At 48.8% G+C, this 70,907-nt stretch overlaps 3 protein-coding genes and 1 pseudogene across 5 annotated transcripts in view; 3 read left to right on the top strand and 1 right to left on the bottom strand.

Annotated features, from left to right (window-relative positions):
* The window catches only part of LOC100282707 (Phosphoribosylaminoimidazole-succinocarboxamide synthase), a 5,391-nt gene extending 4,497 nt beyond the window's left edge, over positions 1-894 (bottom strand). The window contains exons 1-2 of the mRNA NM_001397641.1: positions 494-894; positions 310-411 (exon numbers count right to left, since the gene is read on the bottom strand). Of these exons, the coding sequence (NP_001384570.1) occupies positions 310-411; positions 494-799 (408 nt within the window). The 5' untranslated portion in view covers positions 800-894. The remainder of the gene's footprint in view (positions 1-309; positions 412-493) is intronic.
* A 40,410-nt stretch (positions 895-41,304) lies between these two features.
* LOC100281684 (uncharacterized) lies at positions 41,305-50,006 on the top strand. Of its 2 annotated transcripts, none has more exons than NM_001371787.1 (8): positions 41,305-42,498; positions 45,159-45,692; positions 46,445-46,531; positions 47,649-47,719; positions 48,072-48,148; positions 48,447-48,594; positions 49,006-49,167; positions 49,472-49,993. In NM_001371787.1, exons 1-8 carry the CDS (start codon positions 41,610-41,612, stop codon positions 49,793-49,795), a joined length of 2,292 nt encoding a protein of 763 aa, NP_001358716.1. In that variant the 5' UTR covers positions 41,305-41,609; the 3' UTR covers positions 49,796-49,993. The 2 variants fall into 2 exon arrangements, with proteins under 2 accessions (NP_001358716.1, XP_020394539.1); XM_020538950.3 differs by having other exon boundaries at positions 41,502-42,264; positions 49,472-50,006.
* A 1,774-nt stretch (positions 50,007-51,780) lies between these two features.
* Positions 51,781-54,663, top strand: LOC103630161 (G-type lectin S-receptor-like serine/threonine-protein kinase At2g19130). Its single transcript, NM_001369509.1, has one exon. It carries the CDS (start codon positions 51,833-51,835, stop codon positions 54,476-54,478), a length of 2,646 nt encoding a protein of 881 aa, NP_001356438.1. The 5' UTR covers positions 51,781-51,832; the 3' UTR covers positions 54,479-54,663.
* Positions 54,664-55,874: 1,211 nt separating this feature from the next.
* LOC109939403 (PWI domain pseudogene) lies at positions 55,875-62,113 on the top strand (annotated as a pseudogene). Its single transcript, NR_161396.1, has 9 exons — positions 55,875-56,105; positions 56,225-56,314; positions 56,391-56,570; positions 56,702-58,486; positions 58,572-60,493; positions 60,870-60,956; positions 61,091-61,215; positions 61,776-61,966; positions 62,044-62,113. The product of NR_161396.1 is annotated as a PWI domain pseudogene (transcript).
* Positions 62,114-70,907: the final 8,794 nt, after the last annotated feature.

Raw genomic sequence — 70,907 nt, 5'->3', positions numbered from 1 at the left:
GGTATTTTCAGGTCAAAATCACTTGTGGCATTGAGCCATGCTGTCAAAGTATTAATTTGAGTAGACTGATTGCCGCACCTAACGTTGACATTTCTTTTACAAAATGTACTGAGCAGACCGCCCTTGAGTCCGAGGAACGAAGAAAGCAACTTTACACAGTTGTATGAAACAAAAAGCAGGAGACCAACACAAGGAGAAGCAGTTCAGTGCGTTGAGTTGATAATGCCTCAATGGAATGAAATTGTCATGTAAAAGGTGTCAAAAGGTTGTCAAAACTAGCTCTGCATAAAGCTAAGATGACGATAATACCTGCCCTTTAAACGGGATGGAAGCAAGCACGCGATCGAACGCGCTCTGCCTGTCGGTGGTCACCAGCACCAGGTGCTGCCCGCTCTCGTACACGTCCCTCACCTTCGCAACCAGCACAACGGTCACTTACTTCGGCCATTTACAAGAGATTCCCCGCACGATGGCATGCCAGCGGTTTGCTCACCTTGCCCTTGGCAGCAAGGCGGAGCCCTGACACCGAGAGGTCGAGGCGGGTCTCTCCGAGGCAGTTCCCCATGGAGGCGCGTGCAGCAAGCAGCACGGACTCGCGGTGGCCCTGGTCGGCGACGAGAAGTGAGGAAGGGGCCACCGCGCCGCTTCCACCGGCCGCCATCGCGAGAGGTGGAGTGCGGTGAGAAGAGGACATAGAGAGGTGGGGGGATACAGGAGTTGAGGACACGCTCCGGTGCAGTGGCTTAGCCGCCTTCGCTACGGCGGCGGCGGCGGCGGCGGCCGGCGACCAGGAAGACATGAGAATGACGGCGTTGAGACTTGAGAGAAGCAGGGTTTTTCAGCGGGTGTGCCTCTCACTGCTGCCCATATATCGCCAAACGGACGGTCCAGACCCGATACGGCCAAAAACAAAAGGGAACGGGCAGGACTGCCGGTTTTTCTGAGTTCGGCATGTTTCGGATTATAATCTCACTGTATTTTATAATTCAGCGCAAATAATCCAGTAAATAAATAAATATCTAAATTATAGATTCAGATTATATAATCTAAATACCATTTAAAAGTAGTTTATTTAAAATTATTTTTGGCAAAAGACCCATGGCTCGTGGTTACGAAAATAGAAATTACAATATATGTCATACTTCTTTCCCTCACCTCAAATAAACAAATAAGGTATTGTTGTCTTCGTGAATAATCTACGTTTGTATAATTTAGACTACCAAACAGTTACATGTAGATTATATAATCTATAAGCTGAAACAAACAAGTTCTTAACTGTAAAATGACACATCATTGTCAAATTTGTGGATTATTAGTGTACTTTACTCATTATTTTAGAATAGAGAGTAGGGATGTACGGCACGGATTATTCAACCACCGTGGAGTGTGGCCTGATTCTTTATCCTCGCTAGTCTTTGTCGGCCAATTAGCCTTTAAGACTGTCTTTAGTAGCTATTATATTTCATCTTATATCTTTTTTTCTCGAAAGCGCAGGGGAACTGCGCCTTTAATTATACTAAGAAGAGGAAAAAACATAATACATACTCCCTCCGGTTTCCTATTAGTTGTCGTTTAGAACAACGACACGGTCTCCAAAATATAACTTTGACCAATGTTTTTTTGTTAAAATACAAATGAACTCTTAATACATTTATACTTTTATAAAAGTACTTTTTATAACAAATTGGTGCATATAAATATTATGTTTCCAAAAGTAAATAACAAAATAGTTATTTGTAGTCAAAATTTTATAAGTTTGACTCGAACCTTATCCAAAATGACAACTAATAGGAAACCGGAGGGAGTAATACAAAAAAACGCTCCTTATGGAGGCCAAAAACAAGCATAAAGAAACAAAACCATGAGGAATTCAGGCTACCGACAATGGAGCAGCCAAATAGGAGAGACCCTTGGCTCCTGCTAGCTCCCAAAGGTTTCTCTCCTCATCAGGCTGCTTCAGGATTCGAGAAAGGCTGGGGTCTCTCCATCAAGCACACATCTATTGTGAAGGTTTCATATCTTCCAGGCTCCTAAAATGATGAGAGAATTCAGCCCTTTCTTGACCATTCCCTGCACTGCCTCTGCAGCCCCCTTCCACCACTCTAAGAAGAATGTGAGGCCAGGCTGTGGGGCCAGGGCATGTAACCCAAATTTCCTTAAGAGCATATACCAGAAAATTCTTGTGAAGACGCGGGAAATAAAGAGGTGGTTCATGGTTTCATCTTCCTGATCACAAAGAGGACACCTGTGTGGGTGATTCAGGCCCTTTTTGGCCAGACGATCAGCAGTCCAACATCTGTTGTGTGCCACCAACCAAATGAAAAAACGGCACTTTGAGGGGGCCCAAGATCTCCAGATTCTTTTGTAGTGATCAAAAGTAGCAGATCCTAAGAACAAGCCTTTATAAGCTGCTTTTGTTGTGTATTTACCATCAGAAGCAAGGCTGAAAACATGTTTATCCCTTATGTTTGGTTGTAACTCAATCTCTAAGATGGATTCCCAAAGATTTAGATAATCGACCAAGACTCTTACTGTAAGAGCCCCCCCCCCCCCCCAATATCTGAAATCCATATCCTGTTTAAAAGTGCTTCTTTCACCGTCCTTCTGTTAGCAATTCTTCTTGGAATAGACTTGTACAGGCTGGGGGCAATATCAGATATTCGAGTGCCATGCAGCCATCTATCATTCCAGAACAAGGTGTTTGAACCATCCCTAACCTTAGAAATAAGGGCCATAGAGAAAAAAGCCCTAGCTTTGTTTGGGACATGTATGGGAAGGTTTGCCCAAGGCCGCCCCAAATCAGTTTTCTGCAGCCACAACCATCTCATGCGGAGAGCCCAACAAAGCTCTGGAGACTAGAGATTCCCAAGCCTCCTAGTTGAAGGGGTCGACACACCTTTCCACAGGCTACCAAACAATGTCCTCCCTTTGCTTCCTTTCTGTCTCTCCATAGAAAACCTTTTCTTATCTTATCAATGGCATCTAAGGCCCATTGGGGAATGTCAATTGCCATTGCTAAATAAATCGTCATGCCTGTGAGAACATGTTGCACCTGAATTCTCCTTCCTGCTGTGGACATCAAGTCAGCTTTCCAATTAGGGAGTTGATCTGCAATTCTTTCAACAAAGGGCTGGAACTGGTGCCTAGAAAGCTTATGCAAGGATAGGGGGAGCCCCAAATACCTGTAGGGGAAGGTTGCCATCTCACAAGGCAGCAAACTCTGAACTTCCATCAAGGTCCCCTCGGGGCATTGGATAGGATATACATTTGATTTCTGTGCATTATTTACGAGGCCAAAAGCATCTCCAAAAAGTTGCAGGATGTCTAAAGTGATAGAAGTTTCTTCAGCCGTAGGATGTAAAAACACAGCCACATCATCTACATATATAGAAATTCGATGGAGCTTCTTTCTTCTAGATAACTGTTGTAGCAAACCTGCTTCTTCCACTTTAGAGAATAAAAGGCCAACAACATCCATAACTAGGATGAAAAGCATGGGGGAAAGAGGGTTTCCCTGCCTAAGCCCTCTCCTATGGGCTATATGTTCCCCCGGGGAATCATTGAGCAGCACTTATGTAGTGGAGGAAGCCAATAACCCACAAAAATATCCCTCCAGATATGACCAAAACCAATCTGCTGCATGACTTCAATTAGGAAGGGCCAAGACACTGAATCAAAAGCCTTAGTGATATCAAGTTTGAGGAGCAGGCGAGACAGTTTTTGTTGGTGTAACAGCCTTGCAGTTTGTTGTACCAACATGAAATTATATTGGATGAACCTCCCCTTTATAAATGTGCTTTGAATCGGCGAGACCAACTCATTTAGCCTTTTGGACAGCCAGTTAGCAAGCATCTTAGTGATCAGTAGTCTTTGACCTGCTCTGCCCCATCTTTTTTCGGTATCATGGTAATAAATGTTGTGTTGAGCTTGTAGAAATTGTTGAACTTCCTGCTCCAAAATGCCCTAATTGCAGCCATAACTTCTGCTTTAATACTACCCCAGCAATCTCTATAGAATCGTCTTGTGAATCCATCCGACCCTGGGGCCTTATCCAAAGGCAAGCCTCTAATGGTTTCCAAAACCTCTTGTTCTGAAAAAGGGGAGTCTAGATCAGCCAGATTGTGTCTAGGCAGTCCAAGGGCATCCAGATCGATAGTCCTTTCCCTGTTTACACAATGTCCAATGAGGTTTGTATAAAACTGATCCACTACTGCTGCTTTTTCAATATGGTTGTTTAGGATACGATCTCCATCAACTAACATGGCTACGAAATTCTTCCTCTTATGGTGCCTTGCATGCATATGGAAAAATCTTGTATTCACATCCCCTCTTTGAGCCATGAGATTCTTGACCTTAATCTTGCCATGGTTCGTTTAAATGAGGACGACAGCAAAGATTGTTTTTTGAGCCTGTTTTTAAACCAGATCTCTGCCGGGGTAAGAGGTCTTTCGTCATGTGCCATCTCCAGCCTATGCAGCAAATCCTTTGCCAAAGCTAACTGCAATCTTACATGCCCAACCTGCTTGTCACTCCAACCTTGCAGTCTTCTAGCTGTCACCTTTAGCTTCTTCTCTAGTGTCTGGAAAGGGCATATGACAGCGTCGACTGAGACCCAGGCTGAATGCACTTCCTCCTAAAAATCTTCAAGCTTGGTCCAAAAGGATTCAAAATGAAAACGCCATTTTCCAGGCTTATTGTCACTGAGTCCCCAAAAGCAAGGGACAGTGGTCTGAATCAAGTGACGCAGCACTATGGAGAATAACTCTAGGGAAGGTTAGCTCCCAGACCACAGAACAAAACACTCTATCAAGCTTAACAAGGATGGAGTTATCTTGCTGGTTAGACCAAGTGAATTTGCGTCCTAGTAGCGAAATCTCCTTGAGGGAAAGATCATTGATCAAACCCCTGAAACGACCCATCATAGCTCTATTATAATTGGAGTTATTCTTATCTGATGTTTTATATATGAGGTTAAAATCCCCAGCCACCAGCCATGGACCAGCACAGGCTGTTCTGACATCTCTGAGTTCCTGAAGAAAAAGGATTTTTCCATCATCTATCTTACCCTCTATTTCAAATTTTACTATGTAAATACTATAAACTATAATATAAATTTTTTATTTTATATGATCTACTGCAAACATCCTAAACGTAATTTATGTCGGAGTTTACACGTCGTGGTTAGAGATATTGTCAACTAGTAGTCCTAAACAAGAAATCACCGGTTTGTCAACTTGATAATAAGTCTGCAGGTTGTACTTTGTACATATGAATTTAATGGCCCAAAGAAGTAATGCTACTTACACATGAACAAAATTAAAGAATACATATGGCCTTAAACAGACTATAGTAATACTTTTCGCGAATTAAATTGACGATATGTCCTTTAACCTATATAGTTACTACTGGCTATTTGGCTCCAGATAAATATTAGAATTAACATCCAACTCGAGGTGTTTCGTTTTTTATAATAGTGTCGGCGTTTCGAGACCGGGGGTCCCTGAGCCGACGAGTGAGTGTGTCGCGTGCCCCAGCCCAGATGGGTCGAGCGCGTGGGCGAGCGCGAAGGGGGGAGAGCGAGGTGGCCGGAGACGGGCGTGAGAGAGGTGGAAATCCCGCGGCCTTCGTGTTCGTCCCGCGCCCAGGTCGGGTGCGCTTGCAGTAGGGGGTTACAAGCGTCCACGCGGGTGAGGGAAGCGAGCGGACCCAAGAGAGCGCCTGTCCCGTCCTCGTCCCGCGCGGCCAACCTTCTCTAAGAAGGCCCTGGTCCTTCCTTTTATAGGCGTAAGGAGAGGATCCAGGTGTACAATGGGGATGTAGCAGAGTGCTACGTGTCTAGCGGAGGGAGAGCTAGCGCCCTAAGTACATGCCAATGTGGCAGCCGGAGAGATCTTGGCGCCCTGCTGGTATGATGTCGTGGCTGTCGGAGGAGCAACGGAGCCTGGTGGAGGGACAGCTGTTGGAGCGGTCGAGTCCTTGCTGACGTCCCCCTGCTTCCGTAAGGGAGCTGAGAGCCGCCGTCGTCACAGGGCACGCGGGGCGCCATCATTGCCTATCTGGCGGAGCTAGCCAGATGGGACATCGGTCTTGTTCTCTGCGGCCCGAGACGGCTCGGGGTAGGGTGATGATGGCGCTCCCTGTTGACGTGGCGGGCCCGCGCCCGAGGCTGGGCGACGTGGGGGCTCCTCCGAAGTTGGGGTTAGAGATGGCAACGGGTATATACCCGTCGGGTAGTACCATTCCATACCCGTACCCATCAAAAAAAATTCTGCCCATCGGGTTACCCATATATACTCGCGGGTATAAAATCTTACCCATACCCGTACCCGCGCGGGTATTTTTACCCGTCGGGTAACCCGTACCCGCTAGGAAAGAATTAAATTCCAATATACCAATCACTCAAAATATTAAATAAACATATAAAAACAACTTCAATTTCACATATAACAAATCATATGATTACATAACTTGGTATCTAGACAAATGATAACTAGAGAAGGGTTTTATTCTAGCTAAGTTGGACTCTATTAGATGTTTATAGTGCTATTGATGCGGGTATATATTTACCCACGGGTAGACGGGTATGGGTAGTACCAACCCATACTCGTACCCGCCTACCCAACGGGTAGAAGTTTTTACCCATTAACATACCCGCGGGTAGAGAAATCATCCCGTACCCGCGTTCATATCGGGTAAAACCCGTCGGGTATTCGGGTATTCGGGTACCCATTGCCATCTCTAGTTGGGGTCGAGTCTGTCTTCCGTTGCCGAGGCCGAGCCCGAGCCCCTGGGTCGGGCGAGGCGGAGGTTGTTCGGCAGAGGCCAGAGCGGAGTCCGAGCCCTGGGGTCGGGCGAAGCGGAGTTCGTCGTCTTCCGGGGCTGAGCCCGAGTCCGAGCCCTGGGTCAGGCAGAGCGGAGTTCGCCGTCTTCCGGGTCTTAGCCCGAGTCCGAGCCCTGGGTCGGGCGGAGCGGAGTTCGCCGTCTTCCGGGTCTTAGCCCGAGTCCGAGCCCTAGGTCGGGCGGAGCGGAGTTCGCCGTCTTCCGGGTCTTAGCCCGAGTCCGAGCCCTGGGTCGGGCGGAGCGGAGTTCGCCGTCTTCCGGGTCTTAGCCCGAGTCCGAGCCCTGGGTCGGGCGGAGCGGAGTTTCCTATGGCGCCTTTGGCAAGGCCTGACTGCCTGTCAGACTCACTCTGTCGAGTGGCACTGCAGTCGGAGTGGCGCAGGCGGCGCTGTCCTTCTGTCATACCGGTCAGTGGAGCGGCGAAGTGACGGCGGTCACTTCGGCTCTGCCGGGGGGCGCGCGTCAGGATAAAGGTGTCAGGCCACCTTTGCGTTAAATGTTCCTGCGACTCGGTCAGTCGGTGCGGCGATTTAGTCAGGGTTGCTTCTCAACGAAGGCAAGGCCTCGGGCGAGCCGGAGATGTGTCCGCCGTTAAAGGGGGGCCTCGGGCGAGACGGAAATCTCTCGGGGTCGGCTGCCCTTGTCCGAGGCTAGGCTCGGGCGAGGCGTGATCAAGTCGCTCGTATGGACTGATCCCTGACTTCATCGCACCCATCAGGCCTCTGCAGCGTTATGCTGATGGGGGTTACCAGCTGAGAATTAGGCGTCTTGAGGGTACCCCTAATTATGGTCCCCGACAGTAGCCCCCGAGCCTCGAAGGGAGTGTTAGCACTCGCTTGGAGGCTTTCGTCGCACTTTTTTGCAAGGGGACCAGCCTTTCTCGGTTGCATTTTGTTCCGGTGGGTGCGCGCGAGCGCACCCGCCGGGTGTAGCCCCCGAGGCCTCGGAGGAGTGGTTTCACTCCTCTGAGGTCTTAATGCCTTGCGTAATGCTTTGGCTGGTCTGGTCGTTCCCTCATGCGAACTGGTCGTAGCCCGGGTGCACGGTCGGGGCCCAAGCTCTCGGGCTGGTATGTTGACGCTGTCAACGGTTCGGCCGGAGCCGGGTTTGCGAGAGCAGCCCCCGAGCCTCCGCACAGGGCGAGAGTGCGATCAGGGACAGACTCGGCTTTTTTACATACGCCCCTACGTCGCCTTTCCGCAAGGAGGAGGGGGGGGGAGCGCCATGTTACCCTCGATGGGCACCGAACATGGTGTCTCCGGTGAGCTGCAGGCGGGTAATCCGAGTGGACGTCCGTGCCCCGTTCGTTGGGGGTCGGCTAGGGGCCCAGAGGCACGCCCAAAAGTACCTGCGGGTGATCTGCCAGACCCGGTCCCCTAGCGACGGGGTCCGAGGGCTCGATGTCTCCCTCCGATGGGATTCCGTTACAGGATCGCTCCCGCTGGTCTCGGAAATGTCCTAGGGTACCTCGGGAGCGCAGCCCGAGCCTTGGTTATGTATCGAACGTACCCCCGGTCATCCCTCGCTCGGTGTCTGAGGCGACTGTGAACCCTTCGGGGGCCAGCCTTCGAACCCCTGATCAGTAATGAGCGCGGAGCCCGAGTAGCCTGAGGCGGCCGTGGAGCCCTTCGGGGGGCCGGCCTTCGAACCTCTGACCAGTAGTGGGTGTAGGGCCCACGCGATCTGAGGCGACTGTTGAACCCCTCGGAGGGCCAGTCTTCGAACCTCTGATCAGTAGGGGGGCTCGGAGCCCGGTTCCTTCACAGGGAAGGATCCTTTTCGGGGTATCCCCCTTTCCCGGTCCCTGTTGCAAGAGATAGAGAAAGAGGAAAAAAGGAAAAGGATACGAAATCGAACGACGTGGCGTACCTTTTTTGGCGCGGTTATTACGGCGAAGGATACAAAATCGAACGACGTGGCGTACCTTTTTTGGCCCGCTTCTCCTGCCAGAGGCGCCGCCTGTCCCGCCGCGGAGTTAATGCGACGGGGCGAGTGGTTGGCGGGGCGGCCGTTGCGCGTGCGCGAGCCGTTCGAGGAACGGATCACGGGCGCGTCGTCTTCACGCCGTGAGGGGAGGCTCTCCTGCTGCCCCTGGATGGGACGTGAGCCTGGCTGACGACGTGACCGCTGCTCCCGCTCGCTTGCCACCGTCATTACTGCCGGCCCGCTTTCGGCTGCATTGACCGTCGCGCTAGGCTGGCGCCGCTGGGTCGTGCGCTGGGCTGCCTCGAGTCGCGGTATTGGTTCCGCAACCGAAGAGGCACGGTGGTGGCGCAAGTGGCGGTGCAGTTGCTTGCATGCAGCATCTGGCGAGCCGGTTGCGTGACACGTGGGCCTGGGCCTCCGTGCTGGCGTGTTGGGAGTCGGAGAAGCGCGTCCACCTGGCGCGGTTGCATGCCGCCTGCATGGCTGCCCGCCCCTTCCGCCCGTTGGTCTGGGCAAAAGTGGGGGGTCGCTTGTAACCGCTGGGCGGTTGTGTGCGCCACGCGCGGCGGTTTGGCTTCTTCTGCTCTGTGCCGGTTTGCATGACATGCGGGACCCAGCCCCCGCGCCGCAGGGGAGGGCCTTGGAGCGTGTTGGAGAAGACTCAGCCCGTGACGTTTGAGGGCGCACGTAGGGAGAGTTGCCTTTAAAAGGAGGGTGACCCCTTTCGGAAGGCGACCATGTCTTCTTCCTCCCTTATGCGTCGTGTCTTTCCATCTTCCAAGCCCCCGGATGGGGGATACCCGCCGTCTTTCCGCCTCATCGTTGGAGGAACGCAACTCCGTGGGAGTTGGTACCTTTCAGCCATCGTTCGGCTTCAAGGATTTTCATCACGTAGCCCGGCCGTATCCCCCCGCCGGTGGTCGCCCAAGGTGGTGACCTTCGGCTTGATGGTGGGGGAAAGCGAGCCGGGCTGCGGCCTCTGCCCCTCCCTCAGCCTCAAGGATTTTCATCACCAGGGCTGGGGAGGGGAGTGTGTCGAGTTGAGGTCGGCCCCCGCGTGGGCGGCGGCCCGCTCCTTCACTCAGTGATCGGAGGGAAGGGCGGTCGTCGTCCATGGCGCTGGCAGCTGCACCGTGCCTGGCTCTCGGACGCGAGTGGCTTCGGAGCCGCTCGCGGCGCCGGCGTCCGCCACGGCAGCTTGAAGAGGTTCTTCTGTCGGCGAGATTGCCAAGGCCGGCCACGGACCGACCTTCAACTCTACGGCCTTCTGCCCGTCCTTGCCTCACAAGTTTTGGCATGGGCGGGGGCCTCCTGGCGGCAGCATCCGCCCTGAGGTCAGTGCTGCCGCTGTTCGGCCCCCCGGAGCAGAAGTCGTCGTCGTCGCCGCTGCTGGAGCAGGTGACGGCGCGCCGTTCGTCGGTCTTCCGTTGCTCCGCAGGCCTTCCCCCATGGAGTGGGGTTGTTCGTACCTGCGGAGGGGGAACCGGAGTTCCGTTTGTAATGGCACTTTGAATGCCAGTGTTTTTGTTCATTGTGGCTGTCGAGGCCTGAACATGTATGTAATTTCGGCACGGAGCCGTGTTTTTTCCTCATTTTCGAGCACTAAGTCTCGCCTGTTGATTATCTGAACCGCTTCACCAAGCATGAGTCGCCCCGTGTCAAGGTGACGAGTGAGGTATCCGTATCCCGGAGGCGTGGGAGTCCCTCGGCTCGATCGACCTTGTTGTCTGAGGCTCCTCTAGCTTAGTTAAAGGGACCTCTTGGCCGCTCTTCGATGAGCCGAGGCCAGGGGTAGCGATATCAGCACGAACAGAGGCAGAGTTGGCTCGAAAATGGAAACCTGGTTGGCCGGAGCCTAGCCGGGTTGTCCGTCAGCGGGACCGACGCCGGAGTTGACCAGCCGAGGCCTCGGGTCGGGCTGGCGCCCTTGGAAGATGGTCGGCCAAGGCCCCTGAGGCAACCGGCCGAGTCGCCTGCTCGGGCCGGATTCCCGGAGAAGTCCCTGGACCGCGTCGTCGTCCGAGGCTGGGTCGGTCCTCGCTGAAGGTGTCGTCGATGCCGAGGGTGTTACAGCCCCCCTCCAGCGTGAAGACCCGAGCCTGCAGGATCAGATCGCCTTGTAGCGTGTGCCTTCTGCGGCCGCTGAGGCCAGAAAACACACCCTCGCTGCGTTGTAAAGCTGCGTCTCCTTTCCTCTTATTTCGAGCATCTGGACTCTTTGTCGGTAACAGGGATGCTTGTGCAAGCGAGAGTTGCTTCTCGCGGAAGGTGATGAGTGAGGTATCCGTATCCCGGAGGCGTGGGAGTCCCTCGGCTCGGTCGGCCTTGCCGCTTACGCGTACTTTCACCCGTCCATGAGGCCCTGTCCCCGACTCAGTCGAGAAGGCTCGAAGGATCCGCTTCGGCAGAAGAGCTTCCGAACGTAAAGACTTGTTCGATCCGCGGGATCACTTTATCCGAACGCGAGTTACTTATCGCAGAAGGTGATGAGTGAGGTATCCGTATCCCGGAGGCGTAGGAGTCCCTCGGCTCGGTCAGCCTTGGCTGCTTACGTGTACTCCGTCGTTTCCAGGATCCGCTTTTCGAAGTAGTCAAAAAGCACGAAAGAAATTATGCTAAAAAGAGATCTTTTTTCGGGGAAAATTTCGACGCAGAGGGGGTCTCCCCCCCCTTTTAGCCCCCGAGGGAGGGTCGGGCTTTGCCGAGGCGAGGCCGACCCTTCCTTGATGACTAAACTTTTGCGTGGGCGCGAGGTATATGAACAACTTGAAAACATCTTAAGGGTAGAAGCGACGTAGTTGTTTGATGTTCCAAGCGTTGCCGTAGATCTCGCCTTGATTGTTGGCCAGCTTGTATGTTCCGGGCTTCAGAACTTTGGCGATGACGAATGGCCCCTCCCAGGGGGGCGTGAGCTTGTGCCTCCCTCGGGCGTCTTGCCGCAGCCGAAGCACCAGGTCGCCCACCTGGAGGTCTCGGGGCCGGACTCCTCGGGCGTGGTAGCGTCGCAGGGATTGCTGGTACCGCGCCGAGTGTAGTAAGGCCTTGTCCCGAGCCTCTTCCAGCTGGTCCAGCGATTCTTCTCGGCTAGCTTGGTTGCTTTGATCGTTGTAGGCCCTCGTCCTCGGGGAGCCGTATTCCAGGTCAGTGGGCAAGATGGCCTCGGCCCCGTAGACCAGGAAGAACGGCGTGAAACCCGTGGCTCGGCTTGGCGTTGTCCTCAGGCTCCAGATCACCGAGGGGAGTTCCTTCATCCATCGCTTGCCGTACTTGTTGAGGTCGTTGTAAATCCGGGGCTTGAGCCCTTGTAGAATCATGTCGTTGGCACACTCTACTTGCCCATTCGACATGGGATGAGCCACGGCGGCCCAGTCCACCCGGATGTGATGATCCTCGCAAAAATCCAAGATTTTTTTGCCGGTGAACTGGGTACCGTTGTCGGTGATGATGGAGTTTGGGACCCCGAAGCGATGGATGATGTTGGTGAAGAACGCCACCGCCTGCTCGGACCTGATGTTGTTCAGGGGTCGGACCTCGATCCACTTGGAGAATTTGTCGATGGCGACCAGCAGGTGCGTGTAGCCCCCGGGCGCCTTCTGCAAGGGACCGACGAGGTCCAGACCCCATACAGCAAAGGGCCAGGTGATGGGTATCGTCTGCAGAGCCTGAGCGGGCAGGTGGGTCTGCTTCGCATAGAATTGGCACCCTTCGCAGGTGCGGACAATTCTAGTGGCGTCAGCCACCGCCGTTGGCCAGTAGAAGCCTTGCCGGAAAGCATTCCCGACAAGGGCTCGAGGCGCTGCATGATGGCCGCAAGCCCCCGAGTGTATTTCTCGCAGGAGTTCCTTTCCTTCGGTGATGGAGATGCATCGCTGGAGGATGCCCGAGGGGATGCGGTGGTAGAGCTCCTCCTCATCGCCCAGCAAGACGAACGACTTGGCGCGTCGCGCTACCCGCCGAGCCTCGGCTTGGTCGAGGGGTAGCTCTCCTCGGCGGAGATATTGCAGGTACGGGGTCTGCCAATTTCGATCAGGCGTGGCCCCGCTCTGCTCCTCCTCGACGTGCAGTGCCTCGCGCTCGGGGGTGAAAGGGAAATGTGCCCTTGGACCATTTCTAAGTATTTTGGTGATTGAGTGCAAACACAAGTGCCTAAATGTGACTCTATGCCCATGGATGAACAAAGTGCAAATCACAAGTAAAGGTATGTTTCTAAGCCTTAGTACATTGGTTTTGTGTACTAATATACTTGTCTAAGTGTTAGAAACAGAAAGAAAAAGAAAAGAAGAAAGGTGCAAAGACTTGGCTGTGTACAGCCAAGACTCTGTTCGGTCTGGGGCACCGGACTGTCTGGTGGTGCACCGGACAGTGTCCGGTGTGCACCGGACTGTCCGGTGAGCCAACGGTCGGCCGAGCCAACGGTCGGCCGCGCGATCTGCGCGGGACACGTGGCCTGGCCAACGGTCGGGAGGGGGCACCGGACAGTCCGGTGCGCCAGATCTGCAACGGTCGGCAACGGTCGACTGGGCTGTTTAAGGAAAGAAATCGGGCACCGGACAGTGTCCGGTGTGCACCGGACTGTCCGGTGCGCCCGACGACAGAAGGCAAGGATGGCCTTCCAGATTTGTTCTCAACGGCTCCTAGCTGCCTTGGGGCTATAAAAGGGACCCCTAGGCGCATGGAGGAGTATACCAAGCATTCCTTGAGCACTCTTGATCACTCACACATCAATCTTGCGCACTCGTTCGACATTCTAGTGAATTGAGCTCCGTTCTAGTGTGCTAGTCTCTTGAGCTCAAGTCTGGGTCTTGTGTGTGCGTATTCGCTGTGATCTTTGTGTCGTGTGTGAGTTGCTAATCCCTCCCTTGCTCCGTGATTCTCTGTGAACATCTTTTGTAAGGGCGAGAGGCTCCAAGCTGTGGAGATTCCTCGCAAACGGGATTGAGAAAAGAAAAGCAAGAACATCGTGGTATTCAAGTTGATCATTGGATCACTTGAGAGGAGTTGAGTGCAACTCTCGTCCGTTGGGACGCCACAACGTGGAGTAGGCAAGTTTTGTACTTGGCCGAACCACGGGATAACCACTGTGTCATCTCTGTGATTGAATTCTTGTGGTTATTGTGTTTTGACTCCTCTCTAGCCACTTGGCATAAACTGTGCTAACGCTTAATCAAAGTTTTGTGGCTATAAGTTTAAGTTTTACAGGATCACCTATTCACCCCCCCTCTAGGTGCTCTCAATTGGTATCAGAGCCGTTCTCTTCAAGAAAGGGACTAATCGCCCGAAGAGATGGATCCTAAGGGGAAGGGAATCGTGATCAACGACAAGGAGAAGGAGTCCTTCGTCAACGAACCTAAGGATGACAAGTCCAACGACTCGGGCTCGGGCCATAGACGAAAAGATGGGAAGAAGAAGAAGACAAGGCGCATCAAGGAGATTGTCTACTACGACAGCGACGAATCTTCCTCTTCCCAAAAAGACGACGACAACGACTACAGGAAGACGGTCAATTCGAACTTTTCATTTGATTATTCTCGTATTCCACATAATTCGAATTCGCATTTGCTTTCCATTCCTCTTGGCAAACCTCCACACTTCGATGGGGAGGACTACGGATTTTGGAGTCACAAAATGCGTAGTCACTTATTCTCTCTCCATCCAAGCATATGGGAGATTGTAGAGAATGGAATGAAATTTGATAGCTCGGATAGCCCTATGCTTATAAATGAACAAATCCATAGAAATGCACAAGCTACTACTGTTCTCTTAGCATCTTTGTGCAGGGAAGAATACAATAAGGTGAGCGGCTTGGACAATGCCAAGCAGATATGGGACACCCTCAAGATCTCTCACGAGGGCAACGACGTCACCATGCTCACCAAGATGGAGTTGGTGGAGGGCGAACTTGGGAGATTCGCTATGATAAGGGGGGAGGAGCCAACCCAAACGTACAACCGACTCAAGACCCTTGTCAACAAGATAAGGAGCTATGGAAGCACGCGATGGACGGACCACGACGTCGTCCGCCTAATGCTAAGGTCCTTTACCGTTCTTGATCCTCATTTGGTGAATAATATTCGTGAGAATCCCAGGTACACCAAAATGTCGCCCGAAGAAGTTCTTGGGAAGTTCGTAAGCGGGCGAATGATGATCAAGGAGGCAAGATACGTGGACGACGCGTTGAACGGTCCTATTCATGAGCCTCAACCCATTGCTCTCAAGGCAACAAGGAACAAGGAGGCGCTACCAAGCAAGGTGGCGCAAGTTGAGGCGGCCGGGCTAAATAATGAGGAGATGGCCCTCATCATTAAGCGCTTCAAGACGGCGCTTAAAGGTCGCAAGGGACAGCCAAGCAAGACCAAGGAGAAGCGCTCATGCTTCAAATGTGGTAAGATTGGTCATTTCATTGCTAACTGTCCCGATAATGAAAGTGACCAGGAAAAAGGGGACAAAAGGGAGAAGAAGAAGCATTACAAGAAGGCCAAGGGCGAAGCACACATCGGAAAGGAGTGGGATTCGGATTGCTCCTCCTCTGACTCCGACAATGAAGGACTCGCCGCCACCGCCTTCAATAAGTCATCTCTCTTCCCCAACGAGCGTCACACATGCCTTATGGCAAGGGAGAAGAAGGTGAGTACTCGAGACACCACTTATGTTTCTTCTAGTGATGATGAGTCCAGCGATGATGAAATAGATTACTCTAGTTTGTTCAAGGGATTGGATAGAACTAAAGTAAACAAAATTAATGAATTGATTGATGCCTTGAATGAAAAAGATAGACTCTTAGAAAAACAAGAAGACCTTTTGTATGAAGAGCATGACAAATTTGTAGAGGCACAACGATCTCATGCTCTAGAAGTTAAAATAAATGAAATGCTTTCTTGTGAATTATCTTCTTGCCATGAGACAATTTTTAAATTAAGGAGCATTAATGATGATTTGAATGCTAAGTTAGAGATTGCTAGTAAATCCACCTCTTTGTGTAGAAAATGTTGTAGCGTGCACTAGGTGTAAATATATTAACATTGATGCTTATAGTGAACACCTAGCTTGCATTTCTAAATTAAATGAAGAGGTAGCTAGTCTTAATGCCCAACTTAAGACTAGCAAAAGTGATTTTGAGAAACTAAAATTTGCTAGGGATGCCTACACGGTTGGTAGACACCCCTCAATTAAGGATGGGCTTGGCTTCAAGAGGGAAGTCAAGAACTTAACAAGCCATAAGGCTCCCATCTCCGCCAAGGAGAAAGGGAAGGCCCCTATGGCTAATAGTACTAAAAGGAACTATGCCTTTTTGTATCATGATAGGAGACAATCTAGAAATGCTTATCGGAGTTATAATGCATATGATGCTTTTGATTCTCATGTCATGTTTGCTTCTAGTTCTTCCTATGTGCATGATAGAAATGTTAGTAGGAAAAATGTTGTTCATAATATGCCTAGGAGAAATGTTGTTAATGTTCCTAGGAAAGTTAATGAACCTTCCACAATATATCATGCTTTAAATGCTTCCTTTGCTATTTGTAGAAAGGATAGGAAGATAATTGCTAGAAAATTAGGGGCAAGATGCAAGGGAGACAAAACTTGCATTTGGGTCCCTAAGGATATTTGTGCTAACCTTGTAGGACCCAACATGAGTTGGGTACCTAAGACCCAAGCCTAAATTTGCCTTGCAGGTTTATGCATCCGGGGGTTCAAGCTGGATTATTGATAGCGGATGCACAAACCATATGACGGGGGAGAAGAAGATGTTCACCTCCTACGTCAAGAATAAGGATTCCCAAGATTCAATTATATTCGGTGATGGGAATCAAGGCAAGGTAAAAGGGTTAGGCAAAATTGCAATTTCTAATGAGCACTCTATCTCTAATGTGTTTTTAGTAGAGTCGCTTGGATATAATTTGCTATCTGTTAGTCAATTATGCAACATGGGATATAACTGTCTATTTACTAATGTAGATGTGTCTGTCTTTAGAAGAAGTGATGGTTCACTAGCTTTTAAGGGTGTATTAGACGGCAAACTTTATTTAGTTGATTTTGCAAAAGAAGAAGCCGGTCTAGATGCATGCTTAATAGCTAAGACTAGCATGGGCTGGCTGTGGCATCGCCGCTTAGCACATGTGGGGATGAAGAACCTTCACAAGCTTCTAAAGGGAGAACACGTGATAGGTTTGACTAACGTTCAATTCGAAAAGGATAGACCCTGTGCAGCTTGTCAGGCAGGTAAACAAGTGGGAGGAGCACATCACAGCAAGAATGTGATGACCACCTCAAGACCGCTGGAGCTGCTGCATATGGACCTCTTCGGACCCGTCGCCTATCTGAGCATAGGAGGAAGTAAGTATGGTTTAGTTATTGTTGATGACTTTTCCCGCTTCACTTGGGTGTTCTTTTTGCAGGATAAGTCTGAAACCCAAGGGACCCTCAAGCGCTTCCTCAGGAGAGCTCAAAATGAGTTTGAGCTCAAGGTAAAGAAGATAAGGAGCGACAACGGGTCCGAGTTCAAGAACCTTCAAGTGGAAGAGTTCCTTGAAGAAGAAGGGATCAAGCACGAGTTCTCCGCTCCCTACACACCACAGCAAAATGGTGTGGTAGAGAGGAAGAACAGGACGCTCATCGATATGACGAGGACGATGCTAGGAGAGTTCAAGACCCCCGAGTGCTTTTGGACGGAAGCCGTGAACACGGCTTGCCACGCCATCAACAGGGTCTACCTTCATCGCCTCCTCAAGAAGACGTCGTATGAGCTACTAACCGGTAACAAACCCAATGTATCTTACTTTCGTGTATTTGGGAGCAAGTGCTACATTCTAGTGAAGAAAGGTAGAAATTCTAAGTTTGCTCCCAAAGCTGTAGAAGGGTTTTTGTTAGGTTATGACTCAAATACAAAGGCGTATAGAGTCTTCAACAAATCATCGGGTTTGGTTGAAGTCTCTAGCGACGTTGTATTTGATGAAACTAATGGCTCTCCAAGAGAGCAAGTTGTTGATTGTGATGATGTAGATGAAGAAGATGTTCCGACGGCCGCTATACGAACCATGGCGATTGGAGAAATTCGGACACAGGAACATGATGAACGAGATCAACCTTCTTCCTCAACTATGGTGCACCCCCCAACTCAAGACGATGAACAGGTTCATCAACAGGAGGTGTGTGATCAAGGGGGAGCACAAGATAATCATGTGATGGAGGAAGAAGCGGAACCGGCACCTCCAACCCAAGTTCGAGCGATGATTCAAAGGGATCATCCCGTCGACCAAATTCTGGGTGACATTAGCAAGGGAGTAACTACTCGATCTCGATTAGTTAATTTTTGTGAGCATTACTCCTTTGTCTCTTCTATTGAGCCTTTCAGGGTAGAGGAGGCCTTGCTAGATCCGGACTGGGTGTTGGCCATGCAAGAGGAACTCAACAACTTCAAAAGGAATGAAGTTTGGACACTAGTGCCTCGTCCCAAGCAAAATATTGTGGGAACCAAGTGGGTGTTCCGCAACAAACAGGACGAGCACGGGGTGGTGACGAGAAACAAGGCTCGACTTGTGGCAAAAGGTTATGCCCAAGTCGCAGGTTTGGATTTCGAGGAGACTTTTGCTCCTGTGGCTAGGCTAGAATCAATTCGTATCTTGCTAGCATATGCCGCTCATCATTCTTTCAGGTTGTACCAAATGGATGTAAAGAGCGCTTTCCTCAACGGGCCAATCAAGGAGGAGGTGTACGTGGAGCAACCCCCTGGCTTCGAGGATGAACGGTACCCTGACCACGTGTGTAAGCTCTCTAAGGCGCTCTATGGACTTAAGCAAGCCCCAAGAGCATGGTATGAATGCCTTAGAGATTTCTTAATTGCTAATGCTTTCAAGGTTGGGAAAGCCGATCCAACTCTTTTCACTAAGACATGTGATGGTGATTTGTTTGTGTGCCAAATTTATGTCGATGACATAATATTTGGTTCTACTAATAAAAAGTCTTGTGAAGAGTTTAGCAGGGTGATGACGCAGAAATTCGAGATGTCGATGATGGGCGAGTTGAACTACTTCCTTGGGTTCCAAGTGAAGCAACTCAAGGATGGCACTTTCATCTCCCAAACGAAGTACACGCAAGATCTGCTAAAGCGGTTTGGGATGAAGGACGCCAAGCCCGCAAAGACTCCGATGGGAACCGACGGACATACCGACCTCAACAAAGGAGGTAAGTCCGTTGATCAAAAAGCATACCGGTCAATGATAGGGTCTTTACTTTATTTATGTGCTAGTAGACCGGATATTATGCTTAGCGTATGCATGTGTGCTAGATTTCAATCCGATCCTAAGGAGTGTCACTTAGTGGCAGTGAAGCGAATCCTTAGATATTTAGTTGCTACGCCTTGCTTCGGGCTCTGGTATCCAAAGGGGTCTACCTTTGACTTGATTGGATATTCAGACTCCGACTATGATGGATGTAAGGTCGATAGGAAGAGTACATCGGGGACGTGCCAATTCTTAGGAAGGTCCCTGGTGTCATGGAATTCTAAGAAACAAACCTCCGTTGCCCTATCCACCGCTGAGGCCGAATACGTTGCCGCAGGACAGTGTTGCGCGCAACTACTTTGGATGAGGCAAACCCTCAGGGACTTTGGCTACAATCTGAGCAAAGTCCCACTCCTATGTGATAATGAGAGTGCTATCCGCATGGCGGAAAATCCTGTTGAGCACAGCCGCACAAAGCACATAGACATCAGGCATCACTTTTTGAGAGACCACCAGCAAAAGGGAGATATCGAAGTGTTTCATGTTAGCACCGAGAACCAGCTAGCCGATATCTTTACCAAGCCTCTAGATGAGAAGACCTTTTGCAGGCTGCGTAGTGAGCTAAATGTCTTAGATTCGCGGAACTTGGATTGAATTGTAGCATACATGTGTTTATGCCTTTGATCATGTTCATTCTGCATTTTGTTGCTTATTATGGTGCTCAAGTTGTACAAACACTCCCTGGACCTCACAAGTCCATTGCAAAGCGATGCATATGTTTAGGGGGAGTTGTGTTACAACTTGACCCTTTGAGACTAACCATATGCTTGAGTTATGTTTGATTTAGTCTCGAAGGAGTATTGAAAGGGAAAAAGTGGACTTGGACCATGAAAGACTTCCACTGCACTCCGATAAGAGGGTAACTTATTCCAAGTCCATCTCATGAACTCTAGTTGCCATTTGCTCTTAATTGAAGATTTTGGTGAGGCAATGGGGTTAAAGGGCCAAGATTAATCCTGTTTTGGTGCTTGATGCCAAAGGGGGAGAAAATAAAGGCCAAAGCAATAAATGGATCAACTACCACTTGAGAAATTTTGAAATTAGTAGAATAGAGCTTTTGGTTTGTCAAAACTCTTTGTATTGTCTCTTTTATCTTGTGGGGAGAAATGTTGATTATGGGAAAAAGGGGGAGTTTTTGAAATCTCTGATCAATCTCTTTTGGAATGACTCTCTTTATGCTTCAACATGTGTGCTTGACTTAGAGATAGAGATTTGAGGTTGATTTGCAAAAACAAACCAAGTGGTGGCAAAGGATGATCCATATATGCCAAAATTGAATAAAACTCGAATTTATTTCATTTGAAGTAATTTTGCACTTGTTCTAGTTGTTTTATGTTGTGTTGGCATAAATCACCAAAAAGGGGGAGATTGAAAGGGAAATGTGCCCTTGGGCCATTTCTAAGTATTTTGGTGATTGAGTGCAAACACAAGTGCCTAAATGTGACTCTATGCCCATGGATGAACAAAGTGCAAATCACAAGTAAAGGTATGTTTCTAAGCCTTAGTACATTGGTTTTGTGTACTAATATACTTGTCTAAGTGTTAGAAACAGAAAGAAAAAGAAAAGAAGAAAGGTGCAAAGACTTGGCTGTGTACAGCCAAGACTCTGTTCGGTCTGGGGCACCAGACTGTCCGGTGGTGCACCGGACAGTGTCCGGTGCGCCAGGCTGACTCGGCGTGAAGTCGCCACTCTCGGGAATTCGCCGAAGGCGTACGGCTATAATTCATCGGACTGTCCGGTGTGCACCGGACTGTCCGGTGAGCCAACGGTCGGCCGAGCCAACGGTCGGCCGCGCGATCTGCGCGGGACACGTGGCCTGGCCAACGGTCGGGAGGGGGCACCGGACTGTCCGGTGTGCACCGGACTGTCCGGTGCGCCAGATCTGCAACGGTCGGCAACGGTCGACTGGGCAGTTTAAGGAAAGAAATCGGGCACCGGACAGTGTCCGGTGTGCACCGGACTGTCCGGTGCGCCCGACGACAGAAGACAAGGATGGCCTTCCAGATTTGTTCTCAACGGCTCCTAGCTGCCTTGGGGCTATAAAAGGGACCCCTAGGCGCATGGAGGAGTATACCAAGCATTCCTTGAGCACTCTTGATCACTCACACATCAATCTTGCGCACTTGTTCGACATTCTAGTGAATTGAGCTCCGTTCTAGTGTGCTAGTCTCTTGAGCTCAAGTCTGGGTCTTGTGTGTGCGTATTCGCTGTGATCTTTGTGTCGTGTGTGAGTTGCTAATCCCTCCCTTGCTCCGTGATTCTCTGTGAACATCTTTTGTAAGGGCGAGAGGCTCCAAGCTGTGGAGATTTCTCGCAAACGGGATTGAGAAAAGAAAAGCAAGAACACCGTGGTATTCAAGTTGATCATTGGATCACTTGAGAGGAGTTGAGTGCAACTCTCGTCCGTTGGGACGCCACAACGTGGAGTAGGCAAGTTTTGTACTTGGCCGAACCACGGGATAACCACCGTGTCATCTCTGTGATTGAATTCTTGTGGTTATTGTGTTTTGACTCCTCTCTAGCCACTTGGCATAAACTGTGCTAACGCTTAATCAAAGTTTTGTGGCTATAAGTTTAAGTTTTACAGGATCACCTATTCACCCCCCCCTCTAGGTGCTCTCAGGGGGCCGAGGGTACCTCGGGCTGAACCGAGGGCGCCTCGGGCCGGGCCGAGGGTGCCTCGGGCTGTGCCGAGGGTGCCTCGGGCTCGGGCGTGTCGTCGATCTTGACGGAGGGTTGATGCAGATCCCGGGAGAAGACGTCCGGGGGAACTGTTGTTCGCCCCGAGGCTATTTTAGCCAGCTCGTCCGCAGTCTCGTTGTAGCGCCGAGCGATGTGGTTGAGCTCGAGCCCGTAGAACTTGTCTTCCACGCGCCGAACCTCATCGCAGTAGGCCTCCATCTTCGGGTCGCGGCAGTGGGAGTTCTTCATGACTTGGTCGATGACGAGCTGCGAGTCACCGCGGGCGTCGAGGCGTCTGACCCCTAGCTCGATGGCGATCCGCAACCCGTTGACCAGAGCCTCGTACTCAGCCACATTGTTGGACGTCGGGAAATGGAGGCGTAGCACGTAGCGTAGGTGCTTCCCGAGGGGCGAGATGAAGAGCAGGCCCGCGCCGGCTCCCGTCTTCATCAGCGACCCGTCGAAAAACATGGTCCAGAGCTCCGGTTGGATCGGAGCCGTCGGCAGCTGGGTGTCGACCCATTCGGCTACGAAGTCTGCCAACACCTGGGACTTGATGGCCTTCCGAGGGGCGAACGAGATCGTTTCGCCCATGATTTCCACCGCCCACTTTGCGATCCTGCCCGAGGCCTCTCGGCACTGGATGATCTCCCCCAGGGGGAAGGATGACACCACAGTTACCGGATGAGACTCGAAGTAATGTCGCAACTTCCGCCTCGTCAGGATCACTTCATACAGCAGTTTCTGAACTTGTGGGTAGCGGATCTTGGTCTCGGACAGTACCTCGCTGACGAAGTAGACTGGCCTCTGAACGGGCAATGCATGCCCTTCTTCTTGCCTCTCGACCACAATCGCGGCGCTAACCACCTGAGTGGTCGCGGCGACGTGGACCAAGAGGGCTTCTCCATCAGCTGGGGGCACCAAGATGGGCGCCTTTGTAAGGAGCACCTTCAGGTTCCCGAGAGCTTCCTCGGCCTCAGGGGTTCAAGCGAAACACTCGGTCTTCCTTAAGAGGCGGTACAGAGGCAGACCTCTTTCACCGAGGCGTGAAATGAAGCGGCTCAGGGCCGCGAGACATCCCATGACCCTTTGTACGCCTTTTAAGTCCTTGATGGGCCCCATGCTGGTGATAGCTGCGATCTTCTCCGGGTTGGCTTCGATGCCTCGCTCGGAGACGATGAACCCCAGGAGCATGCCCCGGGGCACCCCGAAGACACACTTCTCAGGATTGAGCTTGACTCCTTTCGCCTTGAGACATCGGAATGTCACTTCAAGGTCGGAGAGGAGGTCGGAAGCCTTCCTTGTCTTGACTACGATGTCGTCGACGTAGGCCTCGACTGTGCGACCGATGTGTTCGCCGAACACATGGTTCATGCACCGCTGGTACGTCGCGCCCGCATTCCTCAAACCGAACGGCATGGTGACATAGCAGTACATGCCGAAGGCGTGATGAAAGAAGTCGCGAGCTGGTCGGACTCTTTCATCCGGATTTGGTGATACCCTGAGTAGGCATCGAGGAAGGACAGGGTTTCGCACCCAGCAGTGGAATCCACGATTTGATCGATGCGAGGTAGAGGGTAGGGAACCTTCGGACATGCTTTGTTGAGACCAGTGTAGTCTACACACATCCGCCATTTCCCCCCTTTCTTCCTCACAAGCACAGGGTTGGCAAGCCATTCGGGATGGAATACCTCTTTGATGAACCCTGCTGCCATTAGCTTGTGGATCTCCTCGCCTATCACTCTGCGCTTCTCCTCGTCGAATCGGCGCAGAGGCTGCCTGACGGGTCGGGCTCCGGCCCGAATATCCAGCGAGTGCTCGGCGACATCCCTCGGTATGCCGGGCATGTCCAAGGGACTCCACGCAAAGACGTCGGCGTTTGCGCGGAGAAAGTCGGCGAGCACTGCTTCCTATTTGGGGTCGAGCCCATGAAAGGGAATTAGGCTTACACCTAGTTCCTAAATAGTTTTGGTGGTTGAATCGCCCAACACAAACAATTGGACTAACTAGTTTGCTCTAGATTATATGATCTACAGGTGCCAAAGGTTCATATACAACTATACTAAATCGACTGTCCGGAATACCGTAGATTATTCTGGACAGGAGAAGCTTTTTGGAAAAACAGGCCAAGCGCGGACCGTCCGGGCCCTTGCGGCGGACCGTCCGCGACACGAGGATGACACTCGGACAGAACCAATGCAAAAACACAAGTTTCCACTACAGACTGTCCGGAGGAAAAGCAAAGACCGTCCGAGTCCTTGCGCGGACCGTCCGGCCTCAGGCGCGGACCGTCCGGTCGGTAAGAAACCGAAAAACCCGAAGGTGACGGGTTCGGAGAAATGAATTATAGGGGGCCTCGCGGACCGTCCGGGGTGCACGACCGGACCGTCCGCGACTGGCTCTGTCTGACATCTGACGACGCATTAAATGCAATATAGCCGTTGATATAGCCGTTACTGCTGACCGTTGCATTTTCAGCCGTTGATCTACAGGGGCGGACCGTCCGCACCAGGAGGGCGGACCGTCCGCGCTCAGCAGAATGGCCCAACGGCTAGGAAGTGGTTGGTGGCTATAAATACAACCCCAACCACCTCCATTCACTTCACCCAAGCATTCCAACCTTCAACATTCAATACAAGAGCTAGCAATCCATTCCAAGACACATTCAAAGTCTCCATCTCTCCAAGTTTCACAATTGAGAAAAGAGATCATTAGTGATTAGTGGCTTGAGAGAGAAAGTGATCCGTGTGTTATTTGTCGCTCTTGTTGCTTGGCTTTTTAATCGTGCTTTCTTGATTTCTTCATTGCGATCAAACTCACTTGTAATTGAGGCAAGAGACACCAAACTTGTGGTGGTCCTTGTGGGAACTTTGTGTCCCAAGTGATTGAGAAGAGAAAGCTCATTCGATCCGTGGGATCGTGTGAGAGAGGGAAGGGTTGAAAGAGACCCGGCCTTTGTGGCCTCCTCAACGGGGAGTAGGTTTGCAAGAACCGAACCTCGGTAAAACAAATCCACGTGTCACACTCTTTATTTGCTTGCGATTTGTTTTGCGCCCTCTCTCGCGGACTCGGTTCTTTATTACTAACGCTAACCCGGCTTGTAGTTGTGTTTATATTTGTAAATTTCAGTTTCGCCCTATTCACCCCCCCTCTAGGCGACTTTCAATTGGTATCAGAGCCCGGTGCTTCATTAGAGCCTAACCGCTCGAAGTGATGTCGGGAGATCACGCCAAGAAGGAGATGGAGACCGGCGAAAAGCCCACTACAAGCCAAGGGAGCACTTCATCGGAAGAGTCCCGCACCAAAAGGAGGGAGAAGAAGAAGAGCTCCTCCATCAAAGGGAAGGAGAAGAAATCTTCTTCTCACCACAAAGAGAAGAAAGAAAAATCTTCTTCCCACAAGCCGCATCGGAGTAAGGACAAGCAAAAGAGGATGAGGAAAGTGGTCTACTACGAGACCGACACTTCATCAACATCAACCTCCGGCTCCGATGCGCCCTCCGTAACTTCTAAACGCCAAGAGCGTAAGAAGTTTAGTAAGATCCCCCTACACTACCCTCGCATTTCTAAACATGCACCTTTACTTTCCGTCCCATTAGGCAAACCACCAACTTTTGATGGTGAAGATTATGCTAGGTGGAGTGATTTAATGCGATTTCATCTAACCTCACTCCACAAAAGTATATGGGATGTTGTTGAGTTTGGTGCACAGGTACCGTCCGTAGGGGACAAGGATTATGATGAGGATGAGGTGGCCCAAATCGAGCACTTCAACTCTCAAGCGACAACGATACTCCTCGCCTCTTTAAGTAGAGAGGAATATAACAAAGTTCAAGGGTTGAAGAGCGCCAAAGAAGTTTGGGATGTGCTCAAAACCGCGCACGAGGGAGACGAGCTTACAAAGATCACCAAGCGGGAAACGATCGAGGGGGAGCTCGGTCGGTTCCGGCTTCGCAAAGGGGAGGAGCCACAACACATGTACAACCGGCTCAAGACCTTGGTGAACCAAGTACGCAACCTCGGGAGCGTAAAATGGGACGACCATGAAATGGTTAAGGTTATTCTAAGATCTCTCATTTTCCTTAACCCCACTCAAGTTCAATTAATTCGTGGTAATCCTAGATATACTAAAATGACCCCGAGGAAGTTATCGGGAATTTTGTAAGTTTTGAGTGCATGATCGAAGGCTCGAGGAAGATCAACGAGCTTGATGATCCATCCACATCCGAAGCTCAACCCGTCGCATTCAAGGCGACGGAGGAAAAGAAGGAGGAGGCTACACCAAGTCGTCAACCAATAGACGCCTCCAAGCTTGACAATGAGGAAATGGCGCTTGTCATCAAGAGCTTCCGCCAAATCCTCAAGCAAAGGAGAGGGAAAGACTACAAGTCCCGCTCCAAGAAGGTTTGCTACAAATGTGGTAAGCCCGGTCATTTTATTGCTAAATGTCCTATATCAAGTGACAGTGACCGAGGCGACGACAAGAAGGGGAGAAGAAAGGAGAAGAAGAGGTACTACAAGAAGAAGGGCGGCGATGCCCATGTTTGTCGGGAGTGGGATTCCGACGAAAGCTCAAGCGACTCCTCCGACGACGAGGACGCCGCCAACATCGCCGTCACCAAGGGACTTCTCTTCCCCAACGTCGGCCACAAGTGCCTCATGGCAAAGGACGGCAAAAGGAAGAAGGTAAAATCAAGATCCTCCACTAAATATGAAACCTCTAGTGATGAAAATGCTACTGATGAGGAGGATAACTTGCGTACCCTTTTTGCCAATCTTAACATGGAACAAAAGGAAAAATTAAATGAATTAATTAGTGCTATTCATGAAAAGGATGACCTTTTGGATTCCCAAGAGGATTGTCTTATTAAGGAAAACAAGAAACATGTTAAGGTTAAAAATGCTTATGCTCTAGAAGTAGAAAAATGTGAAAAATTATCTAGTGAGCTAAGCACTTGTCGTGAGATGATTGACAACCTTAGGAATGAAAATGCTAGTTTAAATGCTAAGGTTGATTCCCATGTTTGTAATGTTTCAATTCCCAATCCTAGAGATAATAATGATGATTTGCTTGCTAGGATTGAAGAATTAAACATTTCTCTTGCTAGCCTTAGAGTAGAAAATGAAAATTTAATTGGTAAGGCTAAAGAACTAGATGTTTGCAATGCTACCATTTCCAATCTTAGAGATAAAAATGATATTCTTCATGCTAAGATTGTTGAACTTAATTTTTGCAAACCCTCTACATCTATTGTTGAGCATGTATCTATTTGTACTAGATGTAGAGATGTTGATATCAATGCTATTCATGATCATATGGCTTTAATTAAACAACAAAATGATCATATAGCAAAACTAGATGCTAAAATTGCCGAGCACAACTTAGAAAATGAGAAATTTAAATTTGCTCGTAGCATGCTTTATAATGGGAGACGCCCGTGCATCAAGGATGGCATTGGCTTCCAAAGGGGAGACAATGTCAAAATTAGTGCCCCTCCTAAAAGATTGTCCAACTTTGTTAAGGGCAAGGCTCCCATGCCTCAGGATAACGAGGGTTACATTTTATACCCTGCCGGTTATCCTGAGAGCAAAATTAGGAGAATTCATTCTAGGAAGTCTCACTCTGGCCCTAATCATGCTCTTATGTATAAGGGTGAGACATCTAGTTCTAGGCAACCAACCCGTGCCAAGTTGCCTAAGAAAACTCCTACTGCATCAAATGAACATAACCTTTCATTTAAAACTTTTGATGCATCTTATGTATTAACTAACAAATCCGGCAAAGTAGTTGCCAAATATGTTGGGGGCAAGCACAAGGGCTCCAAGACTTGTGTTTGGGTACCCAAAGTTCTTGTGTCTAATGCCAAAGGACCCAAAACCATTTGGGTACCTAAAGTCAAGAACTAAAATTGTTTTGTAGGTTTATGCATCCGGGGGCTCAAGTTGGATACTCGACAGCGGGTGCACAAACCATATGACAGGGGAGAAAAGGATGTTCTCCTCCTACGAGAAAAACCAAGATCCCCAACGAGCTATCACATTCGGGGATGGAAATCAAGGTTTGGTCAAAGGTCTTGGTAAAATTGCTATATCACCCGACCATTCTATTTCCAATGTTTTTCTTGTAGATTCATTAGATTACAATTTGCTTTCCGTATCTCAATTATGTCAAATGGGCTACAACTGTCTTTTTACTGATATTGGTGTCACTGTCTTTAGAAGGAGTGATGATTCAATAGCATTTAAGGGAGTATTAGAGGGTCAGCTATACTTAGTAGATTTTGATAGAGCTGAACTCGACACTTGCTTAATTGCTAAGACTAACATGGGCTGGCTCTGGCATCGCCGACTAGCACATGTTGGGATGAAGAATCTTCATAAGCTTCTAAAGGGAGAACACATTTTAGGACTAACCAATGTTCATTTTGAGAAAGACAGGATTTGTAGCGCATGCCAAGCAGGAAAGCAAGTTGGCACTCATCATCCGCATAAGAACATAATGACAACCGACAGGCCACTGGAGCTCCTACACATGGATCTATTCGGCCCGATTGCTTACATAAGCATCGGCGGGAGTAAGTACTGTCTAGTTATTGTGGATGATTATTCTCGCTTCACTTGGGTATTCTTCTTACAGGAAAAATCTCAAACCCAAGAGACCTTAAAAGGATTCTTGAGACGGGCTCAAAATGAGTTCGGCTTAAGGATCAAGAAAATTAGAAGCGACAACGGAACGGAGTTCAAGAACTCTCAAATTGAAGGCTTTCTTGAGGAGGAGGGCATCAAGCATGAGTTCTCTTCTCCCTACACCCCTCAGCAAAATGGTGTAGTGGAGAGGAAGAATCGAACTCTATTGGACATGGCAAGGACCATGCTTGATGAGTACAAGACTTCGGATCAGTTTTGGGCCGAGGCGGTCAACACCGCCTGCTACGCCATCAACCGGTTATATCTGCACCGAATCCTCAAGAAGACATCCTATGAACTCCTAACCGGTAAAAAGCCCAACATTTCATATTTTAGAGTCTTTGGTAGCAAATGCTTTATTCTTGTTAAAAGAGGTAGAAAATCTAAATTTGCTCCTAAAACTGTAGAAGGCTTTTTACTTGGTTATGACTCAAACACAAGGGCATATAGGGTCTTTAACAAGTCCACTGGACTAGTTTAAGTCTCATGTGACGTTGTGTTTGATGAAACTAACGGCTCTCAAGTAGAGCAAGTTGATCTTGATGAGATAGGTGATGAAGAGGCTCCATGCATAGCGCTAAGGAACATGTCCATTGGGGATGTGTGTCCTAAGGAATCCGAAGAGCCTCCAAAAGCACAAGATCAACCATCCTCCTCCACGCAAGCATCTCCACCAACTCAAAATGAGGATGAGGCTCAAGTTGATGAAGTAGAAGATCAAGCAAATGAGCCACCTCAAGACGATGGCAATGATCAAGGGGGAGATGCAAATGAGGAAGATAAGGAGGATGAGGAACAAAGACCGCCACACCCAAGAGTCCACCAAGCAATCCAACGAGATCACCCCGTCGACACCATCCTCGGCGACATTCATAAGGGGGTAACCACTAGATCTCGTGTTGCACATTTTTGTGAACATTACTCTTTTGTTTCCTCTATTGAGCCACACAGGGTAGAGGAAGCACTCCAAGATTTGGATTGGGTGGTGGCGATGCAAGAGGAGCTCAACAACTTCACTAGAAATGAGGTATGGCATTTAGTTCCACGTCCTAACCAAAATGTTGTAGGAACCAAATGGGTCTTCCGCAACAAGCAAGATGAGCATGGTGTGGTGACAAGGAACAAAGCTCGACTTGTGGCGAAAGGATACTCCCAAGTCGAAGGTTTGGATTTCGGTGAAACCTATGCACCCGTAGCTAGGCTTGAGTCAATTCGAATATTATTGGCCTATGCTACTTACCATGGCTTTAAGCTTTATCAAATGGACGTGAAAAGTGCCTTCCTCAATGGACCAATCAAGGAAGAGGTCTATGTTGAGCAACCTCCCGGCTTTGAAGACAGTGAGTATCCTAACCATGTCTATAAGCTCTCTAAGGCGCTTTATGGGCTCAAGCAAGCCCCAAGAGCATGGTATGAATGCCTTAGAGATTTCCTTATTGCTAATGGCTTCAAAGTCGGTAAAGCCGATCCTACACTCTTTACTAAAACACTTGAGAATGATTTGTTTGTATGCCAAATTTATGTTGATGATATTATATTTGGGTCTACTAACGAATCTACTTGTGAAGAGTTTAGTAGGATTATGACACAGAAATTCGAGATGTCTATGATGGGGGAGTTGAAGTATTTCTTAGGATTTTAAGTAAAACAACTCCAAGAGGGCACCTTCATCAGCCAAACGAAGTACACTCAAGACATTCTAACCAAGTTTGGGATGAAGGATGCCAAGCCCATCAAGACACCCATGGGAACTAATGGGCATCTCGACCTCGACACGGGAGGTAAGTCCGTGGATCAAAAGGTATACCGGTCGATGATAGGTTCTTTACTCTATTTATGTGCATCTCGACCGGACATTATGCTTTCCGTATGCATGTGTGCAAGATTCCAAGCCGACCCTAAGGAAGCTCACCTTACGGCCGTAAAACGAATCTTGAGATATTTGGCTTATACTCCTAAGTTTGGGCTTTGGTATCCTAGGGGATCCACTTTTGATTTGATTGGTTATTCGGATGCCGATTGGGCGGGGTGCAAAATCAATAGGAAGAGCACATCGGGGACTTGCCAGTTCTTGGGAAGATCCTTGGTGTCTTGGGCTTCAAAGAAGCAAAATTCGGTCGCTCTTTCCACCGCCGAAGCCGAGTACATTGCCGCAGGTCATTGTTGCGCGCAATTGCTTTGGATGAGGCAAACCCTGCGGGACTACGGTTACAAATTAACCAAAGTTCCTTTGCTATGTGATAATGAGAGTGCAATCAAAATGGCCGACAATCCCGTCGAGCATAGCCGCACTAAACACATAGCCATTCGGTATCATTTTCTTAGGGATCACCAACAAAAGGGAGATATCGAGATTTCTTACATTAATACTAAAGATCAATTAGCCGATATCTTTACCAAGCCGCTTGATGAACAATCTTTTACCAAACTTAGGCATGAGCTAAATATTCTTGATTCTAGGAATTTCTTTTGTTAACTTGCACTCATAGCTCATTTGTATACCTTTGATCATATATCTTTCATATGCTATGACTAATGTGTTTTCAAGTCTATTTCAAACCAAGTCATAGGTGTATTGAAAGGGAATTGGAGTCTTCGGCGAAGACAAAGGCTTCCACTATGTAACTCATCCTTCGCCGTCGCTCCAAGCAACTCTCCGTTCTAAGGGGAGAAAACATGAGCACCAAGCAAAAGGACTTCGTCTTTGGTATAATCTTAACTCATCTCTTTATGACCAAAGAGGAAGATAGCACTTCGAGGGCTCTAATGATTCCGTTTTTTGGCGATTCATGCCAAAAAGGGGGAGAAATGAGCCCAAAGCAAAAGGACCGCACCACCACCTATTTCAAAAAAACTTAAGTATTGAATATTTTCAATTGGTATCCTATTGTGTTCAAAAGGGGGAGAAAGTAGTATTTCAAAATGATATATCAAAATCCTCTTGAACACTAAGAGGAGAATTTCAAAAAGGGGGAGTTTTGTTTAGTCAAAGGAAAAGCATTTGAAACAGGGGGAGAAAATTTCAAATCTTGAAAATGCTTTGCAACTCTTATTCATTTACCTTTGACTATTTGCAAAAGAACTTAGAAAAGATTTACAAAAGATTTTACAAAAACAAAACATGTGGTGCAAGCGTGGTCCAAAATGTTATAAGTAAGAAACAATCCATGCATATCTTGTAAGTATTTATATTGGCTCAATTCCAAGCAACCTTTGCACTCACATTATCCAAACTAGTTCAATTATGCATTTTTATATTTGCTTTGGTTTGTGTTGGCATCAATCACCAAAAAGGGGGAGATTGAAAGGGAATTAGGCTTACACCTAGTTCCTAAATAGTTTTGGTGGTTGAATCGCCCAACACAAACAATTGGACTAACTAGTTTGCTCTAGATTATATGATCTACAGGTGCCAAAGGTTCATATACAACTATACTAAATCGACTGTCCGGAATACCGTAGATTATTCCGGACAGGAGAAGCTTTTTGGAAAAACAGGCCAAGCGCGGACCGTCCGGGCCCTTGCGGCGGACCGTCCGCGACACGAGGATGACACTCGGACAGAACCAATGCAAAAACACAAGTTTCCACTACAGACTGTCCGGAGGAAAAGCAAAGACCGTCCGAGTCCTTGCGCGGACCGTCCGGCCTCAGGCGCGGACCGTCCGGTCGGTAAGAAACCGAAAAACCCGAAGGTGACGGGTTCGGAGAAATGAATTATAGGGGGCCTCGCGGACCGTCCGGGGTGCACGACCGGACCGTCCGCGACTGGCTCTGTCTGACATCTGACGACGCATTAAATGCAATATAGCCGTTGATATAGCCGTTACTGCTGACCGTTGCATTTTCAGCCGTTGATCTACAGGGGCGGACCGTCCGCACCAGGAGGGCGGACCGTCCGCGCTCAGCAGAATGGCCCAACGGCTAGGAAGTGGTTGGTGGCTATAAATACAACCCCAACCACCTCCATTCACTTCACCCAAGCATTCCAACCTTCAACATTCAATACAAGAGCTAGCAATCCATTCCAAGACACATTCAAAGTCTCCATCTCTCCAAGTTTCACAATTGAGAAAAGAGATCATTAGTGATTAGTGGCTTGAGAGAGAAAGTGATCCGTGTGTTATTTGTCGCTCTTGTTGCTTGGCTTTTTAATCGTGCTTTCTTGATTTCTTCATTGCGATCAAACTCACTTGTAATTGAGGCAAGAGACACCAAACTTGTGGTGGTCCTTGTGGGAACTTTGTGTCCCAAGTGATTGAGAAGAGAAAGCTCATTCGATCCGTGGGATCGTGTGAGAGAGGGAAGGGTTGAAAGAGACCCGGCCTTTGTGGCCTCCTCAACGGGGAGTAGGTTTGCAAGAACCGAACCTCGGTAAAACAAATCCACGTGTCACACTCTTTATTTGCTTGCGATTTGTTTTGCGCCCTCTCTCGCGGACTCGGTTCTTTATTACTAACGCTAACCCGGCTTGTAGTTGTGTTTATATTTGTAAATTTCAGTTTCGCCCTATTCACCCCCCCTCTAGGCGACTTTCAGCCCAGAACCAATCCGAATCTGCTTGGAGGTGTCTCCACCGGGGTCGAGAGGGACGGCCTTAACCGTCTCCGCTGGCTCGAAGTTGCCGGCATGACGCTTCACGTCTGGCACCTCTTTGGAGAGGTTCTCCAGGTCGGCGATGAGGGCCTCGGACTCGGCGAGGGCCTCGGCGTACTCCACGCACTCCACGTCGCATTCGAACGCGTGTTTGTACGTGGGGCTGACGGTGATGACCCCGTTGGGGCCCGACATCTTGAGCTTCAGGTAGGTGTAGTTGGGGACGGCCATGAACTTCGCGTAGCATGGCCTCCCCAGTACCGCGTGGTAGGTTCCTCGGAACCCGACCACCTCGAACGTCAAGGTCTCCCTTCGGAAGTTGGAGGGCGTTCCGAAGCAGACGGGAAGGTCGAGTCGTCCGAGGGGCTGGACGCGCTTCCCAGGGATGATCCCGTGGAAGGGCGCAGCGCCTGCCCGGACGAAGGACAGATCGACGCGCAGGAGCCTGAGGGTCTCGGCGTAGATGATGTTGAGGCAGCTGCCTCCGTCCATCAGGACCTTGGTGAGCCTGACGTCGCCGACGATGGGGTCGACGACGAGCGGGTATTTCCCCGGGCTCGGCACGTGGTCGGGGTGGTCAGCTTGGTCGAAGGTGATGGGCTTGTCGGACCAGTCTAGGTAGACTGGCGCCGCCACCTTCACCGAGTAGACCTCCCGGCACTCTTGCTTGCGATGCCGAGCCGAGGCATTCGCCACATGCCCACCGTAGATCATGAAGCAGTCGCGGACCTCGGGGTACTCTCCTGCTTGGTGATCTTCCTTCTTGTCGTCGTCGCGGGCCCTGCCACCCTCTGCGGGCGGCCCGACCCTGTGGAAGTGGCGCCGAAGCATGACGCACTCCTCGAGGGTGTGCTTGACGGGCCCCTGATGGTAGGGGCACGGCTCCTTGAGCATCTTGTCGAAGAGGTTAGCACCTCCGGGGGGCTTCCGAGGGTTCTTGTACTCGGCGGCGGCGACAAGGTCCGCGTCGGCGGCGGCGCGTTTCGATTGCGACTTCTTCTTGCCTTTCTTCTTGGCGCCGCGCGGAGTAGACGCCTCGAGAGCCTCTTCCGATGGGCGGCCCTGGGGCTGCTTGTCCTTTCGGAAGATAGCCTTGACCGCCTCCTGGCCAGAGGCGAACTTGGTGGCGATGTCCATCAGCTCGCTCGCCCTGGTGGGGGTCTTGCGACCTAAGTTACTCACCAGGTCGCGGCAGGTGGTGCCGGCAAGGAACGCGCCGATGACATCCGAGTCGGTGATGTTGGGCAGCTCGGTGCGCTGCTTCGAGAATCGCCGGATGTAGTCCCGGAGCGACTCTCCCAGCTGTTGCTGGCAGCTTCGGAGGTCCCAGGAATTCCCGGGGCGCACGTACGTGCCCTGGAAATTGCCGACGAAGGCTTGGACCAAGTCATCCCAGTTGGAGATCTGCCCCGGAGGCAGGTGCTCCAACCAGGCGCGAGCAGTGTCGGAGAGGAACAGGGGGAGGTTGCGGATGATGAGGTTGTCGTCGTCCGTCCCACCCAGTTGGCAGGCCAGGCGGTAGTCTGCGAGCCACAGTTCCGGCCTCGTTTCCCCCGAGTACTTTGTGATAGTAGTCGGGGGTCGGAACCGGGTCGGGAACGGCGCCCGTCGGATGGCCCGACTGAAGGCCTGCGGACCGGGTGGTTCGGGCGAGGGACTCCGATCCTCCCCGCTGTCGTAGCGCCCCCCACGCCTGGGGTGGTAGCCTCGGCACACCCTTTCGTCGAGGTGGGCCCGACGGTCGCGATGGTGGCGCTCGTTGCCGAGGTGGCCCGGGGCCGCAGGCGCGGTGTTGCGCGTGCGCCCGGTGTAGACCGAGGCTTCCCGCATGAATCAGGAAGTCGCGGCGTGAGGTTCCGAGGGGTATCCCTGCCTTCGGGAGGCAGTGCTCTCGGCCCGTCGGGCCGCAGCGCCTTCCAGGAGATTCTTGAGCTCTCCCTGGATTCGCCGACCCTCGGTGGTTGATGGCTCCGGCATCGTGCGGAGGAGCATCGCTGCGGCTGCCAGGTTCTGACCAACCCCGCTGGATGCGGGCGGCGGCCTGACCCTGACATCGTGGGCGACGCGGTGCTGGAAACCCTGGGGCAGGTGACGTATTTCTCCGACCGGGGGTTGGCCCGCCCATACCTGCCCGACGTCCCGGCGGATCGTCTCAAGCGCTCCTGTTCCCTCGTCGAGCCTGGCCTGCGCCCCGCGGACTTGCTCGAGCTGTGGGTCGTGACCCCCCGCCGGAACGGGGACCACAGCTAGCTCCCGCGGGATGTCGGCGCGAGGCACCGGCCTAGGAAGATCACCGTCCTCCGGCATGCCAAGATGGTTGCCTTCGGAGGGATCCCCTAGCTCGACGTGGAAACATTCGCGGCTTGGGCCGCAGTCCTCGTCGTCAAGGCTGCGGCTACCGTCGGAACAGTCGGAGAGGCAGTAGTCACATGCGGTCATGAAGTCCCGCATGGCACTGGGGTTGCCAAATCCAGAGAAATCCCAACAGATGCTGGGATCGTCATCTTCCTCGGACCCAGAGGGCCCGTAGGTCGAGACGTCCGTCAATCGGTCCCAAGGCGACCGCATACGAAATCCCAGTGGGGTTGCACTCGCCTCAACGAGAGCGCCCGCCAAAGCGAGGTCGCTAGGCGGGTTGAGGCCGAGTCGAAATGACGTAGGATGGGAATTAGTCAGTACCTTTTGGTCGACGCGGAGCGACGTAGTCACATCGGGGACTGGTTGCACCGTCGTCTCAGGTACGAGGGCGACGTCCTGCAAGCTCTCCGCGAGTGCGCTGGCGTCGTCCACTTGCTCAGGATTGGCGTGTTGCGGGGGGACGGCGCTCGCCTTTGTCTTGAACGCGAGGTCGACGCCCGGCGTGCCCTCCGTTGGGGCGCTGGGGACGTCGATTCGCACGACGGCTGACGAAGCGCGGCCTCCTGCTTGGCCTTGGTTGCCCCGCCTCCTCCTCCGTTGGTGGGGGAGAGGACGGGGCGAGCTCGAATGTTGTTCTTCCACCACGCGGGGAAGATGTCGTCGATTCCGCCGCCGGCGGGCGGGTTGTCGGCCGCCATTGTCGTTGTCGCGCGGCGGTGGAAGGAGTATCATGTCGTAGCTGCCGTCGAAGGACATGAACTCAAGACTCCCGAAACGGAGCACCGTCCCGGGCCGGAGAGGTCGCTGGAGACTGCCCATCTGGAGCTTGACGGGAAGCTGTTCGTCAGCACGCAGCAGGCCCCTACCTGGCGCGCCAACTGTCGGCGTTTCGAGACCGGGGGGTCCCTGAGCCGACGAGTGAGTGTGCCGCATGCCCCAGCCCAGATGGGTCGAGCGCGTGGGCGAGCGCGAAGGGGGGAGAGCGAGGTGGCCGGAGACGGGCGTGAGAGAGGTAGAAATCCCGCGGCCTTCGTGTTCGTCCCGCGCCCAGGTCGGGTGCGCTTGCAGTAGGGGGTTACAAGCGTCCACGCGGTTGAGGGAAGCGAGCGGCCCCAAGAGAGCGCCTGTCCCGTCCTCGTCCCGCGCGGCCAACCTTCTCTAAGAAGGCCCTGGTCCTTCCTTTTATAGGCGTAAGGAGAGGATCCAGGTGTACAATGGGGATGTAGCAGAGTGCTACGTGTCTAGCGGAGGGAGAGCTAGCGCCCTAAGTACATGCCAATGTGGCAGCCGGAGAGATCTTGGCGCCCTGCTGGTATGATGTCGTGGCTGTCGGAGGAGCAACGGAGCCTGGCGGAGGGACAGCTGTTGGAGCGGTCGAGTCCTTGCTGACGTCCCCCTGCTTCCGTAAGGGAGCTGAGAGCCGCTGTCGTCACAGGGCACGCGGGGCGCCATCATTGCCTATCTGGCGGAGCTATCCAGATGGGACATCGGTCTTGTTCTCTGCGGCCCGAGTCGGCTCGGGGTAGGGTGATGATGGCGCTCCCTGTTGACGTGGCGGGCCCGCGCCCGAGGCCGGGCGACGTGGGGGCTCCTCCGAAGCTGGGGTCGAGTCTGTCTTCCGTTGCCGAGGCCGAGCCCGAGCCCCTGGGTCGGGCGAGGCGGAGGTTGTTCGGCAGAGGCCAGAGCGGAGTCCGAGCCCTGGGGTCGGGCGAAGTGGAGTTCGTCGTCTTCCGGGGCTGAGCCCGAGTCCGAGCCCTGGGTCGGGCGGAGCGGAGTTCGCCGTCTTCCGGGTCTTAGCCCGAGTCCGAGCCCTGGGTCGGGCGGAGTGGAGTTTGCCATCTTCTGGGTCTTAGCCCGAGTCCGAGCCCTGGGTCGGGCGGAGCGGAGTTCGCCGTCTTCCGGGTCTTAGCCCGAGTCCGAGCCCTGGGTCGGGCGGAGCGGAGTTTCCTATGGCGCCTTTGGCAAGGCCTGACTGCCTGTCAGACTCACTCTGTCGAGTGGCACTGCAGTCGGAGTGGCGCAGGCGGCGCTGTCCTTCTGTCAGACCGGTCAGTGGAGCGGCGAAGTGACGGCGGTCACTTCGGCTCTGCCGGGGGGCGCGCGTCAGGATAAAGGTGTCAGACCACCTTTGCGTTAAATGTTCCTGCGACTCGGTCAGTCGGTGCAGCGATTTAGTCAGGGTTGCTTCTCAACGAAGGCAAGGCCTCGGGCGAGCCGGAGATGTGTCCGCCGTTAAAGGGGGGCCTCGGGCGAGACGGAAATCTCTCGGGGTCGGCTGCCCTTGTCCGAGGCTAGGCTCAGGCGAGGCGTGATCAAGTCGCTCGTATGGACTGATCCCTGACTTACTCGCACCCATCAGGCCTCTGCAGCTTTATGCTGATGGGGGTTACCAGCTGAGAATTAGGCGTCTTGAGGGTACCCCTAATTATGGTCCCCGACAAATAGAAACAAGTTCTAGCCTTTTACACTTTCATACATACAACCTTACAACTCGTAAACAACTAAGAAAAGATAAAGCATTCAAATGTTTGGAGCCATAAACAATTTAAGCAACCTCAATTCTAATATAGGATCTCTAGCCATGATTTGTGAAAATCTTCATAGCCAACACCTCCAAGGATTGGCATACATTGAGGATTTCTTGGTGTCCTACAACAGTCTCCAAAATCGGAACCAATGCATTCCTCTAAAGTTAACCTGCTGAATTGACGGTACGGGTTTATGATTAAAAACCACATCATTACGACACTAGAGGTGTTTCGTGGACTGGCTAAGACCATCTCCAGCAGTTTACCTATACTCTTACACATACTCAAATTAGGTAAAGGAAGGCATTGTAGACACGTCCAACAGTTTACCCAAAAGTTTAACTGTAGGACAATGTACCCATCCCACCCTATATGGGTATGGGTAAATTGTTGGAGATAGTATAAGAGCTTGTTTGAGAGCAAGGAGACAAATGGGGCTAAAATCATAAACTATTCAAAATTGAATAGTAAGGCCAACTCTAGCGGGCCATGAAAATGATCATGTAAAATGTTGTTTTGTATTATAGACAACATTGTTTATAGAGTAAAGTTTAAAATAAAGAGTGAGATAGAGAACTACTAGAGATAGCTTAAGAAATTTTAGCACCTTAATCACCTTCATTCCTTCTCTCAAATGAGCCCTCAAATGATACTCTTGCATCTAGCACCTGCTCCTTGACTAGTTAGTGGAAAATATATCCCCATAGTTAATTGTTCTTGGCTACCAATGCGAGGGTAAACTGGTCCGAACACAGTCGTCGTTGAGAGGAGCATGAAGACGTACAGGTCACGAGCAGCTACGCTTAATTCTAGCTCCTCCTTCAATCGCATCACATGGGTGATGAGGTTGGCGCTCGGGTCTCCCACAATGTTTTAGGCAAAAGCTAGGTGGTTCGACCGGCGGCCTAGCCACTAAACTGCATAAGTCTACGTACAAAAATTAATTCATTGCCTTTTTTATTTTAGACTTCATTTTATAAACAATGCATTCTATAATATAAAACATTATTTTGTATAGTCATATACACAACTAGCTTACCATAGCCTAACACAATCTTACCGGGCTTGAACACCTCCTACCTTGTGGCACAAAAGTGAGATGTCCGCCTCTATGTACCCTCCTGTGTCCTAAATGTTGTCATGTTAGGTTATGGTTGTGATTGTCAGAGGACATATTTGTTGTAGGATGTTGTACAAAGCTAGTATTTGCAGATATGTATTCTTTGATGTAGATTTTACTGATGGACATCTTTGCTTTGTGTTTATTTGGTGGTAGACTCTAAGGACAATAGAAAGACTATGTTACCCTTGCAAAAGTGGGGTCCACAAGCTAGTTTTGTTAGATCTAATAAGTGGCAAAGGATTTAAGCCAGAGCCTAAACACTTCAATGACAAAACTCAGTGCACATATCATACCCAGACGACTCGAAATTAAGAGTTACGGTGCTTGTGGTGGCGTCGAATGTGCATTTATGTGGACGATGGATCTCCTCCGGCCTCCGGCGGCACTGTCCCTCTACGACCTTTTTTAACTGCATTCTGAATTAGCGTAGACGTAGCATATGGCACAACCTTTAGATCGATACCGCACTAGTGATGATTGATGAAGAAATGTGAGGGGTAAAACTTCTTAACTAGTGTGACGTTGGTCTTCAACTGGTAGCCCCCCTTTTATCGTTACTATAACACATGTCGATCTAATGATAGCAACCAAGAGTTGATTATGTCGTCGATCATGACACATCATTTTGATTCGAAATTTAAGGGATTCGTACCATTATATCCATAATTAACGTAGTTGACATGTATTTTCCTTGAATTAATGAGTGATTATCCCTTGTGGATAATTTATTTCCAACATTCTCCCCTTTTATTTAAAGGTTGATCAACATAAGTCCAGACTACATAGGATCATCACAAAGGAATAGTGTGCTAAACAGTGAATGAAATCTCGCTGCAACACCGATATCAACATTGCATGACCCTACTTAGATAGGAGAATACCTTAATCATTGTTGGAGTGGTTGCTTGATGACACATTAACATCCAGAATCATAGGATTTTCAATAATCCCATGCCTGCTACATGATCTTGAGAAATATTGGACGGTAGGCCTTTTAGTCAGTGGATCTATGAGCAGTTGTCTAGTACTTATATGCTCCAAGCTAATTGTTTGGTCTTGGATTCTCTCTTTCACAAACATGGTACTTGATGTTATTATGTTTGACAACTTCACTTGACTTATTGTTACTCGAATAAATTATCGCAGGATCATTATGGTAGTATAGTGTTAGTGATTTACTTATGTTGTCTACCAGGTATACCTTTAGTCTAGATATAAAACTTTTAAGCCATACGACTTGCCCTATAACCTCAAACCATACCACAAATTCGGCCTGCATAGTTGACACAACAAGTATAGTTTGCTTGGAGCTTTACCACAGTACGGTTCCATTTGCAAGCGTGAATACACAACCCGATGTAGACCTTTTGGCGTCAACACACCCTGCAAAGTCAGCGTCTGAATAATCAATAACTTATCGAGGTTCTCAGACTTCTTATATGTGAGCATGTAATGCTTAGTATCTTGCATATAGTGTGTTTTTAGCTAATTTTCAATGTTATTGGTTTATTTTCCCTTAGAAAAGTTGGAATCCCTTGGAAAACAGTGTTCTCAAACTAGCTCTAAAGGTTCTGAATTCTCTATCTCAAATCCACTGGTCGGTCTCGAAGTCTTTCCTTTTTGTCGTGAGGAGTGTTCTTTTCCTTGGGAAAGTAAAAATCAATTTCAAAAATAGGTTTTCTAAACTAGCCTTTATCATTACCATAGGAAAGAGGAATGCATGGTTCATCCAAGAGGAATATATCCACCGTGCATTTTTACCGTACAAAAATTGGTGGCAGCAGAACGATGCGAAGAGATGCCAGTTACCAACTTGGACGTCTATTTCATACGTGCCATGCTTTTTTTTCTCTCTCTCCAGGACGGGTATAAATTCGAAAAAAAAACAGAATAGACTCTCACAGGATGGCAGGAGTGACGTGAAGAATAAGAAGCACACCTTTCCTCGCCATTCGCAGGCTAACGACGAGCGAGAAGAGAGACATTGCTGTCGCTGTGTAATAAACTCGGATGCGTCGATTGCTACATCCACCGGACAGAAGATACTGCTAGCACTATCGCAGCGCTAAGATAGTGAATCAGCGGCACGAGGTAAAAAAGAAACGACCAGTAATCAACCGATTACCGAACGGAACTTCACGGGTTGACGCCCCGTCCCGTTCCGTTGCCACAACATAGGACGGTGTGACGGACGATGGGAGAGTAGTCAGTAGTGAGATTCGCAGGTTGACGCTGGCCCGCGGGGTCCACGCGGAGCAAAAAAAAAAAACCCACGGTAGATGCTCTGCGTAATCCAGCAGCAGGCGTGCAGTGCAGGAGGGAAAGGCAGGCGTGCACTTTATCCGTCCCCACCGTCTCCTGCGCTCAAAACTCAAAAGCGATGGCCACTGGCCAGGCACGCACGCGAATTCTTCACGTCACAGACAGGTGAGCCCGAGGGTTTAGGGCCGCGGCAGGCCTCGTCCACCTGTCGGTGACCGTGACACCAACAGAGCGCTGTCCAGCCGAGGGGGAGGGCCCACCCCTCTCCCTCCACGCCTTCGGTTTCCCGTCTCACTTTCCGTTTACCCTGGGCAGGTGCCTACTGCTGGGATGTGTACTGCTGCTACTATCACAGTCACAGTGCTACTACTCTCCTCTTCCTGCAGCTTGCTGCTACCGCTTCGATTGCTTGCTACTACTCCTCCTAGGCGGCTAGGCGCCAGCACCGCGAAGCATCTCGCCTCGTCGTCACCTCCGGCCAATTCTTCTAACGCGCCAACTAACAACAACCCAGCTCCAAAGCCGGAGCGAGGGGGCGCGATGTCGTCGCCGACGGCCGCGCCAGCGCCGACCGCGCCACCGGCCCCGCCGGCCAATGCGACAACCCCGCCACCGGCGACCCCGTCCGCGTCGCCCCCGACGCCCACCCCTCCCAAGCCCACCCCGCCCCCGCCGGGCCCCTCCGCGCCGCCGCCGTCGTCCCCCTCCGTCCCTCCCCCGGCGACCCCTGCCGCGTCCCCGCCCTCGCCGTCTTCCACCCCGGCGACTCCCTCTGCGCCCTCGCCCTCCTCACCTTCCTCTCCGGCGACGCCCGCCACCCCGTCGCCGCCATCTGACACCCCGTCGCCGCCATCGGACACCCCTTCTCCACCATCGGACACCCCGTCGCCGCCATCGGACACCCCTTCTCCGCCATCGGACACCCCTTCTCCGCCGTCATCCGGTGGAGGGGGCAGGTCCCCGCCGTCGACGCCGTCGTCCGGAGGTGAGCGATCCACGCCGTCGTCCCACTCGCCGCCCAAGTCACACTCGCCCGGGGGCGAGGGCGGCGGCAGCTCCGGGCCGTCCACGTCGCTCGTCGTGGGCGTGGTCGTCGGCGGCATCGTGCTGCTGCTGCTCGCCAGCTTCATCTGCCTCTGCTGCCTCCGTAAGAAGCGCCGCCGCGCGCCGCCGCGGCCTCAGCACTACGGATACCCGCCGCCTCCGCCCCCGTACAAGGGTGAGTTAGATCTCTCCTACAGCTGCCGTGCCTGTCTGTCGCTGTCTAGATCCAGATCTAGCCTGTGGGTGCGTGACTAGGTACTAGTCACGTTGCTTTCGGTTTCAATTCTTGTCTTCCTGCCAATTTGGCTGGCGATGGATCTTAGGTCGCGGCATTAACATGGGTGTTAGGTATCAGGTCCCGTTGACATGTGGATAGTGGTTAAAAAGTGTTAATTTCAGCACTTTCGTGCCTGATTTTTTAGATGATTTCAGTCAACACTCTTGTACAACTAATTAGTACAAGTAAATTGTTTCTTTTATGATTTGTGATTTGTCTTTGTATGATAACCAATCAAAATTTTGTCCCGGTCTGACTATAGAAATAATTGTTAATTGTCTTTGTGCCAACACAGATCAGATTTGGTTTTGTATTCTCGGAACCCAAAATTACAAATTATACCTACATAAATTGTAATTAACTGATTCTGCAATTTTAGTATAAAATATATGCAATAATTAACCGTTGCCTGGAAAAAACTAAAATCTAGGAACATGAATTCGAGCAAATCCCTAATTTTAGTATATTATAGATGTTACTTTCAATTTCAAGGAATTTGGACCTATGGTGTTGTTTAGTTCACATATTTGTAATGTGATGGGTAATTGATAATGGTAAATCATGTTTGTTACGTAATTAGATACCACACTAGGAAGTGATACCGGCTTATTCAAACTTATTACCACCGGTATTCGAGTCTGAATCATTATCACTGCCATTTACGTTACATTCGTGAACCAAACGACACCTACATGTTTTGTACTCCCCCGTCTCAAAATAAAATTCGTTTTACCTTTTTTGTTGATTCATACAATAATTAATGTATTTGTTTTATATATGTGTCTATATTTTTTTCGAAAGTGCAGGAGAACTGCACATCATTTAATCAGAGAAGAAAAATGGACCAAGGTACAAAGCCCTAAGCAGGCTTAATCAAAACAAAAAACTCACACCACTCCCTAGACCCTGTGAAGGTTACGCGTGAGCTCTAAACCAAAGCTCTGAAGATGCTTGGCTCCAGCCGTAATCCAACACCCAATCTCATCGAGAAAGACGCATCTGATAGAGCTTAGCGAAGGGGTCTCCCCATTAAAGACAGCTTTGTTACGGTGGATCCATAAACACCAGGCCCCCAAAATGATGATGTTGTTTATGCCCTTTCTCTTGCTCTTATGAACCTTCTTACTTGTTTTTCACCACCAATCAGCAAAGGAGGTCTCATCTCCTGATGGAGAGAGATTACCTACATCCAACGCGAACAGAATGGAATGCCAGAACTGTCTTGCAAATACACAGGTACACAAAATATGTTGTATGGTTTCCTGCGATTGATCGCAGAAGAGGCAAGACACTGGGTGGTCCAGACCTCTCTTCTCCAATCTATCAGAAGTCCAACATTTATTCCGAATAGCCAACCACAAGAAATACTTGCACTTTGGGGGAGCCCAAGATTTCTAAAGCCTCTTCCAAGGTTCAAAGATAATAGTTCCCATAAAAAAAGCCCTGTAACAAGACCTAGAAGAAAATTGACCAGAGGAAGTATGCAGCCAGGTGTGAATATCCGCCTCCTGTGTTAACACAATATTTCTTACAGCATCCCAAATCAGCAAAAATTGTCGGATCCCTGTCCAGGAAAGAGGTGTCAAGATGTCACTGGTCCATTGATGTCCTCCAAGAGCCTGGGCCACTGTTCTAGTGGAGACAATAAGTTTATCAACCTTGGAAACGACATCATGAGCAAAATCATTGATGCAGCCGCCATCTATCCATCTATCAGTCCAAAATAAAGTTTTGTTTCCGTTGCCAACCGCAGTAATAACCGAAGCATGAAAGAACTTTCTGACCTGCAACGACACAGGCAGCTTAAGCCCATGCCAGGGCTTGTTTGAATATGTTTTCTCCAGCCACAGCCATTTAGCTTGTAGTGCCTAGCTCTGATAATACAAATTTGGGACCCTAAGCCCACCAAATAAAAGCGGCCTTGTAACGACATCCCAAGAGACTAAACAATTACCTCCATGGCTCCATTCACGTCCTTTCTGCCTCTCCATAAGAACCCTCTGCGAATCTTATCAATCGATTTGATCATCCACTTGGGAATACTCATGGCAATGAGAAGATAGATAGGGATGGCAGAGAGAACAAAACGTACCAACGTCGTCCTGCCAGCAAGATTAAGAAGCCATTTGAACATAGACATAAAAATCTAGAGGTAAAACGACTAATATTTTTGGGACGGGGGAGTACTCTATATTCATCATAATCCATTTGAACATAGACATAAAAATCTAGAGGTAAAACGACTAATATTTTTGGGACGGGGGAGTACTCATTAATCTTTAATCGCGATGGATAAGTCTTTTACTTTTGACAAGGTGTACTTTTCTTAAGTTAAAAAAATACATTACCTGGTACTCTTGATAGGTGTCATGCTTGCTGTCTGAATCAAATGCTGTATTGTATAAGGTTTTAGCTATTGTCTGTCTGTTTTGTTTGGAAGAGAAACTAAGTCGTTAACTTTTTTCATATAAATTATGTTTCAAGCATATGTTGCTTTCTGTAAGCGGTTTCAAAACGAAGACAAACCTTTCCTCACATGATGTTGTATCTTACTGTAGAGGATCCCTATGGTGGAACATACCAGAGTTGGCAGCAAAATGCGCCTCCTCCTCCACCCCCTGAACATGTGGTCACGACCCTGCCAGCATATGCCAATCCTCCTCCTCAGCCGCCGCCACCACCAACAGCAGCAGCGATGCTAAATAGTAGTGGTGGATCTGGTTCTAACTACTCTGGTGGCGAGATCCTACCTCCACCATCCCCTGGTGCTGCTCTCGGCTTCTCAAAGAGCACATTCACCTACGAAGAGTTGATGAGGGCGACTGATGGATTCTCTGATGCTAATCTCCTTGGACAAGGTGGTTTTGGGTATGTTCACAGAGGATTGCTGCCTAATGGCAAAGAGATTGCTGTAAAACAATTGAAACTTGGAAGCGGCCAAGGAGAGCGTGAGTTCCAGGCTGAGGTTGAGATTATCAGCCGAGTACATCACAAACATCTTGTGTCTTTGGTTGGCTATTGCATTTCTGGAGGCAAGAGGTTGCTTGTCTATGAGTTCGTCCCCAACAACACATTGGAATTCCACTTACATGGCATGTACCCCCATTTTTTTATCTTCATTATCTATGATTCTGCAATCCACATGTTTGATTTTTACTTAGTTTCTCTTTGAGACCGGTCGCCATGTTTGGTTAGCACATCTATAATGCATTACAATAGGAGGCAATAGCTGTTCACTATCCACTAGAACCTGAATAGCTTAGCTGTTCAACTGAGCTTTCTGATTCTTCCATTTTTTTTCCATTCAAGTATATGATATTCTTGTGTGCTATTCAATATTACAAATAACAAATTTGCATATGAGAATAATTAAGTAAATTTGGCCACCTAATCAGTAGGATTGTTTGGTTGGAGGAATTTTTGTAGCATGTGAAACTTGAGCTAATTAGAAGGCAACCACTACCTTCTCTTCAGCATGAAAAAATGGCTTAGCCATTTCTTAGAGTTAATATATAATGAGGCGCAGTTCTCCTGCGCTTTTCAAGAAAAAAATCTTAGAGTTAAGCTCTTAGCCACTTGCTGGTCTTATCATTTGAAAGAAGAAATGGTACTCAATTGCTGGTCCCTTTGGCAATTTTTTCTTTGCACTTTTCTTGTTAGAACTGGCAAGCCACAGCCAAGTACCTTGCTTGCACAAACAAAAATCCCTTCTATTGTAGGGCAATCCATGGATTTATTGCTTGTCCTGAAATTTGATAGAGGCGTTCATGATATCAGTTGCTTGTTAATTCCATTTGTTTCTTGTTCTCTTATGCATTGTTATGAATATTTGCACCTTCTGCAGGTAACGATCGACCAACAATGGAGTGGCCCACTAGATTAAAGATCGCTCTGGGTGCTGCCAAGGGTTTAGCTTATCTTCATGAAGACTGTGAGTGTACATACATTACGTTGATCAATATTTTATTACAATCATATTTCCTAGTAAACTAGTCGGTTGCCCGTGTGTTGCGACGACTTACAACAATACCCACGTAAACTATCCATCAAAAAAATTTCAAGATTTTTTATTGATTGTTTCCGCTCTCTGTATAATATTTTTTTGATTTGGCTAACTGATGTTATTGTTTACGCCATGCAATATGTCTTGGTAAAACACGACCAATGAAGTGAGCGATTAGATGAGAGCTAACAACGACTGACTGAACGAATAGAGATTATAAAATGACATAATTCCACCATGTAGAGACCAAATAAGAGAAAGTTTGTGAGCTCAAGTTTATAAAATAAGTCACATGAAGTCAAACTTATAAAAAAGATAGATCAAAATATGAAGTGATTGCTAAAGTCAGGCATCAATAAAAACTGGATGCGCTGCATATAAATTATGCTACTTCGTAGCAATTACTAACGTTTAAAACCAACAATTAACCTTTCATTTTACTGTTAGTGTGACAATCATTGTTGCTCCATGCAATTCAGCAACCTTAAACACCATAGAGTCCATTGCGTCAATATGGTCTCCGAAACGACCTAATGCTTGCAAGAGCCAAGAACGTCGTGCCGTGCTTGGGTTGTAGCCTCGGCCCGACACGATTATATTTTTTTTATTTTACGAAAAAACGTATATACATATATACAGTTTATATTTAATATTTAAAACATCTGAGCATGATGTTATATTGGTTAGACAGCTTCACAGTTCACCCAGTGTCTCCCGCCCTTCTTCCATCAGGGCATGGGTTCGAACCCCACCTCCTACACTGTTTTTTTAATATTTTACGCCGATTTAATCAAATGGGCCGACGGTCTAACGGGCTGTCAGACCAGCATGACGTGCCTAGGCCAGAGTTGTGGCCCGCGGGCGTCTGGCCCAATGCCGGGCCGCCGTTTGGCCATCTACAGGCATGCAACGGATTAATTTGAAATAGCTGTGAGGGGTTATTTGTAAAAAGATGACGCAGGACGACCGTTGAAACTGGTGCTTTAAGTATAGTATAGATATTGAAATAGACACGGGTCTTATATAACATCTTTCTTATGAGCAGGCCATCCAAAGATCATCCACCGCGACATTAAGGCATCTAACATTCTTCTTGACTTCAAATTTGAAGCTATGGTATGCTCTGAGTTTTTTCTTTTCTGTTCTAGAGTTAATAGCTGACTGCTTCTGTTAACTGAAAATGTATTTCTCACGCAATGCTTATATAAACCACTTGATTAAGTTATATTATGTTAGGACATTTTGGCAGTCCACTAATTATATCTGATTTGATGCTCTTATAAATGATCTCTGCTATCTAATCTATTTCGGTGGCCGTAAAGTTTTGCTTGCTTGAAATTTGATCACATTAGTTGAATTTTGTCTATAATCACATCAGATGAGAAATTATACAGCCTTCTTGCTTAAATGTACAGACCACTGTTTAATTTTTTGAACTTTATTTTATCTAACAATTGTCTCTCTACAGGTTGCTGACTTTGGACTTGCAAAGTTCACTACTGATAACAACACCCATGTGTCAACAAGAGTAATGGGCACCTTTGGGTATGTATAAATGCTACCTTATAATTCAAGTTCAAGGTTAGACATTATAGACAGACATGCTGCATACCTATTTGGCTGAAAATTTTAAGCATGTGGATGCCATTACCTAATACTAATGCAATTCAGACTAGATCGGAATCTGGTTAGTTTCCTTAATGATACAATACCCTATAGATTTTTGTAACCTTGTCATCTGCATCATATTCTCAGCTATCAGGAGAGTTATTCCAACATTCAACTTGTTATGCTAATGCTAGTAATAATTATGGCTTGCTAATACACATCTTCCTGGCTCTAGGTATTTGGCACCCGAGTATGCAGCATCTGGCAAGCTCACAGAAAAATCCGATGTATTTTCTTTCGGAGTCATGCTTCTTGAGCTTATTACTGGGCGGCGACCAATTGACACAACCCAAACATATATGGATGACAGCTTGGTTGACTGGGTAATTATTTTGAAACATCTTTTCTTGCTTTGATATTTTCATAATACTTCCTAAGCGCTCATCTTTACATTGATCTTTGCCAATGATTTGTCAATATTAAATTTAGGCACTGCTTGCTATAAGCACATATGTACTTCCATTTGCATGCTGTATAATACTAATACTAATTGCAAAATTATAGTTGTTTTTTCTACCCTTGTTAGTCAATAAGCATATTTATGGCCAATAGGTTGTATTCTTATTCTTGTAACCGTGTTAATTAATGTTATGGACTTGTAGTCTTGTATTACCTTGTGAATATATCTGTCCCTGTCTGCCATGTGAACGTGCTTAGCCTGGAAAGTCTGATCCTTTGTTGTTTTTCAGATTATTGTAAACTTCGTGTGAGTAACATCATTGTATCATCTGCAGGCAAGGCCATTACTGATGAGAGCGCTCGAGGATGGTGAATATGATGCTTTGGTGGATCCTCGGCTCGGAAAGGACTTCAATCCTAACGAGATGGCAAGAATGATAGCCTGTGCGGCTGCGTGCGTACGCCATTCCGCACGTCGTCGGCCACGAATGAGTCAGGTAGTTTTATACGCAGCTTTTGCAGTACCCCAACAAACATGCCTAAACTGCACGAACATCCCTTAGGGCACTATTAAGTGCTGTTTTACTGGATCTGTCGTATACAGCACATGATTTCTGTGCCACAAGAAGTATTGAGCTGACTAAATGGCGACCTGACTTCTGCGTTGGAACTTTGGTCACTTCAGTTCCAATGCCTGAGAACATGCCACGTTAGGATCCATAAAACTGCATTACACAGCTTGCTCAGTTTTTTCATGTACTCACTTGGTGGATTAATAGCTTCTCTCACCTGATTGTCCAGGTCGTTCGGGCTCTGGAAGGCGACGTGTCTTTGGAGGACCTTAATGAAGGTGTTCGACCTGGCCATAGCCGCTTCTTTGGGTCATATAGCAGCTCTGATTACGATTCCGGGCAGTACAACGAGGACATGCAGAAGTTCAGGAAGACGGCGTTCAATAACAACACCTACACCAGCAGCCAATACAGCGCGCCAACCAGTGAATACGGCCAGGTGCCGTCTGGATCAAGCAGCGAGGGCCGCCAGACGCAGGAGATGGAGGAGTCGGGTGCAGTGAAGAAAGGTGGCTACAGCGGCTACAGCTCCGGATACAGCGGAGCCTCGTGAGCGAATTCCCTCCCTCTCTGTTTTTGCTCTTTTTACTTCTGATGCTTTCTGTTGCTGCGTTTGTAAAGCTGACTTCCGCGTGATTGATGTATCTAAGTTTGACACAGTATAGTTGTATGTAGCTGCAATCGTTTATTCTTTCGTGAAAAAATTGTTCTTGGACAATGTTTGGCTGTGCAATTCAACGAGAGCTAAGCTAATTGACTGCTCATGTACTGTCCATGGCTCGCTCAGTTCATCGTTCTCATCCAAAGACAAAGAGCTTGCCAGATTTTTTTTTTTACCGGCTGCTCCATTCTAGTACATGTACGGGGGACAGTGGGTGTAAATCTGTAACTGCAAGTTTAAGCTTGAGCGTGTTTTATTCAGGGGTTCAACTGGAGCGAACCAACCCACTTTTGCTAATGTTTGGATTGGACTGTTGAGGAGAATGGGTCGAACTAGAGTGGAATGTTCCACTCAGATGCGGGTGTCCGGCCAAAACGAGTGGACCACCGACCACGCCAACCCACATCTCGGTCGCGTTGGCAGCGCTGCGAGCGCGACGGTGCGGGGCCTCGCGCGCGCAGGCGGCGCGGCGGTGCGGGGGAGGGAGAGCTGCGCGTGGCTGAGCGCCTGAGCGAGCAGAAGGGAGAAGAAGAGTCGCGAGTCTGTCAGACGGGCCCACGCGTCGGCTCTCTCCTTATACGTCATTTGCCTTAAATCAGGAAGCGTATCGGGCCTATCAGTGATTCACTATTAACCAAACATAAACAAAAAAGACACGAGATGGGTTTAACCTAACGTACAAAACACGGTCAAGCCTAATCCATCCCAGTGGTCCTGTGGCCAAAGACGCGATTTTCTGTGAGCTGGAACCAGTTTGTTGCGGCTGTCTGCAGCAGAGCCTATAAAATAGGCGATCTGCACTATAGATTACTTTGTTTGTAAAAGTAATGTTTGGAATATGAGATTGATAGAGATTAAGATAGAATAGCTACCGGAGACAACCTTGTTTAATGAACTAAACTTTAGTACGTGTTAACAACCAACGTTTGAATGTTAAATATAAATATTAAATATAGTCTAATTATAAAAATAATTATATAGATAAAGACTAAATAATAAAATAATTTTATAAGTCTAATTAACACATAATTAGCAAATGGTTACTATGTCATAGTACTAACAAATTATGGATTAATTAGATTTAATAGATCCGTCTTGTCGTTTAGTTTTTATCTATATAATTAGTTTGTGATTAAATTGTACTTAATATTCCTAATTGTTAGATTTATTGGTGATGTATTGTTGTTGGATGTCTTGTGGATGTTAATGTCATATAAAATATAATGGGGCAATCTTTTTCTTGTAGACGATAAGAACTTATTGTAGACGATAAGAACTTATTGTTGGAAATGAACTAATTTTCTCTCCAATCCCCTTCAATCCCGAAGGGGATTCAAGTTTCCAAACTAGACCCATAGAGATGAATATGGGATGTATAAATCCGGTGGGAATGGCTGAGCGGAAGCAGCCGTGACTCGTTTACTTGACCACAGTTGGCTACTTGGCTTGGTTCCGTGTGAACGCCGATGCATAAATTTATCGGCAGCGGAAGCGTCCTGGGAAGTTGAGCTGCCCTTCTTTGTTATTATATCTGAATAAAGCACTAAAGTACTCGTAGTAGTCTGCGGCAGCAGTCGACTTCGGTTAGCACATGGTTTTTATGGGCTCGTCGCAATAATACTTGGACAGAATTGCAGAATTTTATAGAGAGCACGTCGTCGTAGTCGTAGTGCAGTGTACCCACACACAAGTGGGAGGCCAACTTGGCACGTGCACTCGTTGTCCAAATCGTTGCAGATCACACAAAGGACCGGGTTTCACTCGCAGCATCGTTTGCCGCGACGTGCCGTGTCTTCCCTCGTCTTCTCTTGCATCTCCTTCCTTCCAGTTCCTATCCTATCCTATATAGGAGCACCCGGCCTCGATCTTCTTCCTTCTCCGAACAGCAGAGAGCAGACGTGCACCCGTCCGTCTGCACATTGTCACTCCATGCTTCAAATATCCATGAACCCCCTGCTCACCCTTCTCCTCCTCCTCATCACTTCTCTTCACGCTCCACCATGCTCCTCCGCCTCCACCACCACTGCAGCGACGGCGACTGACACCCTAGCGGCAGGCCAAGCGCTTGCCTCCGGCGACAGGCTCGTCTCGAGGAACGGCAAGTTCGCGCTCGGCTTCTTCCAGCCAACAACAGCCGTGGTCGCCGGCGGTAAGTCCGGCAACATCACCTCCTCCCCCAACTGGTACCTCGGCATATGGTTCAACACGATCCCAGTTCTCACTACGGTTTGGGTCGCTAACAGAGAGACGCCAATACCTGGGCCCAGCCTCAAGCACGCACGGCTCCAAATCTCAAGCGACGGCAAGAGCCTTGCCATCCTAATAAACCAGGCCAGCCCCGGAGGAACCATGCTCTGGTCCACTCCCAGTCCCAGTGCTGCCAACTGGTCGTCAGGAGCCAGCTCAAACACTGCCGTCCTCATGGACACTGGGAACCTTGCGCTCCTAGGAGCAGAAAGCCCGTCATCATCCAATAATAATGTAACAACCCTGCTGTGGCAGAGCTTCGACTACCCCACTGACGTCGTGCTCCCCGGCGCCAAGTTTGGCCGGAACAAGGTCACCGGTTTCAGCCGCCAGGGCGTCACAAGGAAGAGCCTGATCGATCCAGGCCTCGGCTCGTACTCCGTCGAGATCGACGCCAGCGGGGTGGTCCTGAAGCGCCGCAGCCCGTCGTCGGTGGTGTACTGGCGTTGGTCGTCCTCGTCCACGTCGACGCTCAAGCTCATCCCCATACTCAAGTCCATACTCGACCTGGATCCACGGACCAGAGGCTTGATAGACCCCACGTACGTAGACGACAGCCAGGAGGAGTACTACATGTACACGTCGCTGAACGAGTCGTCGTCTCGTCTGACCTTCGTCTCGCTGGACATCTCCGGCCAGATCAAGATGAACGTCTGGTCGCACGCTCTCCAGTCCTGGCAAGCCATATACAGCCAGCCGGCCGATCCCTGCACCCCGTACGCCACCTGCGGGGCCTTCACCACCTGCAACGGCGGCACTACTTCTTCTTCTTCTTCGTTCTGCGACTGCATGCCGGGCTTCTCTCGGAAGTCGCCGCAGGACTGGGAGCTCGATGACCGAGCGGGAGGCTGCGTCAGGAACACTCCGTTGCATTATTGCACCACCACCAGCGAGAAGAACGCGACGACGACGGGTTCGACAGACATCTTCCTCCCCATTCCTCGTGTCACGTTGCCCTACAACCACCTCCAGAGCGTGGATGGCGCCGCCGCCGCCTCTCAGAGCGATTGCGAGGAGGCCTGTCGCGCCTCCTGCTCCTGCACTGCGTACTCCTATAACAGTAGCAGGTGCTCTGTGTGGCATGGGGAACTGTTCAGTGTAAACCGGAACGACGGCATTGACAACAACTCTGAACAGGTTCTTTATCTCCGCCTCGCGTCCGACGATTCGCCGCCAGGTTCGGCAGGGAACAGAAGAAGGAAACCGAGTGCCGGAGTTGTCGCTGCAGCAAGCATTGTTGGTGGTGGGTTACTGCTGGTGCTCATCTTGCTGTTAACGATTTGGCGAAAAAGATCCTGGCGGTGTGGTACACCATTGTATGGCAGCCAAGGCGGCGGCGGTGGAGTGGTAGCCTTTAGGTACACTGATCTAAGCCACGCGACTAAAAACTTCTCAGAGAAGCTTGGAGCAGGCGGTTTCGGCTGCGTGTTCAAGGGAGTGCTGACCGGTGGCTCGACAGCTATAGCAGTGAAGAGGCTCGACGGCGCCGCCCGCCAGGGGGAGAAGCAGTTCAGGGCTGAGGTGAGCTCGCTCGGACTGATCCAGCACATAAACCTAGTCAAACTGATCGGTTTCTGCTGCAAAGGTCACAAGATCAGGCTGCTCGTGTACGAACACATGTCGAATGGGTCCCTTGATTCTCACCTGTTTCAGAGCGATGGTGCTGCTGCTGCTGCCGCCCTTGGCTGGAACACCAGGTACCAGATAGCCATAGGAGTCGCTAGAGGGCTGTCCTACCTGCATCAGAGCTGCCGGGAATGCATCATACACTGCGACATTAAGCCGGAAAACATACTTCTCGACGCGTCATTTGCTCCTAAAATCGCCGACTTCGGGATGGCGGCGTTCGTCGGGAGGGATTTCAGCAGGGTCTTGACTACGTTCAGAGGAACTGCAGGGTATCTTGCCCCGGAGTGGCTTGGTGGTGTCGCTATTACGTCAAAGGTTGATGTCTATAGCTTCGGTTTGGTGCTGCTGGAGATCGTATCGGGTAGGAGAAATTCGCCTGAGGCGTATAGCAGCGACGACAACTACCACATCGAATACTTCCCTGTGCGAGCTATCGGCAAGCTTCACGGGGGAGACGTGAGGAGTTTGGTGGATCCGCAGCTACACGGCGACTTCGATCTGGAGGAGGTTGAGAGGGTTTGCAAGGTTGCGTGCTGGTGCATCCAGGATAACGAGCTTCATCGCCCGACGATGGGTGAAGTGGTCCGTGTTCTTGAGGGCCAGCAGGAGATCGATATGCCACCGATGCCAAGGCTGCTTGCAGCAATCACACAAGGCACTGGAACTGTCACGGAAGGCTCTAGTGCGTCTTCGATGTAATAATTCATAATTAATTAATACCTGTAGTTGAGGGTTGAGGCTAGCTACTAATAATATCTGTTTCAGGAAATTTTAGTGCTCAAATTTGGAGCAGAAGTAATACAGGAAGGCATGCCTGTAATTTCTGAATTGTATGGACGCCAGTGGTCCCCTTTTGTCTCGTTTTGCATGATTTAATCGTTTAACGTGTGTTTGGTTGGACGGATAAAGAGGGGTAGAAGGTGGCGGTCACATTTTTTCTCTATTACTATTAAGAACCTAAGGGTTAGACTGTCTCCCTGGTTCTGCCTCCCATCAATCTGTACCGTCCGTACCATCCAATGGCCCGCGTTCGTCCCCTGCCCCGGCAACCCAGCTTAACCCTAGCTCGCTCCCTCCGTAGTCGCCTCTTCCTGCTTCGCTCCTCTCGCGTAGCAACCGCTCCCTCCACTCCCGAGATCGTGGCCCGACGCCGTGCCGCTCCCGAGACCGCGCCACAAAGCCGCGGAACGTCCTCACCGATGCACCGACGCGCCCCCGAGCCCGCTTCCCGACGCCACCCTCACACAACCTGCCCCCTGTCACCCTCTGGACGGGACGACACAGGTCTGGAGAAGGGTCCAGAAACCGGCGCGAGTCCACCGCGAATCCACACGATCGATGTCGTCCTCCCGCTCGTTTCGCCGTCGACCTTTCTCCAGTGGTTGAGTGCGACAGGGTTGGTGGCTAGGTCGTGCGATGGCGAAATCGAGTCCAGAGTAGCAGAGCAAGGCTGGTCCAAGCGGGCTGCCGGTGCTGTGACCTGCGTGCGTGGTCGTACGCCTGGCCGTTGTGCCGCTAGCTGCGGCGGGCGGGTGGCTGGCGGCGTCGCATGGCGGACCCGACGCCCATACAACCTCCAGGGATTGCTTCCTCCCCATGGCGTGGATCTAGATGGTCTTCACGGCAGAGGAGGAAAAGGTGCCACAGCAGCTTCCGAAGACATCGTCGACGTCCCTTACCACCTCGATTGGCGATGGCATCGACAGCCCCCAGCCACTGTCCGCGCTAACGGCGGCGTGGACCTCACTGTCTTCAAGCAGTTCGAGCGGATGGTGTGTTGGCTTCTGCATGCTTCGTGTCTTCGAATACGTTGCTAAGCTCAGCATTGGTTGGTGATGGTTTTGGTTTGCCCTCTTAAAGAATCCTATAATTATTTGCTTCCCTGGTTTTGGTTTGTAGGAGAGGAAGGCGAAGATACGCAATGGGGCTATAGAGGATGGTCCACCGTAGATGGAGGCAGATATATTTGCTTCCTTGGTTTTGATTCGCAATAGGCGCCTCGTTGTTTCCTCGGAATTTTTGCTTCTGTTGCCTTTGCTCCGTCAAATCCGAGGTTCTTGATCAATCCCAGTGCTCTGGTTTCGTTGTTTTTCAGGTCCAAGGAAGCTACGATGGCGAACCTGTCTAACGACTTTGTGTAAAATTCAGTTTTTTCATACGATGGTTATTGCACATATATATACTATACTAAAATTGCAGATTCAATTTGTTCCCTGACTCGGGACAGCCCGACGACGTTGTCCTCAGCGTTGCCACCTCCATCTGGCTGCCCCGTCTCGGCGACCATGTCTTCGCCTTTGGCCGCGACAAGAAAGTGTGCTTCTAGGTACACGCTGCCGCTCGTCCGAACCATGGAGTCTGGACGGTCACCACCCGCGGCCACATCACGCTCGTCATTTAACGCTCATGCTTTTAATGGTTGCTTTGTCATTGCTGTGGCCGCAGTGGGAGGTTCTGTCACACGACAATCAAGTTCAAGAAGTGTCGCGCATTCCCAATGGCTCCAACCCCGGCAACTGCATCTCCCTGCTAAGGGTGAGAAACCCATCAATCATTTCTTGCTCCTCCGTCATCCATTAAACACATTGTGATGTTGAGTTAATCCCTCTAGACATGTCTATCGTTGGCGATCTTGACAATGGCGATGATGAATTGATGGTGGCGTGCAACGTCACAGGGCCTGAACATGAACCAGAATAGCATGTTGATCCTTCAGGAGAGCTGACAAACTTCTACTACACAAGGCTTCTGAAGTTCACATCAATAATGTTCTAAAAATGGTCTGCAGAAGGTACTTGATACTGGAATTAGTATTAAAGTATGATCACAACAGATAGCAACATGAAAATTCTGCATTACACGTACTGCACCTATTGGTTTCGAAGCTAACGTTTTCCCAATTTATGACTTCTCATAGTGCAGGTCCATCTCTGCATATGGCATTGGTTTTCTACTATTATCTAGGACTGCATTGCTATTGCTTTAGTGGACAAATTGAAGCTAAAGTAAGTGTTTTCTTGTTGCTGTTACTAGAGTGATATGTAGCTCCTTTTGCTTCACTCTTTCTCCATGAACTGTAAATTTCATATAAACAAAGTTGAATTTGGCTATAAAATTGGTTACTGTTAGCTTATAGTTATTTCAAGAGTGTTGTGTGACAGCACTGGGAGTTTAAAAGCTCAAATTTTATACTGGTTGCTTTGCTCCTAGCTTTTCAAGAGTGTCATTTTTTGAAGCAGCTGTGGAGATATTATATGAGAACAGTCTGCAGTTCTTGAAATTTACTTGGGATGTTTTTTGTTTCATATGACAAACATATATACATGCATCCATGTGTGCGTGTACTACATGTAAGCAAAATTTAGTTTACTTAGGTGCAAAATCATTTGGTTTTCAACTGAACAAGTGGCCTTATAGTGTTTTGAAGGTTGAGGTACTGACAGAACATAATAATAACCATAATCTCGAAGGAAGTTTACCTTGCAGGATTGATCATGATGTACAACAGCACAATGAGGAGTCAGACTACATGGGTAAGTAGCATTATGCAATTTCCACATTATTGTGAGGCGAATGGTGCGTTTTTCGATGGTTTTCATTATTTGCTTGTCTTATATTACAAGCAGCATGGATGTTCTTTCATCCCATCGTATTGTGGCACTACAGAATTATTGATGATCAACATGCGGGTCCAGTAGTTTAATTCTAGATAACACACATTTATGCGGCAAAAGAAGCTATTGTAGTTTTGCTTTGTTTCTTTTTTGCAAGGATAGCTAAATTACTTGAACATGTGTATAGTTCACATCTCATGTCTTGTTTTTCTTGTATGGTAGAAACATGGAGTTCTATTCTCCATGTTTTCCTTTTTCCCACATATATTCATTAAATCTATACTAATATAAAGGGAGACTTTCTCCACTCCATTCGTGTGTTACCCCTCTCCACTCCCTACTTAAACGGTAAAAATAAATTAAAATTATGCACAAGTGGAGATTTGAACATCGATCGTTGGCTCCAAATAGATTCACACCCACCTATCCAGCAGAACATACATATTTTTTTTATGTTTTATAATATATACTCAAACATAATATAAGATTTGAAAAATAGGGAAAATAAGTTGTAGCAATGCATGGGCACTTAACTTGTGGATGCAGACATGTTCACACAGAGTGTTTTTGCCATTCTATCATATAATGTTTTGGTCATTTTGACATGAGGTGTTTCGGCCATTCGGTCACAGGCAACAACTATATTGTGTTTTGGCTTCTCCGAGATAAGTATTCCCTGTACATATTCTCTTCCATAGACCAATACTTTATCAACCTCCACTAGCTTGGCCTCTACACCAGTTGCCAAGAGTAAGCTAGATGAATCTTGTGACAAATTGTTTTGCTGAGGGTACTTGAAACATCGTGGTCTGTTACACACTTAGACACTTCAAGGTTACAAGGCATTTTACTTCTTGGTTTATAAAACATACCATGCCCATCCTTGAGTCCACTCTCGCATGTACCAATGTAACATGCTCCTGATGCATATTTACAAAAAAAACATACAAGTCCTGTGCGTTGCTATAGTTTTTATATATCATATAAGAGAAAATATAAACTGTGGGTCTCCAGCTTCACACAATTTTGTAGGACTTTGCACTTCATGTACAGGAAGATCCTACCAAATTTGACAGTGATGCTAAGAACTTAGGTTATATTTTTTTTAAACTCCATTCTTGTGTTAGTATGGCCTCATTTTGTTGATTAGTCTACGTATCATTTCAATTCCTTACCAGGAAGGACCGAGTTTCCAGCAGATGAAGATGCTCAGTGTTGGTGAATGTGTAAAGGTACCCATACAATTGCAGTTTCATATTTTTTGATGCTCTATATATCATGAATAATTGATTATTGTTTCTCACTAAATGTATTGTTTGGGATGCCTCTTCAACATGCTCTACAAGAGCTGCCATCATCCTATGCTCCTGGTTCTTGTTGTACAACATTATTGAAAGCATTTCGCAAGTATTATAAGTTTATAATTAATTTAAGTCAGTTATACTTGACTATTTATATGTTTTGTGATGTGATACGAGTATCATATGCCTTAAATCTCCTTATGGATGGTGTGTTGTGGCTGCTGATTGTAAGTCATTTTAAGCCCCACCTCCCATCTTGCTTCTAATTTTTTTGCCTAATTCAGCAAAGTATTGCAACACAAACTAATTGCACTGCAATTTAGCATTTTGTATTTACATATGCAAACACGTCTTTGCTGTCCCTTGCTGCAATTGAGCATCATATTCATGCTCTCACTACTTTATCAGCCACCAAAAAAGCTAAATAGAAAAGCAAGTTGTCAGCAGACATGCTAACAGCGCGATGGTTGAGCACCTAGGTGCGGCACTCCGCACCTGGGCTCGAGCCCTGGCGCTGTGTGGGTCGTGTGCCCACCTCTCTGGTTTGTAACAGAACAGATGGTTCCGTGACCGCCAAAGAAGCAAGCACATGTGAGGTTCCTGCCTGCTTTCTAGAGTTCAGTGGGCCCCTACTTTAAGGTGAAGTCAAGGCGATGTCCCTCCCCTTGATTGAGTCTAGATTCTAGAAAACAAGTTGTGTTCTTAATGAGTAATGACCTCACCAACATGAATTACATGCAGCCACCTGATTGCAACCTGGCCCTATTTGTGTTAAACTAATCAAATTGTTAGTTCTATGGCAACTCTTAATGAAAACATGATTATCGAGATGCATATGCTAGATGGATACCTATGGCTGTGTGATTTACCACCTGATGAGTTCATTTAGGAAAATAGTGAGTCAATAAAAAATATTGGGTTTGTAGTCTCGATTTTTCTTTGTCCAAAGTACTCCATTTTTAATCAGCTAATGAAACCGTCTAATTAGGAGATCTCAGTTTTTTCTATATATGATGCTGAAAGCTGAAATGGAACTTTTACTAGAAATATTCTATATAATGGAAGATTACTTCTGGAAAGCATGATTCTAATATTTGAATTTCAATGTGACTGATTGAATGTATCCTTATGATCAAAATAATGATAACTGTGCCATTTATGATTTATCTTGGTGCATGAGACTTTCTTGACACCTGTTTTCCTACCATAATTTTTGCTACCTTATGGTTGTCATTCTCATACTGATGTTTTAGGTTTCTAAGCTTTGTCTTGTTTGTTTGTTCCACAACCAATGACTAACTGAACTTTGCAAAAGTATGGCTGTCAGTTTATTCTATTATGTATCTTCTTTTTTGAAAAAATTAGAGATCTCAGATGGCAACAGAGATATGCTCGTTTTTGTGGCAACAGAGATTCTATTATTTAGGTGATCCAGATCCTTTTCTATCTGTATATTAACCTCCGCGTGATGAATATCTATTTCCTTGGAACTCCCATTTGTGTGTTTTGTCTGTTGTCTGTTAGGCTTATAACTGACTATATGTAACAATCCCCACCAAGATTTTTTTGGCCACTCCTTTGGATAGACTTTTTTAGGAATCCATAGCATTTTTTAGAACAGTAAACTATCAAATTGGTATTAAATAAATATTCAGATCCAGCTGACAGGGTTCATGGAAAAGAACACAGTGAAGTTCATGAAGGAGCTCTGGAGCCTTCTCCTCAGTGCGCAGCAGAATGCCAGTGGTGTGCCTCAACAGTTTCTGGATGAAAAGGAGGCTGAGATACATCAGAAAAAGGTTTGTTTCAATAAAAAAAATGCTACATTACAATCACCATATGGCTGGTCCAACATTGGATGGTATTTTCAACTAATTCAGATATTATAATGGGAGTTTATGGCCTTTTGTTTTTTTGTGCATTGTGTGACCAATAATGACAGTTCATTCATATGAAAATATGTATGTCTATGGACCTTTTTTGCATGAAATATCTGGAGGTGTATAGCATATTTTTCTTCATCCTTTACATGTAATTGTTAGTACAACCAGTTAGCTCGTATTTAGTGTTTTTTCGTTCTTTGTTGTTTGGTGAAACCAGAACATTTTTCAGACATCATCAAACTGTAGGTTATATTTAGCTTTAAGAAATTTGAAGGCCTTCTACTTAACACAGACATAGGATGACAGGATTGCGCAGGAGATCCAAAAGAAGCCAGAAAAGGAGGGAATGGACTCAGAACTGGAAAAGAACAAAACGATGGTGAGCTATTCATTTCAGCTGTTTTTTTGTACAATCGGTATTAGGGTTATGTTGTGACACTTTGTTTCTGATGACATTCAGATAGCTTCTCCGATTATTTGGGTTCATATCGTTATTTACATAAACTACTGTAGGATGGGGATGTTGGTAACTCAAGATCCTATGGTGATCCAGTTGCCTCTGCTTTAAACAGTACAAATTTCAATATCGAGGAAGAAAAGGACAATGATTTCAAGCGCACCTCAAGACCAAAAAATAGGTTCGTTATCACTTTCTTGCATAATCTTGTAGGGTTTTACTACAACTTAGATGCATGCTTTGCATTAGATGTTCTTACTAGGTGCCCATATTTAGGTGATCCAGATCCTTTTCTATCTGTATATTAACCTCCGCGTGATGAATATCTATTTCCTTGGAACTCCCATTTGTGTGTTTTGTCTGTTGTCTGTTAGGCTTATAACTGGTTATATGTAACAATCCCCACCAATATTTTTTTGGCCACTCCTTTGGATAGACTTTTTAGGAATCCATAGCATTTTTTAAAACAGTAAACTATCAAATTGGTATTAAATAAACATACTTGATAAGAATTCCTAGATCTCGAATATTTCTGAAGTGTCATGACATTCAGGATTAAAAATGGGCAGTATCTCAACAATGTCTTCTTAAGTAGCTTGATTACTAGGTAGTAGTCACCAAAGTTTTTCTTATCTCTGTGAACCAAAAGTCCACACACTAGATGACCAATCTTGAAGACCTTTGAAAATTCTGCACCTTGAATTAGTGTGTAATTACTGACGCTGGGCCCTGATTTCACAGGTTGTAAGGATGCCACAAAAATGATGCTTGTTGTTAAGGAGATATTCACATGCCAAATTCAGGTTGTAAGGATGCCACAAAAATGAAGACCTTTGTTGTAGTGACATAAGGAGTTTCGAAACTGCAAGGAATTTTAAATTTGAATATTTTTCAGTGAGATGTTAAGGTAGATAAAGTTGTTGAGTTAGATGGTAAGTCTGCCATCTATATTTTGTCCCCTATCAGTGAGATACAAATATGAAAAGCCATGCTGATTTTATGGTTGCAGAAACAAAAAAAGAGGCACTGATCGTTAAGACGACAATACATGATATCATGAACCAAATGATTCGGGTAATTTAGCTTCAATGTTAGAAATCAGGCCACCTTGAGTACATGTTCTGTATTTTCTTATCTGGCTGCTGGAACTCTTGCTATGTAGGAACTTCCAATAACCAATCCAATATACCTCATGCTAGGCACATCATTTGGTTCCTCAGCTAAAGGAACTGGGCTTAAAGCTCTTGAATTTGCCCTCTCCATCTGTGACAGTTTTGATATGTATGGCTTCACCGTAGACCCAGGTTACAAGGAATGGTTAGTGCATGTCGATATCCACGTAGTGACAATAAAGAATTCTGGTCTACAGTTCTGTGCTTACAGCTGAAGTTATCTTTCAGGACAAGGTACTTCTCAGAGGTAAGAAAGGGACACACTCCACTACATGGTAGAGCATATTATCAGATGATGGAATGTCTTGGTGTGAGTTCCTTTCTTGCTCTAATGTTAGCTAACAGAACTGTTTGCACCCATGATGCTATGCTATTTTGTTTGTTACCCATGGCAATGTGGTGTATTGATGTGAAAAGAAAATCATGTGCAGCTGGTGAAAATCCATTCACCGATGCGAGGAGATCCTGGCAGGACAGTGAGGTGGCTGCCTACCAAGGCTACCATCGAGGCTGCTAGAGTTGCTTCCGAGAAGTTGTTGAAGTAAGTTTTGGGGCCTTCCTTCCTTTCTCAAGCTATTTCGTCTGCTCGTAAGGATAGTTGTAGTTGTTTCTTGAGTGTTTGTATCTGCTTGAATCTCGGTGTTGTGTAAGCAAAACTGATGGTAACTGCATCGAAAACTCAAACTTGGAATTGTCGTTGCAGGAGACCTGGTGCTGGAAGTGATGATCCTCTGGGGACTTGCACCATGATAAAGAAGCGCAGGAAAGGGAAGGCGCCAAACAGATCTGGTCTATGAGATGCTGCCATGAAGCACCTCGAGGACATGAAAGATGCCACCAGGTATCCCTTGGAGCGGAATGCAGGGGGTGGTTACCTCTGCATGATCAATGATAGATACGACCGCGACTGATTATGGCATCAGTGCCCCCTCCCCCCTCCCCTCCACTTGAGTCGAAGAAAGGAATGCTTGTGATAAACTTGCAGTTTGAGGGAACGAAAAGGTCGATTCTTTGATTTATGCAGCTGGTGTACAACTTTTGAGTGTAGTGAAAGTTAGGTGTAATGTTTTGAGTGTAGAGAAAGCTATATGTTGTGGATGGATACGAATGGTCAAATTGTAGCACTTTTGGTGCTTATAATACTAATAGGTGAGCGCCTGTACGTTGCAACGAAGACATATAATACACACATTTTATATATAAGTCACTGTGATATTATATGTCCCCGTTGCAACGCACGGGCACTTACCTAGTTATGATATGAAGAATGTAAGGGGGTAGGCTGCCACCCCGTTCTGCCTCTCCCTCGTTCTGCCCTCCCCGTCCGTTATTGTCGCAGCAAAAAAAATTGCTACCAGACTCAGGAATTGAACCTTGGATGCCTTGAGCAGAACATCTAAGCTCCCACCTACTAGCCAACTCGACTCATGTTGGTTTATATTCAACCTTAACTACGATATCTAAGTGATGAGATAATTCATGCTTAGTTTTTCATTTGGTGACCCTGGTATATATAATTTTTTACCCACTATGGTATTTTTTACAACAACTTACACACTTGCAGGTGATAGACTATTGTATAAATTTAATAAAATCTCAAAAATTACGCATCAGGGGGCATAGTTCACATGGAAAATTGAGCATTATAAAAAAATAGTTCACATGACAAACTTGCGTGGCAGGAAAAAAACGTGGATTAGTTCACATGGAAATTTTACTCGAAAAGGTGGTTTAGTTCACATGAAAAAAAACACAGGAGGGAAAATGTGGATTAATTACATGGTAGTTTTATATGTTTAGGCTCCTTCAAAATGCAGAAATTTTAGAAAAAAAATTGATTTATGATAAAGCCAAAAAGATACCCCATTGAAGCTTAATTTTCTGCATTTTACCAAAAATTGTCTGAAATCATCTACTTGGAGGACTGCGTCCTTTATCATCTATAGTCAATAATGGAGGGCATGTTTTTTCCTTGCCATTCACAACAGTCGAGGAAAAGCTTGAGTTGTATTGCAACATTAGGGTCGTAGTATATGATGTGATATCTGTCTAATAATTGTGATAGGTATTTTTTAACAACAACTTACACACTTGCAGGTGATAGACTATTGCATAAATTTAATAAAATCTCAAGATCATCTAAAGTGTCAATCTGGATGTCGTGTCCACATAGAAAATGCTTTTCAGTTCAACTTTCTAAAGCGAGACGGTGATGTTGAAACTAAAACAGACGAGCTATATCCAATTAAAGACATGTCACAAATATGTAGTGCGGAATGAAGGGTTTTTACTTTACCTAGACCACGACATGGTAAATATGAGTTTAAAATTACACGGTTATTGTTTGCATATATTTTATTTTTTATGCAATATTTATAATTGTTTTGTAGGGGTATCCAATTAAAGACATGTCACAAATATGTAGTGCCTCCTTGTCTCCCTCTCCTCCTGCGGTGATAGCTTCCTCGAGGAGATGAGCGCACCGCCCCCACGATCGACCTACCTCCGTCGTCCCCGCGTGCACCACCACCATCGAGTGGGAGAGGCAGTAACGACTCGCCCGAGGCCAACCCTCGGTGGGAGGGGCAGTTATGACTTGCCCGAGGCAAAGCCAAAATAGGACAAGCAGTCACGACTCTTCCTAGACCACTCTCGGGCGGGAGACACAGTCACGACTCGTTCGAGGCCAAGCCTAGGCGGGACAGGCAATAACGATTCCCCTAAGGTCATCTGCGGGCGGGACAGACAGTCACGACTCGCCCAACGCCAACCCCCCGGGTGGGATACACAGTTACAGCTCGCCTGAGGCCAACCCCGGTGGGATACAAAGTTACAACTCGCCCGAGGCCAAGGCAAGATAGAACAGACAGTCCGCCCGAGGCAACCCTCGGGTGGGAGAGGCAGTCACGACTCGCCCGAGGCCAAGCCTAGGCAGGACAGGCAACCACAACTAGCCCGAGGCCATCCTCTGGCGAGACAGGCAGTCACGACTCGCCAGAAGCCAACCCCCGATGGGAGACATAGTCACGACTCACCCGAGACCAAGCCCTGGCTGGACAGTTAGCCACGACTCACCTGAGGCCATCCTCGGGTGGGATAGGCAGTCACGACTCGCCCGAGGACAACCCGGGGTGGGAGAAGTAGTCACGACTCGCCCGTGGCCATCATCAGGCGGGACAGGTAGTCACCACTCGCCCGAGGCCAACCCCCGGCGGGATACGTAGTCACGACTCGCTCGAGGCCATTCTCGAGCGGGAGAGGCTGTCAAGAATCGCCCAAGGCCAAGCCCGGATGGGAGATGCAGTCACGACTCGCCCGAGGCCAACCTCGGGCGGGAGACAAAATCATGACTCGTCCGAGGCCAAGCCCGGGCAGGAGACGCAGTCACGACTCGCCCGAGGCTACCTTTGGGTGTGAGACGCAATCATGACTCGCTCAAGGCCATGCCCAGATGGGACAGGCAGTCACGAGTCGCCCGAGACCAAGCCCAGGCAAGAGACGCAATCACGACTTGGCCGAGGCCACTCTCGTGTGGGAGAGGCAGTGACGACTTGCTTGAGGCCAAGCCTACACGGGACAAACAGTCACGACTTGTCCTAGGCCACTCTTGGGCAGGAGACATAGGCACGAGTCACCCGAGGCCATGCCCAGGTGGGACAAGCAGCCACTACTCTCCCGTGGCCACCCTTGGGCGGGACAAGCAGACATGACTCGCCCGAGGACAACCCCGTGCGGTACTAGCAGTAATGACTCGCCCGAGGCAACCCCAGGCGGGAAAGGCAGTAATGATTCGCCCGAGGGCAACCCTGGGTGGGAGAGGCAGTCATGATTCACTCGAGGCCATCCTCGGAAGGAGAGGCAATCACGACTCGCCCGAGGCCACCCTCAGGCGGGAGACACAATCACGACTCGTCCGAGGCCAAGCCTGAGCGAGACAGGCAACCACGACTCACCTGAGGCCATTCTCGGGCGAGACAACCAGTCACGACTCGCCCGAGGCCAACCCCCAACGAGAGACGCAATCACGACTCAACCGAGGCCAAGCCCTGGCTAGACAGTCAGTCACGACTCGCCTGAGGCCACCCTCGGGTGGGACATGCAGTCATGACTCGCCCAAGGGCAACCCCTGGCGGGAGACGTAGTCACGACTCGTCTGTGGCCATCCTCAGGTGGGACAGATAGTCACAACTCGCCTGAGGCCATCCGCGGGCGGGACAGGCAGTAATGACTCGCTCGAGGCCATCTACGAGTGGGATAGACAGTCACGACTAGCCCAAGGCCAACCTCCGGCAAGACAAGTAGTCACAGCTCGCCCGAGGCCATCCTCCGGTGGGATACGCAGTCATGACTCGCTCGAGACCACTCTCAGGCGGGAGAGGCTGTCAAGAATCGCCCAAGGCCAAGCCCGGCGGGAGACGCAGTCACAACTTGCCTGAGGACACCCTCGAGCGGGAAACATAATCACGACTCGTCTGAGGCCAAGCCCGGGTGGGACAGGCAGTCACGACTCATCCGAGGCCAAGCCCGGGCAGCAGACGCAGTCACGACTCATCCGAGGCCAAGCTCGGGTAGCAGACGCAGTCACGACTCGTCTAAGGCCACTTTGGCAGAACTGTCTGCACCCGGCCTGCTCCACCTCTTCCCGCCTCTCGCTCTAACCGCGCCACGTTCCACATGTCGCGGCCTCCATCCACCTAACGCCCTCCAATCTACCTCCCGACGCAATTCGCGGTCTCACACACCCGACGCCCTGCCCCCCGAGCTTGCCTCCCAATGTCACCTCCCTCGCATGTCGACCCGACGCATAAAGTTTGGTTGATAACATCACTAAACAATGATCTATACATACACAAGTGTCACCCTGTCGGTTGATTACCTCACTAAACAATGACCTATGCCTGCATTAGTATTACCCGTTGCAACGCACGGGCATATACCTAGTTTTTTATGATGTTTGGATGAGAGTCACGCGGGGTGAGATGAACACTAGAGTAATTTTTTTATGGCAGTGTGGTCCCAAAAAATCAAGTGGACGGTGTCGCCCCGTCTCATCTTACTTTGACCTCAAACCTAACACATCCTTAATGGTTGTTTATGGGTCTCCCACCGAACCCTAGTCGCCGCTACTTCTCGTCCCCCCTCGCCGTCGCCGGAGGGAGCCATCGGATGTCGTGTGGACCTCAAGAAAGACGACGACGAGTATAGATGTCCAAATGGGCGGGCCGTGCCGGCCCGGCCCGAGCACGGCTAGGCCCAGCACGAATTAGGACTGTGCCGACCCAGCCCGGATTAGCTAGCGGGTCGTGTTGTGCCGGCCCACGGGCTCCAAGTGAGGCCCAAGCACGACCCGCTAGGTTAATAATCGTGTCGGGCCGGGCCATGGCCCAATGGGTCTAACGGACCCATAACAATATATGATGTTTAAATGATAAAAATATCCTAAAAGTACGCATTTTTTAGGGTTTAAACCATATTTATTAGCTCTAAACATTTATATACACTCACATAACCAACAAAAACACATGTTTCTTGTGTTTTATACTCTATATTCAAGTATAATATATGTATTTATATGAAAAATAGAAAAAAGTAAAATCGGGCCGTGCCGGGCCTAGCCCGCCGTGCCACGCATTCGACCCAGGCACGGGCCGGTGACCGGCCGGGTCGGGCCGGCACGGACCCGGTTCACTACGTGTCGTGCCGGATTCGTGCCGGGCCAAACCCGTGTCGGGTTTCGGGCCGCCCGACAAGCCCGGTCCGTTTGGACATCTATAACGACGGGGCCCTCCTTCCCCGCGGGGCTGCTAGGGTGCTGCGGGGGCGGTTGCTGGACAACATGTTGAAGCCCTAGCGCGTTAGCGACGGCTGAGAGCATCTAGAGGCGGTGTGAATAGGTGATCCTGTAAAAATCAAACACTAATAGCCACAAAACTTAGTTATGAGTGTTAGTATGGCTAAGTAGCTTGAAGCGAGTTCTTGTGAACACAAATAATCACAGAGAGAGCAATCATAAGAGACACGCGATTTTATCCTGTGGTTCAACCAAGTAACACTTGCCTACTTCCACGTTGTGGCGTCCCAATGGACGAGGGTTGCACTCAACCCCTTTCAAGTGATCCAATGATCAACTTGAATACCATGACTTTCTTCCTTACAGTTTTCTTCCCGTTTGCGAGGAATCTCCACAAGTTGGAGCCTCTCGCCCTTACAATATTTGATCACAAAGAAATCACGGAGTATGGTTGGGAAGAGCAACACACACAAGACTCAAATTCGCAGCACAACCACGCACACAAGTCACGACTTGAGCTTGAAACACAACACACGGAGTTCACAACTCAAATGGAGCTCAAATCGCTAACACAAAGAATTGAATGCGTGAAGTTGGAGCCTTGGAGTCTTAGGATGCTTAGTGAATGCTTAGATGACTCCTCCATGCGCCTAGGGGTCCCTTTTATAGCCACAAGACAGCTAGGAGCCATTGAAGACCAACAAGGAAGGCTATCCTTGCCTTCTGTCGAGAGGCGCACCGCACAGTCCGGTGCGCCACCGGACAGGTCCTGTAGCTGTCCGGTGCACGATTTCTTTCCATACGGAGAACAGTCGACCGTTGCAGCTTCGGGCCCATTGGCGCACCGGACACTGTCCGGTGCCCCCTGCCGACCGTTGGCGCGACGTCGACCACGTGTCGCGCGAAGATTGCGCGGCCGACCGTTGGCGCTGGTGACCGTTGGCTCACCGGACAGTCCGGTGCACCACCGGACAGTCCGGTGAATTATAGCCACGACACCCCTTTGCTTTTCCCGAGGGCGACGAGTTCGTCGCGGATGACTCACCAGACGGTCCGGTGAATTATAGCCGTATGCCGCCGTCTAGTCTCGAGAGCACCCTTTTCACGTGGACCAGCCTGGCGCACCGGAAACTGTCCGATGCACCACCGGACAGTCAGGTGTGCCAAGCCGAGCTGGAGTTGGCTGCACAGAGCCAAGTCTTTTTCCAATTCTTTCTTCCTTGTTTCTAGCACTTAGACAAAATATGTTAGTACTCAAAACAATGTACTAAGTCTAGAAACGTACCTTTTTCTTTGATTTGCACTTCTCACTTTATTTTGCACATTAGAACTCAATTAGATGTGTTGGACACTTAATCGCCAAAACATTATAGAAATTGTCCAAGGGCACATTTCCCTTTCAACGGCTCCGACAATGACGCATCGCCGACGAGGTACTAGTCGATCTGACGCATAGCCGAGCGCACGCGGGGCAGCAGGTGCGGGCTTAGCAAGCCGAGGCTCACCAACAGGCTGGCCTCGTGCTCGAGGAAGTTGCCCTGCAGGTGCGGGTCCTCGTTGTACGTGTCAGAGCCTACGCCCCAGCAATCACCACGGCGGAGGCAGCGAGGTGATGCGGCTCAGGGTCGCGACGACATCGAGGTGTTGCAGCGCGTGTCCGTGGTGGCGACCACTCATCAAGACCCTATGGCGATGCAGTGCGAGCGTGGTATGTGGGGCATGGTAGTGGAGAGCCACGACTACGACTTCGAGGTGAGCGAGGAGGAGATGCTCTTTAGCTACCAGCCCATGGTTGTAGCTCCGCCAGCACACTGGGGTTCAGCGGATTTGGGGCCCGTTGAAAGGAAAATGTGCCCTGGGTCATTTCTAAGTGTTTTGGTGATTAACTGTCCGACACACCACTTTAAACTAACCATCTTGGTATGAACGTAAACACATGTGTAGCAGAAAGCAAATTGAAGACGTCAAGTACAAAAGAGTTCAAACTTGGACCCAAATATGCAACTCTGTGTAAATTGGTATAAGTGTGAGGTTTGCACTTTTAAATATGTTGCATAGGTCCTTTATAATGTTTCTAGTACTTATGTTTGGGCTCTAACACATTTTGTAGAGAAAAGCACTTTTTGGGCTTGAGTTTGGGCATATTGCAAACCATTTATGAAATGAAGTGTTAAAGGTATGATTCTAGCTCTTTCAATTGCTTTTGTTGCTAACTATGTTTGTGTAAGTGCTAGGAATCATCACAAAAGGAGTAAAAAAGAATGAAGGAGTTTAGCTCAAAAGAGCCAAAGTCGGGCCAGACTGGGAATCACCGGTCAATCCAGTGTGCACCGGACATGTCCGGTGCTGGCCTGGTCGGCTAGCTCCAACGGTCTGCTCTCGGGGTTTGCTCGGGCTCGCTGACTAAAATTTATCGGACTGTCTGGTGCGCCAGGCGACCAACAGCTCTTCGCCCGCGCTAACGATTGGCAGTGCAAACGTCGTCGACCATGTCAGCACATCAACGGTCGGGAGGGTCACCGGACAGTCTGGTGTCCACCCGAAAAGGAAGGCGGCCAATCAGACGATTCGGTGGCCGTTGCAGACATAGTGTCTATTGTGCACTGGACTGTCCGGTGCACCCGCGAACATAAGGCAATCAGAAGTTTCCAAAGGAAGGAGCAACAACTCCTTGGCCCCTTGGAGTTATAAAAGAGCCCCCTAGGCACCTCTACCAGTACCCCCAAGCATTCCTAGAGCACACAACGACTGTGAGACTCTGCGATCATGCCTTCGAAGTGTTTTAGAGAGATTTGAGCGTATTTTCTGAGTCATTACTCTATCGCTTTATTTTTGCGCTCTCTTCTTTGCATTTGTGTGTGTTGTTGTTGTGATTGTTCTCTTGTGTGCATCCTCTATTCCCTCTCTTAC

The sequence above is a fragment of the Zea mays genome, chromosome 6 (genome assembly GCF_902167145.1).
Source record: "Zea mays cultivar B73 chromosome 6, Zm-B73-REFERENCE-NAM-5.0, whole genome shotgun sequence".
NCBI lineage: Eukaryota > Viridiplantae > Streptophyta > Magnoliopsida > Poales > Poaceae > Zea > Zea mays.
Note: the sequence above shows the minus strand (reverse complement) of the source record. Positions and strands in the feature narration are given on the sequence as shown.

What these genes read in the sequence shown, in the direction of transcription:
- LOC100281684 (NM_001371787.1), top strand. Translation starts at nt 41,610, where the DNA reads ATGTGTACTGCTGCTACTATCACAGTCACAGTGCTACTACTCTCCTCT. An exon ending in AGCTTATCTTCATGAAGACT is followed by an intron (nt 46,532 to 47,648) that starts GTGAGTGTACAT and finishes TCTTATGAGCAG; the next exon opens with GCCATCCAAAGATCATCCAC. An exon ending in ATGACAGCTTGGTTGACTGG is followed by an intron (nt 48,595 to 49,005) that starts GTAATTATTTTG and finishes TATCATCTGCAG; the next exon opens with GCAAGGCCATTACTGATGAG.
- LOC103630161 (NM_001369509.1), top strand. Translation starts at nt 51,833, where the DNA reads ATGCTTCAAATATCCATGAACCCCCTGCTCACCCTTCTCCTCCTCCTC.